This window comes from Seriola lalandi, unplaced genomic scaffold, assembly GCF_002814215.2.
Source record: "Seriola lalandi dorsalis isolate HSWRI2012SDOR001 ecotype SW California unplaced genomic scaffold, Sedor1 jcf7180002054933, whole genome shotgun sequence".
In the NCBI taxonomy this organism is placed as follows: Eukaryota; Metazoa; Chordata; class Actinopteri; order Carangiformes; family Carangidae; genus Seriola; species Seriola lalandi.
The window spans coordinates 2,004,869-2,076,957 of record NW_019525485.1 but is presented as its reverse complement, the minus strand read 5'-3'; positions in this window follow the sequence as shown (position 1 = coordinate 2,076,957).

Genomic DNA, 72,089 nt, shown 5'->3' with positions numbered 1-72,089 from the left:
TGACCTCAACAATGCTGTCTTTTTTCATCGTTTTGATTGAGAGACCTCTGGTGGCACACATTATATGCTGTGCTTTTAAAACGCTTTTTTCAATTGGCCTTGTGATAGACTGGTGGTCACTCTACATTGATCTTCTTTTATCAATTTAAAACTGCACTTAATCCGAAATGTGCAAATGTAACTGACTCTGGATCAGAATCCATCTGACTTGGTTTCAAGTGTCATTGTCAGGATTTGCTGCCGAATATTCCTCCACTTTTAAGGAGCGGGTATTACAGCCGACGCTGAACTATTCCCACTCAGCCTCATATTAGCATTAAAACAATTTGAATGGAAATTTCACGTTGCAGTGTTCTATATGAATGGATTTAATCAAGCATGCCTACAAGGCATTCACTCACACTATGAGAAACTTCCAGCGCCGACGGAGAGAGGGGAGTGAGGCAGAATGAGTTTCATTTATCATCAGCCCGCCATGTTGACCTTGGCCGTGTTGTAAAGCCATTTCTGGGAGTGAGAATGAGGAAATAAAAGCTATCAAGCAACAGTCATTAGGGAACCAAGCCAATAAGAAGCATGTTAATGGACAGACCTAATGGTCTCTAGATATAGCATGTGTGCACCAAGTCTCTTTGAAAGTTCATAGACTCCAAGGGACAAGGAATATGCAGAATATTAGATAATGCAGAATGGGCTGATGATGTTTCGTGTGTCTTTCTAAAGCAGAACATAACTGAAATGTACAGAATGGAGGAAACAGGTGCAGTAGGGACAGAGGATTTTATGAGGCCTTTGATTTAGTGGCCCTGGAGAGCTGCTTATTGTGACTGGTTAAGCATTTATGTATGTTATGTGCTTCTTGGGCAACATAACTGTCAAAGTGAAAGGACTTGAAGCTCTGTGCATGGCCTCTCCGAACTAAGGGTGACTCTGAAACAAGTAGAAGTGTTAATATACAGCAGAAATTTTACTTAGAAATTGTTCCAGCTTTCATGCGTATTGTCATATGATGCTTTACAACAGGAGGAGAGACTAAATGTAAGCTGATAGATAGTTAGTTTGAATATGTTTTACCTCCATGTTTGCCTTTTATTTTATGTCATGTACTTACATGAGCACAACAAGACTAGATCAAAACCTTGTATATGGCTGCACGGCGTCATAGGCTGTTTACACTCTGCTTAGTGTCAGCTGGTATCAGCCCTTTATCTACTAGCTTCTCTCTTTCTCTCTGTGCTTGACATGTTTTTCTGTTTCTGTTGTCACACAATGGAACAAAAATGAACTAGTTACTGAAATGTGGCCCATTAAGACTACATGTTAACCAGCAGATACTTCCAAGCTGCTGCTCAGCTGCTGCTGCTAAAATCCTGATTTTATAACCATGACGACATCTCCTGACAAAATCAGTTGAAGACATGAGATTTTGGCTACGATTATTTGTAAAATGATCACTCAGGAAGTTAGAAGCTCATTCACATCACTGCTCTGCTCTGCAGTGTAGTTCCTACCGAAAGTAGCAAAGGTTTGTCCAAAGATCACTAGATTTGTTGCTAAGTGATTTTTTGTAAAAAAAAAAAAAAAGTCACTTAAACGGTTTGAAAAGTCAGGTAATGACAAAGGCGCTAAGTTGGCAACTGCTTGTGACCGGTGGTTACCGTGGTAACAACAAGTGCGCTACGACAAATTCGCCTTGAGCAGTTACTTCTCTACAATTCAATGAAACAGAAAATGACGCATTCATTTACAGCTCAGCCGAAGAAAAACATTGTTTAAATACCAAAGTCACTCAATAATATTTGTAAACTTGATCTGATTTTATCCGCCCACAGCTTTCTTTATTAGCTTGCTGAGGAGCTGGAGCTGTGCAGCCTGTCACCTGCAGCTCTTCATCTAACAGCTCATTGTAGCTGCTCCTGATTCTCCAATTACTCCCTGACATATTCACAAAGGATCCAACCGACAAAATAAAATGAGGAAAATGGCAACTGTCTTGACTTTTAGATGCAGTTTTAATGAATACTGTGGTCAGTGGTCATCTCAGTGATGAATGCATTGTATTTCCTTTGAGAATTCACCTCTTGTTTTGCTAGCTGAATGTTTTTAATGTGAGGTGATGTAGAAAATTGTGAATTTGCACCAGCAGTGACAATCCAGCTCTGATACAGCTGTAGGAGGATTCACACTTAACAGTGGGGCTGATATGAATTTAAAACCAGTGGAAAATGCTGGATTACACGCTGCATTGTTTCCTGTGAATTCTAATGTGCAGGTAGGTAATTTCAACCCAGCATGGGAATGGCAGACTCAACTAACAAAAATTATGTTATGTGGTAATAACAGATTGTGAATAGAAAAGTAAACCAATGAAAGCACTGTTGAAAAACCATGGGGTTTGATTTCATTACATTTTTGAGGATTTCAACTTTATAACGAATGAATAAACTTTAATATTAAATATCTTTAAAGGTCCCATATAGTATAAAGGTAGATGTCCATTTTTTTTTTTTTTTAATTACAACGCAGGTCTAGGTTCTATATTAATACAGTGAAAGTATTAAAGCACTCAGTCCACAGAGAAATGCACACAGTCTGTATTCAGAAACAAGACTGTCCTGTAAAAAACATTAGCCCATAGGTCATTTGTGCAGACGGTTATTAACAGAACAGTTAGCACCCTCAGCCATGCTTCCAGCACGACTCACCAGCCAACCTTGCAGACTTCAGTTTCTCCAAGTGTTTACCTGAAAACAGCCATTTTTTTTATTGAATCTCTATTAACACAAATAAAAGGTGATTTGTGTTCAGCCTTTCCAATGATCTTTTCAGTTTTTATCTTTTTTAACACTTCTCTTTGATTAATTTTGTGTTTATGAGTTCCACTTTGACTGGAAACCAACTACTATTGTGGTTGTGTTGGTGGACTGCAAACTTGTTTACTCACAGTTAAAGGCTGATATCCACTGCCAGCAAAAGTACATCTGTCAAAAAGGGATTTCAGTTTTTTATTATTATTAAATATTTTTTTTTTATTAAATATTTTTTTTTACTTTGACATTCTCTTTTATTGGGTGTAGATTGATGGACATTTACAATTAAATCTACACCACAATAGAGAATAATGATCTGAATACTTTCTGAAGTAAATGTATTAAGGAGGAGGGAGAAATACCAGAGAAGGACGTTTATGTCTGAACTTCAATGAAATTCCAATCATTTATTTCATGTTTATCATATTGAATAGATGAACCTGAATTCCCTTTTGTGCTTACATACATCAATGATCCCATCAAACCTCATACACCATAAGAAAAAAATAACTTACTTGCCTGGAATTAATCACAATATGTCTGAGTCACTTGTTTCTTTTATTAGTTTTGTTTGTTTCTACACTCACAAAATGTTCCAAACATTTAAAAATTACATGAAAAAAAACAAAGTGAATTAAAACAGCATCTCTTTCCAGACACAGCGGGCCTCATGCAAGAACATAATATTCTTGTCTTAAAATTCTCTGTGAAGCTTATTCATAAAAGTTTTGCAAGTCATCGTCAACAAGGTAACTGAACTCATAACTGCACAAACTTGTCATAAATCACTTGTTTCAGACTGATCAGCCCCTAAAACAGCCTTCAGCCATGACACTAGTTTTCCCTTGTGTTTCCCTGTCTCACTCGTGTCTACACCTTCCCTATCTGTGTGTGAATGTGTTTTTGTTTTACTATATTCATGGGGTCTGAGCCCACTATACTATACTTTTGGGGTCCGTGGTCCTTTGTGGGGACCAAAATGCTGGACCTCACAAGTTCAAACGGCTGTTTGAAGGTTAAGACTTGGATTTAAGGATTAGAATTAGGTCTCTCAGCCTTTTCCAATTCATGGCCTGCTTGAAAATCTCAGAAATGGGGCACCTTGGTGGCTCAGCCGGTAGAGCGCAGACCACGTGGGCTTAGTCCTGACCGCATAGGCCATGGGCTCCGGCGTCATCCCCCCTCTCTCTCCATGACTTTCCTGTCTCTCTCTCACTGTCCCTGTCAGAATAAAGGCCAAAAATATAACTTTAAAAAAGAAAATCTCATATATGGCCCATATCTGACCCAAATAATGTCTTCTCAGAGCACTTTTTATTTTAATGATAATGATCAGACATTTCATTGGACTGAGAGCAGGAGAAACATGTAGGAAGCTCAATTTTTCATATTTGTTTTATGGGGGAGAGGTCACTTGTTGATTCACCATCTGTCTCTTGACTCTCCTTTTAATTCTTCCTGTTGCTAGCAGCCATCCATTCTGATTCTCCAGTATTTGCCATTGATGTAATCTCTTAGCGCACAATCAGACTGAGATAGCAAAACAAGTATACAGTGTGGTCCAGGAGGCAACAACATAAATGTTCCCATTATTGGCTTTCGACAGTGATAGGCCTGTTTTTCTACATTTTTAAATGTTTTCAAAGATCATTTCATTTTAAAACATTCAAAATATTATTTATATTTGTATAATTCTCTTTATTCGCATTAACAGCTGTTTACATACCAATCTAGAAGAAACGTTGTGAGTTCAACATCAAACTTCATTCCTTTAATCATCAACAGCTGTCTCCAAACATGGAAAGTAACAACGTTTGTCAACGCTGGTCTCTACCACGTTTTTTCTTCTAATAAAGTTAGCATGCTAACCAGCTAGCCCCGCGCTGTCTCATTTCCCTCTGATAGCAACTCACTGTAGCCTCCAAATTGCCCTGAAGACGTAGTGCTGTTCACAGGATGTGCTATAACCTCTTGTCTTGTAAATTCAATGACGACTGAAACTAATCTCAAACTTGTCAAAGGACAATCACTACCACCTACCAAAAAACCAAGTTCAGCGGCAGACCCTTTAAGGTTAAGGTAAGAGGCTAGGGATGACGGGTCCCCACAATGACAGCTGTACAAATATTTGTGTGTGTGTGTCATGGGCATGACTCTCTCCTGGCTCCCGTTTCATCTCCACACCTGTCCTCAATCCGTTCATCAACCCTGCTGTACAAGACCAGCGGCTCTTCACCCTCTCAGCGCCAGATCGTTCTGCCAGCCTCCGTGGTCATCGCCCTCTTGGCCGCTCCTGTCTCTAGCATGCTTGGGTTAGGTCCAGTGTTTCCTCACGCCAGTACTAACTGTGTTCAGGATTCCCTGCCCCAGCATACTCATTGTGTCTGCCCACACCCCTGCCTCAGCCTGCCAGCCAAGCCCCTTCACTCATCTACCTGCCCTCTGCCTCCGCCTGCCTCCCGCCTCCACCACTGTTACCATTCAACTTATCCTCCAGTTAACTCTCTTTTCTCTACCATCTTTTTGTCTGTGTATGTATGCATGTAGTATAAAGGTAGATGTCCATGTGTTGTTTGATTATAAAGATTCTATATTAACACTGTGAAAATATGTACTATGAAACACGGTTACTGTCTTATCAGAGTAACTTCAGGAGTAACTTTGTGATGTTGGGTGCAACTTCCCGATTAACCTTTACTTAAAAGGTGGATAGGTTTTTCCAGGTTATGTTCGTGTTTAACTTAATATTACCCTTTATGACCACCACCTCTCTTCCCACACAAAAGAAAAAAGAAAAATATAGGCACAAACATCTTCCCTTACTAATAAAAAAAATGCTGACTCAGTTGACCGTTTTAAGAAGCTGCTAAAACCTCACCTGTTTTGTATGCACGTTACCTCATAATGCATTTTATCCTGTAATGTGTGATTGCCCTCTGTGTAACTTTTATTATTTTTATTTTGTTTTTATTGTTTTATATTAATACTGTTTCTCCTGTTTTCAACTATTTATTTTCTTAAATGTTTCTTAAAAGTAAACTTTTTTTATTTATTTATTTTCATTCTGCCTTTCTTAAAAATGAAAAGAAAACAATTAGAGATGGTAAAGAAATATTGATCAGCAGATGATGAATGTATAACAATACCTTTTTTTTGTTTTCTTTTTTTGTTTGTTTGTTTGTTTGTTTTTGTTCATGTTAAATTATTCAACTTCCAATTTCAGTTTTTTAATTTATAACATTTTTTTCTCACATACAACACCTGCACATTGTCAGGTCCGGCCTGAACAAGAATGAGCAATGTTATTATAGGAGCAAAAGATGATTGAAAGAAACAAACAGGGCACACAGAGAAAATAATATTCAGAGGCATTCATAAAGACAGCTATTATTTACACAAAATGTATTGTATTGTTACTGAAACAGTAACCCAGAAACAAACAATACGCTTTCAATTAAATGAGGCTGTTAATTATAGTACATTTTTTGTGGATATCTAGCTCTAACAGTTGCCTGATCTTTTAAACCTTTTTACTAAAGGCATTAAAACAGGAATGTATAACTGAAAGATGTTATACTTGAACTGTGAAGACAATTATCTAAGTATAATACATGCATATGAAACAGTTCATTGAAATTTACAGTTGAATTTATTGAAAGGATAGCCCCTTGAGATGCTATGTCTCAAGCGTCCTATAGACACAAACAAAAAATAATAAAGCACATACAGTTAAAATAACATTGCATAACATACACTATAAATACATAAATACAGACAGCTCGCTCACCCTCTCCCACCCACACCACCAGCGCTCAGCTATTGAACAAGAAAAAATAGTTTCAAAAGACCCAGATAATTAACCAGATGCATCAGCATAGAGAGCAATTGAAGCAGTCTGAACATTGAAAATATGCACAAATCAAAAGCATTAATAGGTTGTTTTAAGATAAGAAAATAAAGAATACCTGAAAGGTGGAAAGAGGTATAAGGTCCCTGAAAAATAGAAGGATTATTCTACTTGGAATAAGCTTTGTATTGAAATGGCATTGCATATGTCTGACTGGATGTGCAGATCTACCTGGAATCAAAAAACAATTTCATATAGGAAGCAGAATTAAAATAAAGACGTCTGAAGATGAACTGTTATTAATAAATATAGAAACTAGAATTAGCGCCTCACAGTTGTCTGCCTCTGCCACTCAGACTGCATCCCTGTTTATCCAGAGTCATAGAGAGTATGAACCATTTGAGTGAAATGTTGTCATAATTGCTGTGTGAAGTCTTGAGTAATCTCTAAAAAGTGTTTTGTGAGGTCACACTAACCTTTGACATTTAACCACCAAAATCTATTCAGTTTGTCCTTGAGTCCAAATGAACGTTTGTACCAAATCTAAAGAAATTCCCTCAAGGTGTTACGGAGATATTGTGTTCACAAGGCCAAAACCGTGATTGGTGAGGTCACAGAGACCTTGACCTTTGATCTTTGACCACCAAAAATCTAATCAGTTAATCTTTGAGTCCAAGTGAATGTTTGTCAAGGTGTTACTGAGATATCGTGTCAGTAAGAATGGGCAACCTGAAAAACATAATGCCTCCGGCCCTGGCAAAAAAAGAAGTGGTCCCAAAGTGGAACCTTGTGAAATACACCACACTGATGTCTATTATGAAGACATATACTGTATATTATGAAGATATTAAATCACAGGAGAGCATTAGCAAGGAGGAGGTAATGATCAACCATATCAAAAGCCTTGGAAAGATGGATTTAAAACTGCACCTGAGGCCTTTATCAAAGGATGAGAAACACATCATTAGTGAATCTTCGAAGTGCTGTGGCGGTGGAAAAGTTATTTGGTATTCGGATGGAGATAAAACATTGAACAGACCAATGTACTGTGATAACTGATTAAAGATAAGTTTTCTCAAAACTTTTTTACCAATAGTAGAAATGATAGAAACTGATTGAATATTATTTACATTGAATGGTGTCCGCTTTTGAGAAGACAGATTCTCCATGTGGAGGGAATTGAACACGTAGAGAAAGACAAGTTAATAAAGCTGCATCGGGATACATTATTAACTCATTGCTACATTGCTGAACTTAATGGTTGTCAGTGTGTATATATGTTTTGATATGTGTGTGTGTGTGTGTGTGTGTGATGGTATTGCTTCTGAATGGGTGGGTTGTTTGTTTTAGGAATAACTATATAATTAATCATTTCTATATGTTACTACTTTTTTATTGATTTGCATTTTCCCCAGTAGACTCCTGTTACAATGGATGACACTAACATAAACATGAGTATACTGTACCTGAGTGAGTGAGTGAGAGCCTTTTTATGTAAACAACTTCACATTATTGTATAACTACTTTACCTAATTAAAGCTACAATATGCAAGTTCTGGAAATCAAGCTAGTGTTATTATGAGACTCAACAGCAAACCACCTCTCTCTCCTTTTTCTCAGCTACTGCATCAACCAGGAGCTAGCCTGTGATTCAGCATGCAGCCAGGCTGTTTGAGCCTGGGTCACAGGGGCCTTTTCACATTAACATACAGTTCATTCAGGAAGTGTTCAGACCTATTCAATTTTTTTCCATTTTTTTTTTATGTTGCAGTCTTGCAGGTGTGAGAAACCTTCCTCCTGGAGGTTTCTGACACCTCCACACAGGATCTCTGCAGCTCAGCCAGAGTGACCATCAGGTTCTCGGTCACCTCTCTTACCGAGGCTCTTCTCCCTCGATTACTCAGTTTGTCCAGGCAGCAGCTCTAAGAAAAGTCCTGGTTGTTCCATCTACTTCCTTTCAAGACCGACGGAGGCCGCTGTGCTCCTGGTAACCTTCAATGCAGCAGAATGTTTTTGTAATCCTTCCCCAGGTCTGAGCCTCGACACCATCCTGTCTCTGAGCTCTGCAGACAGCTCCTTCCTCCTCATGGTTTCTGCTCCGATCTGCATTGTCCGCTGTGCGACCTGATATATACAGTGTCTTTCTTAATCATGTCCAATCAGCTGCATTTACCAAAGGCAACCTCCAAAAGGTCTGAATACTTATGTCAATGTGTTATTAAATTTTTCCTTTTTAATACATTTTCTAAAATTTTCTCAAACTCTGTTTTCATCATTATGGGGTTTTTATTTTTATACTGTAGTTTTAAATTGATGTGTTAATATTGGATATTGGTATCTAAAAGTCAGATAGGTTACAACAAGATTCAGGTTGAGGGTTGTTGTCATTTCCACACATATGCCTGACATACAGGGAAACAAAATGTCATTCTGCACAGATCACAGTGCAACGTAGAACAGACATCCAAGCACCACATAGCCTTAAGGGCAGTAGTGAGTGACTCATATTAGCAGCAACAACTTGGATATGATTAAGATCAAGCAATTTACACACCTCAAAGTTGTGCTGAAGCCTCAAGCCAGGTGGTCACCAATGGGTGCTCCTGCAGGATCCCTATAGTTAAGATTTCCACTGTACTTTTTACTTTGAATTTCCTCTGTTGTTCATTTTGTTGAGAGGTTAGGAGGTTTGTTGTAGATTACTAGTATTCCTGCTTACGGCAGTAATTGTATTAAGGCCCATTTAAAGTATCAAAGGGTAGTACTATTCTTTCAAAGAAGAGTACAAGAGCTGCCATTGTTACTCCTGAGGTAGCCTGCTAGGTAAAGTCTGTCTCTTATACACATCTACTACTTTAATTACTGGTGCACTGGTTCAAACTTTAGAAGATGTTCAAGACCCGATTCTGCTTGAGCAATTCGAAAATACTTACCCCCCTCTCAAACACACTTTGCTGGACATTCATGTGGTAAGAACCTGGCATCAAAGTAGAGTGAAATGAGCGACTGGTGTACGATGCAACAAATAGAGAAGCCCCCCCGCAACATTTAAATAGAGTGATTAATTAATGCCTGAATTCTGGCCAACAATGATGTTGATAATTTGTGTGTTCAATGAATAAGGAACACTTTTAAGCCTAAAAATAAAAATAAACAACCTGCTGAGATGCTCATCCAACCAATTTCCTCTGTTGTCGGGTCTGAAAGAAACATCTAATTTACAACAGTTTTTATGCTGTTTGCTAAAACTGTCTCACAACACTTGTACCAGCAAAACTTTCTGAAAAAAAAAAAAGAAAGCAAAGAGAGGTTTAGGAGGAGACTACAAAAAAGTTATTGCATGTCTCCTGTTAAGTAAATGGGACATCAAGCTTCATCCTATAAAGCATATCTTTGTGAAAGATAACCTCTTTTGGAGGGATCAGACTGCACTGAATAAATTCCTCCTCTCTGCATTTACAACAAGCCACATATAGTTCACATTTAGCCAATGAGTTTCATTAGGTCTTAAAGCTTCAAATCCCAAGTGAGAGGCTGTTTAATTTGACTTTGTGTGTTGTAAACACGTTGGCCTGAACGTGTTTACATTCTGCTGCACTCCAGACTGCAGTCACATTCAATCCCCCCAGAAAAGCCACCACACAGGAGCTTTTAAATGCACACATACCACAGAACTCTCATTAGAGGGATTGGTAAAAGTCTGTCTTTGTCACTCTCCCACTCCTTCAGCCCTCTGCTCCCTCTTTCTCTTTCCCTCTCCACCTCCGCTTCACAATCCCTCGCCCGCTCCACCCTGCTCCGAGCACCGAGCTAAAACCCTTCATCCCTCTCTCTTTTGTTATTTTAGTTTCCACCGCACTCATGCCGGCCTAATGAAGTGTGGATGAGCGCTATGGTGACTGGATCCCATTTATCATTGACTTTGAGTTTAGTTTACAGAGCTCTGAATAATTCATTATGTATGAATAGGGGTTTAGAGTCTATCACAGTTTGATAATGTATTCCTCCTTGAAGCCTTCCCTGAATCCTGATGAAGCGAGCGGAGCTTCTGCATACACACACACACACACAGGCGCGCGCACACACACTATGCATGTGATGATGTGGTTGCAATACAGTAGGCTAGCATGTGTTGGGAAACAGATATGCCCTGATTCCTTCCCCATAGCTTCAGGGGAAACTCTTTTTTTCTTTGACAGATGGAAACACAGAAGAAGTTTAACAGCAACCCAACTAAGTTCTCAACATACAATCTATATACAAAAAAAAAACATTACGAGCAGCAGATAAAGCAGTTGCTGGGATTTCTTTCTCTTTTCATACATGTCTCATGGTTCTATATAAGTGTAGTCACACTGAGATACACTGATGTTGTTCCTCTCAAAATGCAGATTAGTGAGAGAAAAATGTAGATCAGTACCTTCTCTGTAACCCAACTGAGACTTATCTCTCCCCCTTAAGGAGCAGTGTTGGGCATTAAGGGATTACAATTAGTAATTCTGTAATTAATTGCAGTTACTAATCCCAGTAACCCCCTGTTACTTTGATGTTTGGGGTTGGGTTTGTTCGCTGTCTACCGGGAGTTACTGGGAGGTTGATATCAGTTTGAACTGCCTGTGTTCAGTGGAGAGACGGGTCTGGGATGTGCTAGCTTGAAGGGAGGTTTTTAGCCTCCACCACAACAGGGAGCGATGTGATCTGTTATTCCAAAGTTGTCTTATTCGCATGTTGTGATCTTAGCTGGCTTGTAAACCTTCAGGAGTCAATTAGACTTTGTTGACTTTCAAACCAAATCTCCTTTTTTTTTTTCCATGCACAGGTTGTATCTGGATTGATTTTAGAAAGCCTGGGCAGCAAAACATAGAATTGATAGCTAACCATTGTTTCAATCAGGCATTTTCTAGGGTAGGTTAAAGTGATAGTTTGGGTTATTTGACGTGGGGTTGTGTGAGGTACTTATCTATCTTTAGAGAAGCAGCTGGGAGTGCTGGCACAGAAGCTGAGCGATGTCACACTTTATGTTGAACATTTTCATTGCTTGATCCGGCTGTCAAACAGCCCTTTCCTTTAGAACCACAGTTTCAGAACCATTGAACTACCATATACCTACGCACAAGCGCAACTAGGGAGTTCTAAAGGAAAGGTCTGTTTGACAGCAAGATGAAGTGGTGAAAATTAAGCATACACTTCAAATGATGTTGTTTTGGGGGTTTTTTTGTTGTTGTTGGTTTTTTTTTCTGGTTAAAACATGTTTTTCTGCTAACTCCATCCATAGCAGCTCATCACTCAGCTTCTCCAAATCGGAATCTAGTGTAGGTAATACACTGACTATAGATAAATACATCGCACAACCTCACATCAAATAACCCAAACTATCACTTTGATGTTGTGAACTTCATAAAAGCCTCCAGTCAAAACTGTTATGTGAATATTGGACCATAATAAACTGCTCACTATTTAACTGTTAACTCTACTTCTTCAACCCAACATAGCTTCATTCCTATTATGATAAAAACATGGGTTGTGGTAAAGAAACAGTGATGTAGCCTACTCCATAAACTCTGGTTAACGTTAAAGCGGAAGTTAATGGTAAGCCGCCTTTAGTCTTTCTTATCTTTAACTGAGGGCAGCAAGTTGAGATAGCTGAAAGCCTTATGTTCATTTGAGCAAGTTACATGTTTATGTTGTCAAAGATGTAAGCAAGTAGGCATGTGTATTATGAATTATAGGCAATCTATGTAGGTAACCTTGACAACAGGATGGGGACAGGAAGGATCAGGGAAACCCAGTGTGTGTATTAGCGACACACCACATGTTCTGTACAGTTCCTCAGTAAAACATGTTAAAGCCATGCAGCACATGGCTCTTGTCTTGTGACGTGGTGTGAAGTGATCTGAACAGAGGAGAGAGCCCTGCACTGATTTCAAGCTTTCAAAAACCTCAGCTTTGCCAAACCAGGTGAATGGCCGGCAGGTATCCCTTTACTGTTTCAGTAACTGATGAGTGATGTTAATGTTAACTGACAGTTAAAAGTTAAAAGTGATGCTCCTAACCATCTTGTGACATTAATGATACACAGACTCTCCCTCACCATTTTTATATTGAGAATCCATAAATAAAACAATCGAGACCTGATTTTGTTTTCCTACAAAACACATCTGCACACTGCACATCCAGCCATGGTATGTTGCAATGCTTTCCCAACTTGAAAACATGTCATTAGTGATCAACATCCCTGTCTTCTCTTCATTATATATAATGAAGAGAATATATATACATATATCTTCATAGACCTTAATACAGGTATATGACTGATATTTTAAAGTCACCTGTGAGAGTGTCAGTGTTTGCATATTATGGATTCTCCTAAGGTGAGAAAGCAAAAAGCAAAGTTCATCCACTTATTTTGGGTGTGGCGAAGCTGGGACATTGACTGACAGCAGACTTTGACAGTCAGCCCTACAAGGAGGAAGATAATGTTTGTAATGAAGACGTGAGATGGGACGAGTTACAGCAGGACACTGTCTCGGATAGAGAGGTCTTGTTTTAGCAAAGCTGAGGGCAAAGTCATCTATGACCCTATCAACACTTTGTAGTTCAGCGAACATCTAACCTGGTCTTTGGTGGAGTTGGTGGTCTACAAAGAAAGACCAGTCAGTCTTACAAAAGATTGTCCAGAGTGAGAAGGTCAACAGCTGAATCAACAATTTGCAAATGCAGCAAAACCTTTTCAGTTCTTAAAGACTGAACACAGGTTGTTCATTGACATCAATGTCAATGGTACAATTGAACGTTGGACCTCATCCAAAGAACCTTGTCCACTCAGTTTACATTTCCCCTCTTGATGCCATTCCCCTTCTCATTGGCAAAAACGTCCTTAACCAGTTCAATTGACTTTAACGGCTTGAAGATGTGGGCACAGGTCTGTCAGCCCCTACCTATATCTTTTCCCTGAACCACTACAGCTCAGTGCTGTGTTTTTGACACTTAAGAGACCAAAACCCTGGCTCAATGTGCCCCACCCTACTAACTGACTGACGCTTTCCTGTGAGGGCACATCTACCTGGCCTGATTTTCATCCAAGCCCTCCCACCCTCTGACATCTGCACTGTCACTTGGCTGTAGACAACTAATGCATCTCCAATGGATCTGGCCAGCACATCTCCATTGCACCCACCTTCTCTAGGCTCAACCTTCCATGTTTCAATTCATGTGATACCAATGAAGTCTCATAACTCATCATGCATAGGCCACAGAGGCACCAAGGCAGCAAACAATACACCTAGGGAGGTCACCTAATGGCCACACATGAGAAAAGATATAGCAGACTATTTAAAGCTGCCATCTCCACCATCACAAAACAATATGTGGACAAGAGTGTGGAAGGACCTAAGGCCTTTTACAACCAAAAAGCTTCCCATGATGAATTCCAAGTGGGGGACACAGGGTGGCACTACGCCTTTGTCCAACTGACTAAAATTCAGTTTTACTTTAAATGTAAAGGCTGTAGTCTGGTTCAAATGAAGGAGAAACTTGGTGACTGTGGCTTTGAATCAGTGTTAAAAGGAAGTGGTTTTAGTAAAACATAATATAAACATATCAGAAACCTGTTATGTCTGGGGAGATGGCCCTGACAGCATGTTCAGTCGTTCTGGATTAATGATCCATGGCTAGGTTAATTCTTTAATTAAAAATCAATTATAAGATGGAAGGCTGAATGAAAAATAGCAACTCATTTGCATCAAGTCTGAAATAAGAATCACTATTTAGGTCCACAGCAAAACTTTTTCTCTTCCTGTCATACAGTGTAATGACACTTCTCTGTGTAGGTCTGTGAAGGCATTCGCATGGATCTTCAGAGAAGGGTGTTATGGGTAACCACAGAAGACATGCACGCCTCCTAAATCTCAACATCGCATTGTGTGTTAAACAAGCAGATTAGTGTCATGTCCAGTTCTGCAATCTTAGGTCATGTTTTCATTTTTGGTCATAGCTTATCATTTTATTCTCTTCCTGTTTTATTTTGACATCACTAACTCTCCCTCTAATTTCAGCTTCACTTCCTGACCTTGTGTGTTTTGATTGTCAGCCCCGCCCTAACATGTTGCGCCTGTGTCTCACATTCTCCCCTCTGCTGGTGTATCTAGTCTGTGTTCTCCCTTCCCCTGGGCTGTGGTCAAAAAGTCTCCTTTGCTTTGGAAGGTTCAACCTGAGTGAAGTGACCTGGAAGTATCTGAACAGCAGCGATGAGAAAAGCTGGCCCAGTTCTCTAAATGATAAGGGAAGGGGCTTCAGTGCATTCTATCATATCTCCTTTAGTATAGGAAACACTGGACTTTCCTTTATGAAAGGAAAGGAGAAGATGCGTTCCCACAATTCCTTGCTGCAGCAACATTTAAAGCAACATACGATTGCAGTTTCACCACAGCAGACCCACATTAATGTAACAGAGCATCTATATGTTTGTGACACGATGCAAAACTTATGGAAATCCTTGTCTGATCGACTGAACCCCAAACCCATAAATATAGAATCAATTCATTAATCATGAAGAATACGCACATCATCTTTATCATCAACAATCTACACTTGAATGACGTTTCAAAATCCCGCTCACCGCACAAAGAAATTTATTTTCTCTACTTAACGAATGTATAATAAAATCTACTGTCTATATTGCCTAATTAATTCTTGATTTTTATTGAGTTATTACTTTCATGGCTCAACTCTTTCTACCTGTACATTTATTCATGACTCAGGTTCTAAACAGATATAATGTATTACATAAAGACTCAAAGAAACTAGAATGAAAACATATTAAAGAGATCTCTGTGTATATTGCCCTACGTTCAGAAGAAGTATAATTCCAGCTTCATACAACTGTAAAAGACACCATGAAACAGTCTATAAGCTGCTGTAGTTACTTTCAGATGACCTTTGCAAATATGGAAATGACATGAAAAATGTTTCTTCTAAAAACATATGGTCTTTTCTTTGTCCCGTGTTCTTGAGACTACACCTTGTGCCCTGCACCCTCAAACAAACTAAGAAATGACAAAGTGAGGAGAGAAAAACAAGGGTGAGAAGTAAGAAAATTCCATCTGTCTGAATCCTAATGAGGCTACACAAGCTGCATCTGTGTCTTTCATAACTCCAGAGGTGAAACTGTGATATCCACCCCAAATGGCTGGGGAGACGTCAAAGAGAATTGTTTTTTATTTCCACCACTGCCAGTTGGAGGGAGGGAGGGAAAAACAAGCAGCATGTCTGTGTGTCTGAGTCCACCTGTACACCAGGCCTGGGCTGGACTGTTGTTGGAATCCAACCAAGGGTAAAATATCTCAACAGATGCCTCACTCACACTGCCTGCCTGTCATATTCAAAGAGGGCAAAGGTCAAGTGGACAGCAGCATTCCAGCGCAGCTGTCTCCTGTCACAGGGAATTTAATTTTCATCATGTATTCTTCTGCTCAATTATAATGGGCCATGCATGCTCGCCCACCAAATCCTGAAATTCTATTTTCAATACCCAGGACTCCTCTCAGGCTGCAATCTGAAACCTTGTTGTTTGTGTGGGCTGTGTAATTGGTTCTGCCTGTGCTGGCGTGAAAATATCATCCTTTATCCAAAGCCTGTTATTTCTGATATAAATCATTGGGATAATCTCTGAAGTGTGATGAAAAGCTGGTGTTTGAATTAATATCGCACACCTGAGATCTGATTCTTAAGATTACATTTATTCATCATGGACCTAATTTTTGTGTATTCTCAAGCTTTTGATTGTCAAACACTCAGGAGCAGTTTGGTAAAAGTGTACATTTGTGTAATAATGGACTGCAGCAGGCTTCATAAGGTGTGCCAGGTGTTATACTGAATGTGTCCGGTTGCCTCTCCCACACAAATGAAGCACAGTGGGAGTAAACGACCACCATACGTCAAACCCGTTCACCAGCTCTTTCCCAGAAATCAATTAAGCCAGTCATGGGGAAGAGAATCCTCAGAGATATTTGTCCTGATCCACAACCATAATATAACCTCGGCGGCCAATTAGAAAAGGTTCTAACCAGCAGCTGTTCGCAAGAGAGTCTTGTTCCTTCCAAAATCTGCCCTGATTCCAACACCAGCATTCAACTCATACCCAACAAATTTAAGTTTACTTGTGTCAGCTGAATTACTTACCTGTCATACTTAGCTCACCATCAAAATGAAAAAGAGGGATGGAGCATCTCCCTCTCATGATACAGTATATTAGTAAGTGAGATCCAATACCCCGCCCTGAAGATAAGCACCAAAACAGCCCAGTGTTGACTCATCAGATGTGGTTTACTTACGAAATTGTTAGAATTTTTAAAGGCCCCATATAGTATAAAGGTAAATGTCCATGTGTTGTTTGATTATAAAGCAGGTCTAGGTTCTATATTAATACTGTGAAAGTATCAAAGCGCTCAGTCCACAGAGAAATGCACACAGTCTGTATTCAGAAACTGAGCCTTAAAACCAGCCGTCAGGACTTTGTAACTCTGTAACTTTGTGATGTCACAACAAAGCAGTCACCACTCTCAGCCTGTACCCACCATTGCAGGATTTGGTTTCTCTGAGTGTTTACCTGAAATCTGCTGTATTTTTATTAGATCACACAGTCAGCCAATCAGAAGAGAAGCTCAAAGCCTCCTCTCTTCTGATTGGCTCAATGACCTGTTGTTACTAGAGCTCCAGAGAGATGTCTGAGAGAGGAGATGTAAAACTACATTGAGATGGTTTTTGGTTCTTAAAACCACAAATATATCTTCTAATGGATCAACACTTCAAATAAAACAGAAGAAGAGGAAAATATGGCGCTTTAACAATTAGTCAAATAATCATTCTGTAATAAATGCTTGAATTTCAAACAAAATTTAATAACTTTAACTTTTTTTGTTAAATGTAAAAGAAAAAAAAAGGGGAAAAAAAGGTAGTAAAAGGTACTGAAACATATCCCTAATCATATATCTCACTTTTTCTCATTTTCATATTGCATTACATAATGGGCTCAAGCGTCACCATCTACAGTCAGACCTCTTACATCCTTATAGTATCAGGCATTGAAAGTAATGGACAAAAAGACTGTTCAATGGTGTCACTGTCACATATGGAGATGATATACTAAGTTTTGAGAGCTTTATTCATCTCATTCTCTTTCCAGATATATTCAAAGCAAAACAGTAACTAGTCACTAGGAGTGTGGTGAATGGAATCTGCAAAATACAACATTGTTGATAAATTTAGACAATCAGCTTCCTCCATAAAGGCTTTCAACTCTGGATCACATGACTACGAAGGAGTATTAGGGCCATGGATGATAAAAACAAATGAGAGGAGGAAGTTTTTTTTTCATCATGCACATCATGCAAAAAAAAGTCCAAATGTCGAGAAGAAAGTCAAACTGACTCAGAGGAGGAATATTTTAATTTTAATTTTGCCTTTCGAGAATAAAATGAAAATGTCGAAAATAAACTTTTCAAGATTAAAGTCGACCTTTTGAGACGATATCAGACAGTGTGCATGACTGCCTCTACAAAATGCCTTGTAAAGATGAACTGGTGAAATTGTACTTCAGAATTGGCTTTAAACAACAATGAAACAATGAACAATGAAATTTGGCTCATAAACACAGGGCAGTTGTCAGCATTAGGACTTTGAAGAGATTGTGCTGAAACTGCGTCTGTTCAGAAGGAAAAACCACACAAGCTTGGGAGAGGTGGCCGCATTCGTGCAAACTGAAATAGCGGGTAATGGACACATGCAGGGATATCGTTGGTTACACCTGCGTGCAATTCAGAGGGGATTTGTTGTATCACAAGACACAATAAGACAACTGATCAAGTTGTTTGATCCTGAAGGTGTGGAGCTCAGGAGGGCAAGGCGTCTGAGACGAAGGCATTACCGCAACAAAGGTCCCAACGCGCTGTGGCACATGGAGTCGCACGATAAGCTGAAGCCGTACAGCTATCAATGGTTGTATTGATGGTTTTAGTTGCTATGTAGCGTGGATGGAGGCCTACAGAACAAACAACGACCCCAAAGTAATAGCAGACTACTTCATCACATCCATTGCACGCTTGGGAGGATGCCTGGAGCGACTGTGCGCTGACAGAGGCAAGGAAAATGAGAGGGGGGAGTTGACTTTATTCTCAACATTTTGACTCTTTTCTCAAAGTGCATGATGAAAAAAAAATCTTCCTCCTCTCATTTTCTTTTTTCATCCATGGCTCCTTCATACATGATCAGCTGAGATCAAAGTAACTCCACATATGAATTTGTTTACAACAAATATTATGTAGAGCTAAAAGCAATCCAGAGCATACTCATTCCTGGGTAATTGTATTGTATTGTTAATGGTGTTAAACAATAATGTTAAATTGTTTTTTTTGATTGTTTGATTGCTTGTTGTATTGTTGTTCTTTTCAAGCTGTACATCACAATCAATGCATTTCAATACCGTATCTGATTCTACTTTCATATCTGTAGTGTGTTGTGATTTTATGTTAATGAAAATTAATTACGCTGGACATGTTGAGAGCTGAAAAATAGCAACAGCTATGAACTCTGTGTAACACATCAGTTTCATGCTTTGTATTGAAGCCATGTTAAACTACATTGTCCCTATTAAAAATAAATCAATAAACTAAAAAAAAAAAAGGAAACTTTAGGGCCCCACATCTCGGTGTCTCCATCCTGTCTGAGGTCAGCTGTTGTGTTACTCTGGGTACACACTGCCTGGTGTTGCGGGAGCATGCTGGCTGACGATGCTGAACTACTGCCGAGAAGCAAATGTGTTTTCACACCGGCTGCGTCTCTGCTGCGTTGCTGCTGCTGCTGCAGGAATATCTCTCTACTTACTGGTATGTTGGATTTCTCCTTATTATAAATTAATTTCTGATTTATTTTTTAAAGAAAATTCTAATTTTTGTCCATTTTGCTTTGTGTGGAACTCCGGGTGTGTACCTGTAAGTGTCTTCATATGGGATTCATGAGTTTGGCCTGAGGAGTGCATGCTGCTGCTGACTGGTTCCTCCCCAACATCCTGCCTTTTAGAATGCCCATGTTCCCTTCAGTTAAGTGGCAGCAGCTTGACAGCAGCACCCAGTTCTGTCCTCAGCCTCCAATTTGAGAAAATTGCTAGTTTGTGAGTTCTTGTCAGACTCAGTACCCTCGTAGCCTGACCATGACAATATCTGTACATTTTGTAAAGAGAGTGGCAACCCCTGCTGCTGCCTGTTCAGGGCTACAAGTGGATATTCATATTTTGTACTCATGGCTGAGTGCAGGGGGGTGAGCTGTCGTTTTCTTTCCTCCACTGTTTTCTCCCATTTATTTTAGAGTTGGGTTAACTAGCACTTTCAAGGTGATGGATTCTTTTTGTCTGTTGTGTTGGCCTTGGTTCAGCCTGAATTGTGTTACCTCGGTTTCTTGTCACAGTCACCTTTTTGTAAAAGAAAAAAAAAAACTTTAATCTCAACTGCAACAGTTTAGAGGTTTGTAGAGCGGCCAGCGAACAACCTTGACCTTTTCTGGTATTGTCCACCCCATAGATGTTAAAATGTCCAACTTTACAGCAGGAATAAACATGTTTACAGCCTGGTACTAAAACTGTTTTGGTCTCTATAGCTAATTTCCTCCTTTATGACACCTGTACAGGGGTGAATTTGTATATAACTCACTTGTTTACTTTTTATTAAGGCTTAAAGTTATTCATAATTGAGAGTGTGGCCTCTTTGAGTGACAAATTGGTGAGCGTATTTGAAAAGATGATTTGTCGTGAAACGAGAAATGAAAAAGTGTACAGATCAGACCAACAAGTCAACACTTCAATTTGGCTGGTTTATTCATGCACGAAGGGCAGATCTGGTGAAGGGTACACCAAGTCTCTCACTGAATGACAGAACTTGAGCTGTTTGTATACGTAGTATGTTTATCTGGGCGTTGTAACTAACATCTGTTAACCTCGAGACCTTTACCTCTGTGTTTCACTTTTATTACTTCCAACTTCCTAAAATCACTAAATCTCTGAGGGATGTAGATGAACCAGCAACGTAAACAACAACAACAACAACAACAACAATATAACCATAAAACCTAGATGTGTACTGGATCCTTTGACATCTTGCTCACCCCAAAGGTCAGCAGCTTACCTAAGGTCCACATTCTTAACATCTTTAAACCAAAGTTGCCAACATGCAAAAAACAAATATAACCTTATAATGTGTCTGCCACAAACCGAATGCACCGAAGCCTCGGCTCCACACAGGTGTGATTGTGATTGTGATGACTGTTTTTGTTTTCATGACTAATTTACTGAAAATGCAACGTGATAAAAAGCTATATAGAAACTTAGTTACTTTTTAGGTTGGAGAAAAATCCAAAATCAATGGTCTGTGTATTAAGTTGTGACTGAACAGCTCAGGCTGAAGCAAAATGCTTATATATACATGCCTATATTTTCATCAATTTAAGCTACATACCAAAATTTTAAAAAATGTGTTCACATTTGTTACCTTCAGAAATAGTTCTGTAAACCACTCCTCTGAAAACCAAATACAAATTACACATTTTTAAATTTATATTAGCATTGTTCCATAAAAGAAAAGGAAATAATTCACATTTGCAACAGTGAAAAATAGCTTTGCAGGTCATATTCTTGGAATTATGGTGTTTACATTCAAAAAGTCTGGCAACTCTGACTTGTATTATTTGTGTCAAGGGTTTCCTTTGAGGAACAGTAAAATGGGACCTCACCAGCAGACAACTTGGAAGAAATCCAGGAGAGAGAAGAAAGCTGAGAGCCCCGCTACGTCATGTCCACTGTGAAGGCCCGAGAGTCACTTTCCAACAAGCCTGGGGCCCAATCTGCATGTGTGTGTGTGTGTGGTGGTATTTACTGAGCGTCCAGCCAGCCATGACTGCCACACCTGCTCACAGCGCACAGAGCAGCCTCCTGCTCGGCCACCCTGTAATGACTGCTAATGTGTGATTATCCAGCAGCCAAACAACAACAACAGCAACAACAACACAACATCATGCACTCTTCATCAGCCCAGCAACAAGCAGCTGGGAGGAAAAGACGACTGCTGAGCTACATTCACGTCACAATGGGAGAAGAATTAAAAAATAACATTGCGAATATAGCAGCACTTACTCTCTGACCTATTTTTCATTCATTAGAAATTAACTCAATATATTAAATACATTAAAATTATGTTCCCTAATTAAAGGTTTAATTTGCAGTTTGCAGAGGTCTAACCTTTTAAAGATAAAACACGTTCACACAGTCATTACAGCGGTTTATTAAAACCGTCTCTGGAATAATCGATAGATGGAATGTTTAATTAGCTCTTCTGTCAAAACACAAGGTGACATCTGCGGAACAATGATTACATTCAGACGTTGAGTGATTTGATGGTTTACAACTTTTTCTGCTTTGATTTTAAAAAATGCATATTTAGTTAACTATTGCATCCACAGTTTGGCTTAAAAACACTGGGTTTGAAATGTTTCTAACTTAGTTATATGCAAACGTAACCCGTAACCATGTCAACATGTAACCATTTAAGCTGAATATTATTGTAGAACAAATGTAATGGTGATATATCTTACAACAAAAATATAATAATATAAAAAAATATGATAATAGTGTAGTGATATTATCACAATATAATGTTGTTTTTATATTTTATATAATACAATAATTTCAAAGAGCCTATTTTATTATATAACATAATGATAATCATAATAACACTATGTTAAATAGTGATGAGTGGCGAGGTCAGGTAGAGCCACCGTTGAGGCGAGCGACAGGATCCCTTCCAGCAACAGGACCTGGCAGGAGCTTGGATCTCCACTGTACCTTTCAGAACCCAGAACAAAAGATTCACAAAGGGGAGATGGGGGGGCAGAAGCCTGGCCTGCTGTATCTGAAGAAGAGGATGAAGAGGGGGACTTCAGGAGCTCTCAACTATGCGACAAAGGAACTGACAAAGGAAGCCCAACGTCTCCCAGTCTGCAAGATGTAGGTCAGCATAAGATGGAAAAAAAAATGTCTTCCCACTGCACAACCTGAAATTTTTAACTAACATTGTCCATTAAACGCAAAGCCATTTCTGACAAGAGTCCGCTTTAAGAGCTCCAGAGTTATGTGCTCAGGACGGGAAGCATTTGGATACTTTTGGAAAGCTCATCCCAATGCCTGTACAGTGACTCTACATCTATTGAAAAGAATAAAGTATGTCTAGGTTTCAATTGTTGGACAAAATCGCACGTGTCCTTCACATAGCTGCCATGTTTATGAGATAGAGAATTCAAGGAATGGTCTATATACTCCGTTACCCAAAATGATTCCGACCCAGAGTCACTGACAATCAAACTTTGAAGGGAACCAGCCATGATTCAGGTGTTTTGTGAATCTTAGGAAGCAAGTTAAATTGAAATGAGCAGAGTGAAATGAGCAGAGAAGTGCAGGAAGGTAGTATCTCATCATTTAATGGTCTATGATCTTCCTACAAATAGTCAAATCCTGATTACACATTTGCCCACCTTTGTCGGCTTCTTTAATAGTAATATCAGGATTGGCTGCCACAGAGTTCAATGCCAATCTCTCACTTCTACTGATATTGTATTTAGTAATAGGTCTAAGTTTAAATTGTTGAAAAGCCTTTAAATCTGCCTTCATCGGTTGTTGAATTGGACGATAGACTGATATAGACTTATGTTTAATCAAATTGGTCTGACAATTTCAAGCACTAATGATATATACGGAGGTCTCTGCTCTTTTCCAATGGATTTGGTCATTTTGAGTCGGGATAAAAGTTAAACCCGTTCCCAAACCTCATTCTCTAACCTACTGAGTCTAAATGAAGAGCTCAAATTCATGACATTAGACAGATGGGGAGTTGCTGAAGAATATTACTGGCCATGTCTTTAGTGCAATGGACCACATCTTTTGAGTTTGCTTCAGACTTATTTCTCCTTATCCAATCTCGGTGCTCACATTTTCCTCTCACTGTCATTAGTTGCTGGAGCTGTTTAAAGGACGTAATTGTAGACACTTGTTGAGACCCACAGACAAAATCACTTCATCTACTTGTGGAATCTATGTGTTTTTTTTTTTTTGTTTTTTTTTAGCTCTCCAGTAACGTGATAGCAAGTAGCATCAGGGGAGCTCTCAACTTGTACTTCAGATTCTGTGAATGCTGTAGTCGTTATGAATTCTCCTGAAGATTTGATTTTGTTTTGAGCTTCTCTGAAATTTGTTGTAAAGATGAAAAGAATTCAGAGATGACACTTGTTGGAAATATGTTATTACAAATGGTCCTACAGATGTTTTGTTCTTGGCTGTACAGTGTCAGGTTTACTTATCTTTTCATTTCTCTAAGGAATCGGGCTGAATCGTCTCTGGCATTCAAAGCTGAGGAAAGTGTGTGAGTAAGCCACTTCTACATCCTCACTGTAAGTACATATGAAATTGAATAAGCTGAGATTTAATTAAAACCCTTAAAGGTATGTTGAGGATGAAAACTGGTGTTATGCAATAAAGCATTTCTATCTATATCTTTGAAATCGACTTCGGTGGCTAATCTTTTGGAGACACTGTGGAGAAGAAGACTTGTGTGTCCAAAAATTCTACTTAAAGTGGTTGAATATTCTGCTGTGGATGTATTTTTGGATAATGATTGTTTAATATATTTACAAAACTTTCAAAGTCAGACAGCAAATAAGGCCAAAGACCGAAAGTGTAACCTAAATATCTCTAATATAACGAGGGTATTTTGGGACATTTAAGAAAGGCTGATGCTTTCCAGTCTGCCAAGTGTTGTATATGTTAGTATACGATGGAGAATATTTTCTTCTCATAGTGCAGCCAGAATTTTGTAGGGAACATTTTCCATCAAACTCAAAGTCATTTCTTACTAAAGCTCATTTCAGGAACTCGATATATATGGTGATTCCACATCAATTGAAAATATGTAAGTATTTCCAGGTACACATATGTTTTTCAATTTTTGAACAAAGTGGTGCGTGTCCTTCACATAGCTGTCATGTTTAAGGGAAACCGCGTTTCAGGCCCTTTATGAATTTGAGGAAGTAAATAAAATAAATGTGGACGAGGAGGGTCCGGACCCGATGAATGGTTTTTGCTTCTTTTTTCTGGTCGAAGTCTGTTTGCAACTTTTAAAGCTCAATTTCAGGTGTTGATGTGCACGTCACATCACACATAACAGAACAGGGCTGACTTTACCAGGTTGACTGCACATATTGGTGCCGATCTCTATGGCCCTATACTTTTATAGAAGGCAGTCACCTTCTCATTTACACTTGAATACATACACACACACACACTCACACACACACGCTCACTAGAAAGAGGTTTAACTGTGATTTACACCGGTGCACTCTGCAAATTGTTCGCTGAGTAAAGCCTGAGACTTTAAGACCAGTCACTTATATTCTCCCAGGTTTGGCTGTCAGTCTCCAAGTGTTTACCAGCAAGGCTGATTAGTCACCACCATCCTCCTCTTCACACATGCACACACACATCCATATTATAGGCAACACATACACACAACCTCTGAATCAATTTCCCATTTAGCACAAACATCCGTCTGAACTCTTGCCCCATGTTTGTTCCCATGAAGTCTCTTCTTTCTTTACTCCCTTTCTTTCACTTCTCAGATCTCTCATGACCTGCACTTCTTTACCTCTCACCAGTCCGCAAGTGGCCTCATCTTTTCTTCACAATGATTTCCTCTTGGGCTCTTTAGTGATCTTAGTGTTCACAGTTTGTTGGTTTTGTCTGAGTCTTTGTTGACAAACACTTCTTCTTTGTGAGTTTTTTGTCGGACCTATGATAAATTCAATTGGTGCTTTTCATATCAGTAAGACCAGTTTTCTATGAAAGGTTTAAATGGACAGTTCACGAGCTAGGATGACATCATCGACTGATACTGTAAATATGAGACATATGAATAAGGAAGTGAAGGCTCCAGGAAACCTCTAACATCCGTCAGGCCCAGAGTTATCACACAGTGCCGGCCATCAGGAGCGCTGGGGGAATTCCTCATGGCAGGGCAAGCTGATTGGACTGGACCATCAGGCCAGTATTAAAACCTTAAAATGAAGCTGGTAAATCAAACTGAAAACGACATGGGGCAGCTACAGTCACTCAGAACTGTAGACCGTCAGAGAGAGAGTCAGATAAATCCTTGAACTGTAAAAACCTTTAAAGGTATTTAGGGTCTGAACTGCTTATAGTGACTGGCTGGTTTCCAGCAAACCTGCCTAAGTCTCTACAGGTTTAAGTGTGCTAGGTTATTATGGACATATATCAAAAATCATATTTCATGATGACACCACCCACCAAGCTATAAATATTGTTTGATTTCACTGTCCAGATCACTGTTCAGATCAGATGAGACTAGGATCGATGTGGCTACATTCCAAAGAAGGGACAAACTTGGTGGATCGACATGATACAACCTTTTTGTGGTTTAAAAAGTCAAACACGAAGGGACACATAAGGGACTATGCAATATGAAGCTTCTTGCTGTCAGGCTCCTACTACTCTGTCTGTTATTGCAGGTGGTGTTACCTAGGTAATTAATGATTTAGTTTTATTTTAGTTTTTTACAGAGGATGTTGTCTGAGTAGAGCTTTTACTTTGAAATGCACTGACTTCAATGTGTGACTATAAGTAGGATGAATGCATATGAACACTGCCAACACTTAGACAAGGGGCTACATATTTTGTGGATCATTGGAAAAGTGTAAATCCAAATATCAAAACATTATTTCAATGCCCCTGTTGGAGATGAGCCTGGAGAGGTAGGCTGCTCTCACCGTGGTGGGGAAATGGTTTTAGAAAGTCAAGGTTTGAAGCGAGGGGCTCGTTTCCACTTCCACACGGCAGGAGTTTCTGCAGACGGGAATACTGTGTCCTCAAAGACAAATTCCAGGTTTTCACCTCTTCAACTGAAATAAGAAGATAACACTGGTTGTAGTTGTAGACTTCACTCCCATGAACTTTGTCCTTCAGTTGTCCCCCCACTCACAAGTTTCCAATAGACTGAGTTGTGAATATCTCTACAGAGTAAATCCCCCTCCCACACACACACACACACACACACGCACACACACACACACACACACACACACACATACAAACAGGTTAGCTAGCTAGATATAGCAAATAGAGCACTCACCAGGGATTTTGAAGGCTGGAGCGATTTCTGTCCACTCTTTTTCCCTTCTCCACTCCATCATGGTACAGATGCGATGACACGTCAAAGATGCACCCACTACACTCGTGAGGTCCGTGGTGCTTCGAGGGGACCAAAATGCTGGACCCCATAAGTTTAAAGGGCTGTTTTGAGGAATAAAAATTGGTGGGTTACAATTATGTTTAGGTTATGGTTAAGATAAGAGTTGGCATACAGAGCATACAGTTGTAATGGTTCAGGTCAGAATGCATTATGTCAATAATGGGTCCCCACAAAGATGGCTATACAAATGTGTGTGTGTGTGAGTTCCTTAAAACTTTCACCATGTAACATAGATTGAACTTTCCACTATTTTATGAGCGTTATTGCCAAATGTCCAAAACTACCTCCACCAATACACACATACACATATTCCCAGCCCATAAGGATTCTTATTTCTTATATTTTTCAAAATCAGAACTCACCTCCCAGCTTCTCTGTGGACGACACACACACACACACACACACACACACACTCACACACACACTCTGACTAACAGCAGGTAGGAGGAGGACAGACTGAGGGTACACAACAAACCTTTTCCTTTCATTTTTACTATGTTTACTTGTTTTCACCGCCCGTTCCCACACTTTTATTACCCTTGGATCCAGTGAACCCAAACACCACATATGTAATATAAATGCGTGTGTGTGTGTGTGTGTGTGTGTGTGTGTGTGGGGGGGGGGGCGCACAGTATGAACATGTGTTCTTTCTACATGTTGGCCACAGAAAATGAGGCAAGGCCAACGAGTCTCAGGTTAAAAAAAAATATTTCAGTGCATAATTTTTCCTTTAGTAAATACTGAAAACAGGTCCCATGAACCTGAACACTGTACAGGGGTCAATCTTCTTCACAGCCTAATACAGACTTTGATAACTCCTACATGGCCTGGATGAGGGGGAGGAGAATATTTTGGCCATGAATACTGCAATTAATAACTTGGGTAATGCTGGTATTGTCAGTGGGCATGTGTATTATAATTTGTTGCAAAGCAGTGATCCAAAGAACGGTTCATTCTTAATAACTGGAGTTGTAATACAACTTGACGTACAAGGGTCCTTAATACATTGGTGGATGCTCTCCCACACTTTAGTGAATTTGAAGAATCTGATGTTAACAACTCTCTGACTGTAATATATGACTTAAGCAACATCTCATCAAAGTGAGTAGGAAGGACCAAATGAGTTGCTGGTAACCTTTTGCCTACTCACCAGGAAGCAGTGCCCTTTTACCAAGCAATAATAACGCCTGCTAAAGGTGAAGAGGACATATGAAGAGGATGTGAGAGGAATCAATTAACCAGTTTTCTTTTTTTCTTTTTTACTTTTTGATGAGTAAAGAGTTACAGTATGTTTTCATTCATGGCAAATGATACTTGAAAATGTTTTGCATTTATGAAAACATCCTTGCATGGCCTCTTTGTGACGTTTCAGTAATTTAAGTAAGAACCCAAAGGCAGGCACTGAATGCAGAAACAGCAAGTAAAGCCTCTTTTCCACTGGTCAAAAACACCCGCTAACATCAGGCTTTTGTCGACAATGGAAAAGGGAACAATCTGCGTTCACAACCGGGTCAAATGACTCTGCAGCAGACACAGGTATATCGGCTCCAGCTCGGCATTGATGTAAACACAACACCCGGGTGAACCTGTTAATATTCATTGCTTTTCCTGTTGTAACGTCTTTCAGATCACAGACACTGTGCACACACCTGTCACCTGTCCAGCATTGTGCTGTTAAACCAGAAACACTGTGGCTACACTGCGCTCTTTTTACAGTCAAATAAATGCAATTACTTCAACTCTGTCAATTGTTACTCCTGTCATTGTAGATGTAGTGTTACAAATCCAGATGGTTTTACGCACAATGTCACCTGCTGTTACTTCCATTGATCTGGGAATCTCGTTTATTAGTCAGAATTATTTCAGATTAAGACATAAATCAAAATCAAAGTCCATAAATAAATGAAATCTTGGAGACTCAAACACTCATGCAATGTGTGCCCACATAAAAGACAAATTCAGTTCCAACACAGTTTCATCATGAACTGAAAATATTTTGTTGTTTCAAATGGATAAAACCTGATTTCACTGTAGAGCTGTGAGCAGAGCATTGATTCACTCAACCCCTCCTTGGCCCTCCTCTCCCTCCTTCTCTCTCTCTCTCTCTCACACACAAACACATTGATGAAACACATAGTCGGACTAGCTGAAAACAACATGGATACGGCATAAGTTCCCCGCTCAGATCGGATCTCAAGTCACTTGAGGCACGTTTTAGTGTTAGGTGTGAACAGTCGCATTTACAGCTGACCCCTCGTGATGTTAATGTCAGGTCCGAACAGAGTCTCTGTCTGTCACACACACACTGATGGACCTGCACACTCAATCAAAAAATGATTATGTGGGAAGAAGGATTGATGTTGGTCTTTTCCCTCAGAGAAGACAACATAATATAATATATAATGTATATATCTGTATATACAGTCAATATCGACTGCTCGTGCAAGTGTATAAGTTTAATGTTATCTCTGATATGGAGTGTTTGTTCCTTCAATCCACATGAATATAGAAAATACTTTGGCTTGACAGTCTGGACCAGAGGTATCAGCTAAACGGAGTATCTGGAAACTTAGGAAAACACACATGAGAAAGCTGAACAGTCTGACCAGTGTGATTAACTGTCCAGTTCATTTGTTACATTTATATTTCCAGGCTACAACCAGAGCTGCTGTGCAGGCTGGATAGCTGCAGCTAATGAAGGGAGACATGTAGGAGGAGGAGGAGGACAGTAGCCGATGTGCTGCGCTGGAAGATCCAGACATTTTTTTTTTTAATTATTTTATATTGTTTAGACCTGTTTCCTATAATATAGCAAGTGTATCCAGGTACATTATACAGATATAACTGTGTGACTGGGTGATATAATGTGGTCATTATACTGAAATGACACTCATACTGTTGTAAGTCTAACCGTTTGTAGTTATTTCATGCATAACAAGATACTAGTCCATAATGCTTTGAACACAAGGGTAATCATAGAACATACTCTAACACTGGAGCCACAGCGACTCTTGTAATCGCAGAGGCCCTTGCAGCAGAAGCTGCAGCAGCGCTGGGTTGGCAGTGGAAGGGAAAGTGGGTAGTGTGTTTTTTTGTGTTACTGGCCCACTGGATGTCTGACCTTGGACCTTACTATGAGGTCTAAAGGGCTAAAGTGGCCGTCAGTCCCATGAAACACAACTACATTGCCTTGATTGACCTGTTAAGTGACCTGTTTAAGAAGCCAAGATTCTCCATGCAATGATTTAAAAAGTTGGGGTTTTTTTGTTGTTTTTTTTTTTCCCCCCATAGCTGTAAAACTTTAGAGATGTGATACTTAACCGTTTCCTGAGGTGAGGGGTCTTGTTTTATATTTGTATATTCGTATATATTCGTTATTTATATTCTATCAACCTTTGTTCATTATAAAGGTTTTATTTCATAATCATTGTTACTGGTCCTGTACAAGGTGCATTGCATATGGTTGGCTTTGTGTTTTGTTGATGATCTGATTCATTTTGTAAGTATACAGTTTTTAAATTTAGGTAACCCCTGACCTCCATTATGTGGCATCATGTCTTTCATATGTTGTCTGATGTGTTGTCTCTTACTTGTACATATTTTGTTATTGTGCATGGTCAACCTAACTAATTTCCCAACTGGGAAACAATTAAGTTTTCTATCTATCTATCTATCTATCTATCTATCTATCTATCTATCTATCTATCTATCTATCTATCTCTCTATCTATCTATCTGTCATGGCAGCTTTGACTTTTCTTCTTCAGTGCTACATCACTGGAGTACACTGTGTGTGTGTGTGAGTGAATGAGTGAGTGAGTGAGTGGTGTGTGTATCCAAACATTAGATGGAAATAACCTAATTCTGCCCTGACGGCACATTAGTGATCTCATTAGCCCCACACTGTCACGATGTATCTGCCCCGTCACTTCAACAGCAGAATGGGAGTAATAGGTAGAAAATGTACCACTTTCCCAGACATTGGTTAAATCTGGTTAGGGTTCCTCTGCATGCTTGACCAGAACCAGACTCTGCTTTGCATCTGTTTCCATGCTGAGTGCACCCATCAGATGCTCGCAGATCTCTGAGTGTTGGTGAAAAGTTCACGGCCCAGTGAAGGGGATGTGCTCCGACAGCATGAGGTCATATGGTCTGATGTGTGAAATATGACTTGTACGTTTCACAAGACTAAATAGCTCATTATCATAAGGGCTGTCAGCCACTGTACATGATCTAACAACAACACACACATACATGCAGATGTCTGAGCTGATAGAAAGCCATTCCACTCAAAAATGATCATCAGCCAACCAACACAGATTGATCATTATCAACAGGGTTCCTGCTAACTTCAGCATATGTTGGGTTACTGTTTGAACTCCATCCATTTGCTGCTGCCTATCTGGGGTCGGGTTGCAGTGGCAGCAGGTCAAGCAAAGTAGCCCAGACTCTCCCCGGAGACTTTTTTCAGCTCCCCCTGGGGGATTCCAAGGCAGTCTCAGGCCAGATAAGATAGACAATCCCTCCAGCAAAGGTCTGGGTCTATCTCGAGGCCTCCTACCAGTTGGATATGTCTGAAAAAACCTCCAATGTAAGACGCCCAGGAGGCGTCCTAACCAGATGCCCAAACCACCTCAACTGGTTCCTTTTGATGGCTGAGCTCCCTCCGGATTTCAACCGCCTCTATGCGCGATTTCAGTCTTTCGATCACTACTCAAAGCTCATAACCATAGGTGAGGATTGGTTGGAATGAAGGCCGGCTGATAGATTGAGAACTATACCTTCCACTTCAGCTCTGTCTTCACGACTACGGTCTTTTTCAACACCCACTTTACTGCTGATGCCGCACCACCCCCCTTACCAAACTCCAGTTCCATCCGAAGACCTCAAGATACTTGGACTCCTTCACTACGGGCAGAAACTTCTTCAAGAAAATAGTTTTGGCTTTAAATATTATTTTAATTATCACCTTTCTGTAACATAATACATGAGCCAATTGTATGTACATGTACAGTTCCATAACAAGTGAGCGAACTCAATCTGCTGTTGAAAACTGTGATACAGTTGAAAGCCATTAAACTGTAAAAAAAAAAAAAAACAGCAAACTACACCTTTAGAACGCACTGCACCTACATCACACTCACACACCCTTAGACGGATAAATGGCAGAGTTTAAAAAAGCAATATGGTGCATGCTCATGAGTCAGTCTTTCCGAGCCAGGAGTCTATCACTAGCCTGCCAACCCCAGGCGGTGAGTAAAAGGTCCTTCCTCTTCATCGTGTCTGAATTTAACTTCATCACAACCATCGTTGCCCTGGTCGGCTATTCCCGGGAGCTTGCCGCCTCTGACAGTTCAGAGAAACCAAGAAATCGACAGAACGGTGAACATGTACGGTATATACTGTCACTGAATAAGAAGGACTCAGATATTTAATCTGGGGTTGGTTTAATAGGTAAATGAAATTCTGGTTGAATTTTGCACCGTCACTATTTGTATATTAACATTGGGGAACATTGAATATTCCTGTGTTGTGTCTTTCTTGCTTGTATTATTATAACATATTTTGTAAGACTGTGAGTCTGACTAGCATCCGGACTCAACATCCAGTGACCGCAACAACCCTTGTGTTGAGATAGTTTTGTCAGCAACATAATAGCTTGTTTATTTGGTTTGTTCAGTCAGGGAATTTGGGTGCCTAATGCTAGTACTGGCTAATGTAGCCTCGAGCTGCAATCCTCAAGCAGAGGTAAGGAGCAGGATCCGGAGCTTCTGGTAAGATCACTTCTTTGTAACTCCACCCCAGACACCCAGATTTCTTTCTTTTCCTTTTTTTCACTTTTAAACTTGTAGTCTTCAGCCCCAACTGACACTGGCTGAAGTTATTTTGTTTTGAGATAATTTATCCGATTTCTCACAGCTCCCTCTGGTGCCACAAAAGCCTTTATTCACCCCAAGACCAGTAAACAGACTTTAATGTGCAAAATTGATAGAGTTCTCCTTTAAGTCCTTGATCTTTAAAATACCAACTATCCTTATATGATATTCTGTGCATCACACCAAGGACTCGGTGACACTGGCAACGGACTTATCTTAATAAAAAGTGATGCTAGTGGACCAAAACCACTCACAGCATCCACTGGGAAAACGCAAAGGTCATGGAGTAGAAATCAGTGGGAGCCCAACTGAACTCAAGCAGGACATCTGACACCAGAGACTGTCTTTGAACAGAGACGGGTTTCTATTTCACCCCAGATACAACACAACCACTTCTTACCATGTGGCCAAGAGTTCAAATTTACATCACATGATGACAGCTGAGACATTTCCATTCACTGTTGCTGTTTCTTCTTGTTGCTTATAATAAGCCACACCAGGTTTTGCTTCAATGTAGACCCATGTATTAACACTAATTGTATCTGCAGTAGCATTAAATATATTTATGATAATGTTCTGTCTTTTTTGTAAACACACTTTTGCAAATGCTTTTGTAACAATACATTTGCGTAGAATGTGATTTAATTTTAATGCATCATATTAGTTTAGGTTTGTTCTAGTTAAAGGTCTCATATTTCGCTCTTTCCCTGTGTTTTATTTGAAGTGTTGTGCAGTGTTGTTGAAGTGTCGATAAGAAGATGTATTTGTGGTTTTAAGAACCAAAAACCATCAACCATCAGTGTAGTTTCACATCTCCTCTCTCAGGCGTCTCTCTGGAGCTCTAGTAGCAACAGGTCGGTGAGCCAATCAGAAGAGAGGAGGCTCTGAGCCTTCTTCTGTCTTACACCCTGACCCACTTCAGCCATCCCTGGACCACGAACTCCCTCATAAGTCCCACCCACCCCGACATCCCCTGTATCCAAGGGATCAGGATGAGAAAGCGTTTGATGTTCACAGCCTTACTGAGCTTTAAGGAGCTTTAGTTGACTTTTATGTTCTGCAGGTTTTACTCCGCACTTTATTGTTTGGTATTGTAAAACTATTTTTGAGAATGTCCAGCAGGTCCAGAGATATATTTTTTGTTTAGTTGTCACTGTTTGCACTTTATATGTTATTACTGAAACATTCCTCTTGAAGCACATTTGAACTGATGGTTACGACCACTGGAGGGTCACTGCTGTGTGTATGGACTCTCGGGTTGGTATTCAGCTGTTTGATAAAGCTCAGGGGTGTTTGCTTTGTTGATTTGTTTTATTTTTTGGTCGTGACGTGACCTCTAACTGCTGCCGCCACCTGAAACTGTTGTTCTAAGCTGTTTAATGCAAGAAAAATGATGTTTCTAAGGTTTGTAACACCAGACAAAACAGTCATGAGTAAACATAAAGGCAATATGCAGTGTGAAAATAAAAAAGTGGGTTTAGCTATGTACTAGAATTGTCAGTCACAATATCTGATGCAATAAAGTGGTATGATTCGTTAAATTAAATGTTTTATTATACATGAATATACAGTCTATCTGTGATCAACCTCACTGCTAATCTTTTATATAATCATAGAAATGTAGCAACAGTGCCATCTAGAGACAGGATTAAAGTTATTATTTCCTCCTCTAAAGGCAAAAATAATTAAAAATTATAAAGAATTATTGACAATGATTAACTAATAGAAACAGCAGTCAGAAGCTGTGACTAACGAGGATGTGACTCACGTGTTAGTGATGGGAACTGCGGCTCTTTTCAGTGAACCGGCTCATTTGGCTCAGCTCACCATGAAGAGCCGGCTCTTTCGGTTCCCAAACAGCTCTTCATCTTATCACTTCTGCCTTTTATAATTCAGCCAAATTTAGCGATTTTTTGACCTATAATTAGTATGCGTGCACACATATCACTTAAATTATTAATGTCATTATACTAAACCTTATAATTTCCATAACCCAATAATGGCTGGCTCCTTCACGACCGACACATCACGATCACATGTCCAGAGATCGACTTGATCCTTATTAATTGGAACATTTTGTAATTTCAAGACTGTCCTGTAAAAAAAACAAGCCCATATGTTGTTCGTGCAGCAGGTTATCATGACCCAAAGTTAAGTTTTGTTGCTAGGCGACATCTAGTGGTCATAGTAATTATGACAGGAGCAAAGGGAAAAGTGCGGTGACATAGTTTAAAGAGATGTTGTTTCTGTTATCCATGACCGTTCAACAAACTTTACCATGCTGTTAGTATTGTAACCATGACAACAAAGACCGTCTAATGTTGAGGAAGTTATTTTAACCGAAATCACAATCTTTTCCGAAACCTAACCAAGCCATGACCGGTATTATAGTAACCATGACAACCAAGTTCTGGTACGCTGGCTGGTGTAGGGGCATTATTTCAGGAGATTCTTCTATGGGTCGTATCAGAGGGTTGAAAAAGCAACCTGTATGGTTGTTCAGGTTGGAGGACTGGTTGGTTATTTTCTTATTTCAAATGTTTGTCCACAAGGAGCCACATCTCTGTACAACTGCCTCAAAACCTGCTGTTCAGTCCTCGACTCTCTGTTCATTCAACCATGTGGAGTGTGTTCATCTTACATTATTGGGCTCTGTTGTCATCTCACAGGCGTCATCAATGTCTTTGTTCAATCAGATGTGCTGGCTCTTCCACTCCCTCCATGCAACTCGCACAGGTTTTGTAAGACACAGCAGCTTCCCATGATCCTCGGGGCCCTGGAGATGCACCTCCACACACCCAACTATCATGTCAGCATGACTTACACAGCAGTAGAATTACCTGTTGAGGAGAGAGGAACTAGGTTCTGTTCAGTCAGCACATATCACACAAAGCTTAAGTTGTTCAGGGACGACATATGTCAACGGCCACCGTCCAAAAGAATTCAGTTCTAAGGGATGTGACTCAGTTTCTACTTGGGTCACCAGAAAATGGCAAGAACAGAGCTGCAGCCCCCCTGCATAAAAAATAATCTATTGAGATCTACCAAGAGTGGATCTCCCAAGAGCATGATAAGCACCTACTCACCGCCGATAACTCATGTCTCCTAAATGACAATAAATAATACATCATCCTCTTGTGGCCCGTAATTACACTGTTGCAGTGAATGCATATGGCAATGAAAAATAAATGATCTGACCACATCATGTGGCTGCAGCCGAGCAAACTGCACCCTCGTACCTCAGCCTCACGCTCACCTCCCAGCAGCCTCTTCCTGGTCCCTAATCACTAATCTGTAATAAAAACTAAGGTAGGGGTTGGGTCGAGGAGGACAGGGTATGACGGTGTGGTCTGTGAGGGTGCAGCCATACTGCTCTCTCCTTAGATGAATGCAATATAATCATGACTCACCAGTGGGAAAAGCCTGTCACTCTCGGCTATTTCAAAGCTGCAGGAGTGTCGCAGCACTCGTACTACCAGCCCATCCAACATTGATGCGGAGGATGAAAAAAAGTGAGGCATGTTTTTATGGTCTACTTTGATTTAATATTTCAAAATAGCTGAATCACAGGAAGTGGTCTGCATTATAGAAGGAGGGGAGAGCGGGCGGGTTCATACTTACTATGAAGTGTGTATGAAGTGTGCTCCTTTCTGGTTATAACAGGCCCTTACACACTCAGACAGGGCAGTGGCGGGGATGTGAGAGCCGTCTACCGTCACACCGCATTTAGGGAACACCCACTTGTCCTCCAATCCCGCCACAACATCCCTGAGCCTGTCCCCTCTTGGCAAACTGATGTCTTTGCTGTGACCTTGAAAAACGACAAAACTCCCACATGCAAATACACATGGTTGCTTTGCTTATGCCAGACAGGTGGGATAAGGTGTTGCATCCCAAGCCTGTTGCTAGGTTCCCATTGGTCATTGCAACCTTCATCTCCGATCGTGTGGCTGAGCGCAAGTGTGTTCCTCTTTTGGATAACATTTTTCTAAAAAAAATCTAAGGGACTGAAGGGACTATTTCTGTTGACTCTTTGTTTGGGTTTTTGTTTATTTCCTGTTTTATTTTGTCTGTTGTCTTGTGTTTTTAATGTTCGTGTTACTCCCTGTCTTTGTCCCGTTTTCCCCGCAGTGTGATTTTCTGCCCTTTTGTTCAATCACCCTTTTTGTATGTAAGTCTAAATCATCACTCTCCTCTGCTTTTGTCTTTGGCATTCCAGTCGTCGTCCCCAGCTTCAAAAAACAACTAAACACAATGACACAACTTCACAGATGGCGACCATCTTCTTGTATTCTTCTTCTTCAAGTTTATTTTGTGGTTTGTTGTTTTGTTTGTTTGTTTTTTTGGACCCATGCAAATGAAAGGAGGATGTGACGTGAAGTGGACAGAGCGAACAGATTTCTATGTGATTATTATATTTGTTGGTGTATTTTGTATGTGGTCCTGGAAAGTCTTCCTGTTTGTTTGAGAGTTGCTAGGAAGAATTAACTTTAATTCATGCAGCATGAAGAGAAAAATCACAACAGCAATGGTGGTTGTCCTCTGGACTGGATTGTCAGACTGCTCTGTCTTTTATAGTCATGTAAACAGAACATATTCTGAACTGTTATGTTTTTATGGTTTAACAACAGGTAAAGGTGTGAACGCTGATCTGAGTTAGTTAACTTCAACAACAGTATGTTTCCTCCTTGCAGCTAAACATTAAACAACATAAATGTTACCGCATCAATACATGAAAGATCAAATCCAAGACATTCATTTCCCACAAAGCATCAGTGTGTGAGGAGCAGAAGACCAGAAGCATAGACACATATTGATTGACAGCTCCCACTCTTGACTTTGGCCTTCTCCCATTGGTTAGGAGGCTTTAGGGGGGGGGGGGTGGTATCTCTGCACTGCTACCAGTGTGGTTTGGATCACACAGGCCTTTGACAGCTCCTCTCCACATTAAGAAATGCAGCCATCAGTGCAGCTGGTGGTAAAATAAAACGAATCACTGCTTATCCTGGTGGATAGATAAAGCATTTCAACTGGCCTCCGCACAGAGAGGATGCCATCAAAGAGCAGAGCAGAGACCGGCCGTCCGCCTGGACTGTGACGCAGCAGATTTGGGTTAATCAGACGAACTGGAACCTGTTCTTGTGATATGGGTAAGTGAGTCAGCTTGATGTGGTTGCTGATGATTTTACACAGGCCTGGACTTTTCGGTCCTTTCAAACTGGTTTCAAAAGTGTAAGGTTACTCACAGTTGGCTGAATGATGACCAAGACTTTTCAAAGTAAGATGGTTCCTTCACTCACCGGCACCAATAGAAAAAAATCTAATAGAATTCTGATTTTAATTAACTAAATAGATAAATTATTAATTAATAAATGGTTGAGGAATCAAAAAAGTTGGTGTATTATCAGAATGTAATTTCCACAATAAAGACTTGGGTACACATATTGAACAAAACAATAGAAAAAATGGACAAAAGAATCAACTTCAGGTCAGCTGACTAGCTTTTTCAGGAACTTTCAAGCATATTTCACAGTCCACAGTTCATTTTGCTCAATTTAAGACCAGGGTAGCTAACTTAGTTTGGAGCACCAGAAGCATCCTGATGGACCCCATCTAGCCAGTCTTCAAACCATCAGGCGTCAGCATGGGTCTTTCTTAAGATCTCTGCTGCTACACCCTGAAGACAGCAAACTGAGCAGCTGAGCAAAGTTCATCTGCGGATGATGAATAATCTTGTAAGTGGGTCTTGAAGTTATTTAGTCAATGTGTCCAATGTAAACCTTCATGCCAAATCCAAATTCAGCTTGTGACGCTAAAACAGATCCAATAAAAGAAAACAGTTGGATCATTTGACCTGATAAAAACTGTTTTATCCACTGAACAGACACAGTGGTGCAACTCAGCTGCTCCTAAAACACAGTTACTGCAAGAACTTTTGAACAAGACCAGAAGGCCTGATGGTGTTAAAGCCTCTGGAAATTTGATATGAAACAGTAAAAGAACCATGAAGACTTAATATACAGTATAGTATAACACCTGGTGGAGGTCTGGTGCAATGGGCAAAGCTTTGCGATGTGTTAAGAGGTGACACTTTTTCCTCCAGAACTTTTTCTATCCTGTAAAAAAGCTTGGTAGCTAGATTTTTGTAAAGAGATGAAATCAAAGTCAATACATGTCCTGAATATTTAATTCCAGAGATGAATTGTCATGCAGTGCAAACCTGGCTTCGGCCACTTTGAGGTGCCCCTGGAAGGTGCAGGCAGGAAGATGCAGGCAGGCAGGGAACAGGGGCTCTTCATGCACACAGACATAATGGATGTGGCTCATTAGGGACGTCCACTCGGCCACAGTCTCTCTCCTACTTAAGCAGCTGACCAGCAAAGGTGGTTCTTCATGCTTTGTACTGCCGCTTCTTTTTCTTTCTCACACCCGTTCTCTTTACTGATTCCCTACACTTTCTTTGCAGGATGCATTCATGTAAACTATGATAAATATAAACATACAATAACAATGCTAGATTGATTGTGGTGATGCATTTTGAAACGTGCCACGCATCATAGTAGTGTGTGATGTCTGCTCTTTGCTGAACCTGTGGGTGTCCAGACGTGTCAAGGAACGCCAGACTGTTAATCAGGCCGGTCTTGTCCATCCGCTCACTGCCAACCACCTCACTGCTCTATTGATTACAGGAGAAAAGGGTAGCACATGCTCAAGAACATATCAACACAGGATCACCAGTGAAATATAACACACAAAAATATATATGGAATGTCTATGTATTTATGTTTTGTTTTTTTTAAAGGGGCTGTTTGTAAGTTTTCTGTGCTGTTGAAAGTGGTTTATTGTCAGGCGCGGGCGGTGGTGATTGTTACTGAGACGAGAAGTTGTAATACTTTCTCTGAGCAGCGCTGCACTATAGGGGCTAGCTGGTTAGCATGCTAACTTCACTAGAAGAAAAGACATGATCAATACAAGATTTTACATTGGTGTTTTATTTCCACCTGTTGGTGAGTAAAGGAATGAAATTTCATGCTGGACTCTTCTAGACCAGGGGTTTTTAAAAGTGTGGGAAAGTGCGCCAAAGAAGCTCCGCCCCTCTGAGGCTGTGTTCTGATGTTCACCTGACTGATCCAAACATCTGAAGAACATCTTGTAACCGGTAGGTTATGTCCGCCCCGCCACTTGGGGTTGCTGTGTAGCCACTGCAGCATCCCAGTTCCTTCCGGTCCCACACCTGCAGCAAGTTCCCCAATTAGCAGCACATAAACACAGGTGGTAGCACACTAGCCATTCAGATCCTCTTGCTGCTGTTCCCTGTTTGGTGCCATTACACTTTGTGGAACCAACAAATGCTGTCTGTGTTCCCCCATGGTTGCCACATCATAAGCATTGATTGGATATTATACAGCCAAGGTAATTGTATTAATCAATTGTAAGTTTCTGTAAATGTACAGAAGACAAGATTAACCTGATTAACCTGTGTTCAGTCTCTGCAGCTGTGATTTCCACTGCTGCTTAGTAACCTTTTGAAACTCACTTGAATTGTTCATTTCTTTTATTGAGTTTTAAGTACTAGGTTTTCTTCAGTGATTTTAGTCTATTTATGTTTTTAGTATCTCCGTAATTTGTTTTTGGTGTAGTGGTGAGGCTTTTTTTTTATATAATGTGATTATTTTAAAATAATTTGATTCATACAGAGGGGGTTTAGCGCTAACATTTCATTTGTGTGCTCTTTTATATTTTACGGTGATTTGTTTGTTGGGTTCTATTTTAACAGCGACCTAGTAGTGCGACCCCTTTTGTATGTTTGTGTTTTAGTCCAGCTCTCCACCTCCCTATTGATTATCTTATATTTCTCTTCCTAGTTTAGTTTTTAATTATTCTAAGATCACTGAAGCCTAGATACCGACCAATCTTCAGTTTGATGTTATTTTGTTGTTACTGTATTGTATTAAGTGTTGCATCACTGAAAGAGATTAAATGCAAAAGAAAACTCTTTTTACCTCGAAACCACGTCTCTGTTAAATCTTTGTGAAACTTACCTGTGTAGTCAAAGTAGTATTCAATAATACTGTGTATTCCCTGGGTGGAATTCCCAAGGTGGCGTTGTCGGGTTTGTTTTTAATTTAACTCGAGTTTTAGCCAAGACCTGATCAGGTTACAATCTTCAGCTCACTCTGCCTGTGCGTAACAAGCAGAGTGTGTGCACATTGTGTGGCTGTCTATGTAGGCGCATGTTACTCTCTTCATATTGCTCCTTACAATAACAGTGAAATACTGCGCCACTGACTTCATACCACAGCACCAGTGTATTTGAGCGCCTCACACTTTGAAAACAGCTGTTCTAGATTGGCAAGTAAACAGCTGTTAATGCTAATGTTAGCTATGTAGCAATAGCAAAATAACAAAACACCTCCTTTAAACTTTATATATATTTATTTTATATTAATTATATGAATTATTATAAATAAGTATGTATCAATTTCAGTGTTATACTAAATATAAAAAGTTACATAAATAAGCTGAATATCAGTAATTCACTCTGTCCACAAAAAATAACAATGACAGTGACAACGATTATTATTCATACCGATGTGGAAAACTATCATGAAAAGAAACTAGAGACCATCTTGCGATGCCTGTTGACATGTTCATGTTACGACGCATGAGTTTGTTTATAACTACATTATTACATGAGTAGTCAGTAGTCAGGGGTTGACACACACCTGTACAGTTTTGTGACTGCATCTTCATCATACAGTTGCGTCACTATCACAGTGACATCGACCGATCGATCGATAGATTACTTTCGGTTTTAGTTTACAAAAACTTAACTGACAATATTTCAAATTTGGGTTGAAACTAATTTCTACTACTTTTTAAATGATTGCTATTGTGTTAATGAGATCCTGTAATCCACTGTATCTGCGGATTTGTGTTTTCCAGTGGCCATAAAGAAAAAAGGGGATTCTTCAGCAAAAATGTCGCAAATATTTTCAGAACAATGGTAAATGGAGAAGGGAGAGAGATAATGACAAACATATCTTCAGACAGATAAATGTGTCTCAGGTTTAGGAGACAGGAATGATTCTGAATTTGGAAAACCACTAAATAAAGCATCTTTGGCGTGAGAATGAGGCCATGTCCGTCATCATCTTTATTTGTGCACAGAAATAAGATACTGTAGCATCTTGGTGTAATTTTTTTTTTTTTAACACTTAATATGACATTAACTGTATATGGTCAGTCTGACATTAATATATTAGTGTATGTAGCACCTATAACGAATAACCCTCTAACTTTTCACTGGCAACATGAAATTATTCTGCATAAATTATACTAATCTGTACTCACCCCATCTCCCTGCCTCCTCTTTTTTTCTTACTCTTTAATTAATCATTTTTTAAAATAGATCACAGCCACTGAAGATAAGAGTGCAAATGTTATTCTGTGTAACAGCTAAGTTATGACTTTCTCTGACATTTTTTAGAGAGAATTATTAAAAACCCCAGACAGATGGTCCCTTTCTTATGTAAAACTATGCAGATAAATGTATTTTCTTTTAGCATATATTAAAGTGTCGACGACAGTGTCAGTGTGCCTCTCTCTGTGCCTCGCCTGGCTCTGCAGCCCTTTACTTTCTAGCCAGAGACAGACTCCACTAATTAACTGCAACATTAGGCAGCACATTATGAGGTGACAACTTCTAGTCCCCAAAAAATGAGTGTGGAGGAGATTTAGAATTGAAGGGAGAATTGAAGGAAGGTAGAGAGACAGATAAATGGGGGTGATTTGCCTGAGGAAATACCCATGTCTCTCCTGAAGTCAGACCCCATCACTTCTTGCACACTTTATTGTTTTGCAAATTTAATTTTAAATGGATAAAATTGCCATTTTAACCATCAATCTACATTCAGTAACTCATAATGACAAAGTATTCAGACCTTTACTTCAGTACTTTGGCAGCAATTAGGATTTGAGTCTTGGATAACTCTCTGCGAGCTCTGCTCACCTTGGTTTCATCCCACTGGCTGGATTGGATTCTGTGGAGTGTGTGAACTGTCATCCCCGTGGGCTTTAAAGTCTGGGCTTTGGCTGCACCACTCCAGGACAGTCAGAGAGCCACTTCACTGTTTTCTTGGCTGTTTGCTTTGGGTCTTTGTTGTGCTGGAAGTGAACCATGGCCCCATTCTCAGCTCGTGTGCAGTCAGTCAGTGTGCAGGCTGCAGTCACTGAACGGTATTAGCCAGGCGATGAGCAGTGCCTGATGTTCAGACATAATAACTGGAGTTCTGCCTAAAGGATGCAACTTTTGATGCGTCTCACGTGATCTGATCCAACACGATGAGGATGTACGGGATTTATGATCTGATCACTCAGACCACATTCTGCCTTCTCACCTGACGTCCTCTGCCACAGTTTCATAAAGAAGCAAAAATATTTTTTTCCAATTCACTGACCACCACATATTGATTTTCCAACCACTCCTCCAACCTGAACAACCATATAGGTCATTTTCTTAAACCCTCGGTAATTGCACTCTTACAGCAGCAGGCGTACTGGTTCTCGGTTGTCATGGTTACCATAATAAACAACAACAATAACAAACAACTTTATAGAGTTGTGTTCTGATCGCCATGTGGTTATAATAACAGTCATGGCTTGGTTAGGTTTAGGAAAAGATTGTGATTTGGGTTCAAATAAGTACTTCCTCAACATTAGACCATCTTTGTTGTCATGGTTACAATAATAACAGTGTGGTTGACTTTGTTTAATGCTTATGGATAATAGAAACAACCTAATCTGCTGGTTTCACATGGGAATTGAACCACCGCTCTCCTGCGTCATGTTTCTGTGTTTTGATGATTCATCCATCCACCACAACCTCCTCCTGACGTGGAGACAAACCATCACTATGGGTCACAATAACCTGCTGAACAAATGACATATGCACTCGTTTTTTACAGGAAGACAGTCTCTGATTTTCTATGTCTATAAATGTTTGTTTGTTTTTTAACTATTTGAAATGACTACAATTTTATTTAATTGTAGAGCTGTGAACACATCAGTGCACTCAGCCCCTCCTTGCCCCACTCTCTCTCTCTCTCTCTCTCTCTCTGTCTATCACACACACATTGACACATCAACGTATTTGATCTTTGCAGACAGAAATGATGTATGTGTTTTTCTGCATATACAGCAGGGAAGTGAGATCCAATCCCTCCAGACGCATGTGGAGACACATAATGTCAGGTGTGAACTGATGTTCTTGGAGCTGTCCACTTGTGATGGGATCACCTGAGATGCATGTTAATGTTGGTTATGAACAGGGCCTCCGTCGCCTCAGACCAGAGAATCTTTCTCCTCATGCTCTCAGAGTCCTTTAAATGTCATTTGACAAACTCCAAGTGGATTATAGTTTTTAAACAAAGTGGCTCCTCTACGACAAAAGCCCGATTTATGGGGTGTTGCAATTGCTGTAGAAGGTTCTCCCATCTCTACAGAGGAACTCTGTTAATGTGACTGTTGGGTTCTTGGCCACCTCCCTGACCAAGGCCCTTCTGTTACTCAGTTTAGCCTGACACAAATAGGCAATCACAACAATAAATCACATCAAAGACACCATGCACGCACACCCACCTCCACCGGCAACCTGATGCATTGTATCAGGCTCTTGGCTTGCTAAGTCGCAAACACAGTTAGCTTCCATAATTCGAGGTAAACTTAAAGTAACGTATGAAGTTGCCGTGTGTAAGTTAACGTTACAATACCTTCTTTTATCATTGTATTTTATTTATGTGCTTTTTTATTATTCATTATCATATATTTTCTCTTTGTTGTTGTTTATTGCTAATGTTATTGTCGCTTTTTAAAACTATTTTATTGTAATTATTTGTCAGCTTCCTTACTCGATTTGTCATTTTTCTTTTTTAGCTTATCAGTCATCTGTGAAGCACTTTGAACTGCACTCACCTCTATGAAAAGCAATGAAGGGGGACCTGCACCACCTCCACCTGCAGTATCCACACATGAACATCATCTTCTCTGGCATCACCTAGAAATGCAGGTGGAGGGCTGGTGTCAATCCAGGGAAGACTAACAGGGCTCAGAGGTTTGTAAATAATGTTACGGCCTAACATGTTCATTGTTTAAGTGGAAGCTTTATATAAATCATTTTCTATGTTGTTATCAGGTAGCTCTGAATACCTGCTATATCTCTTAAATTTTGGCAGGTCAAAAAAAGCTGTATGTATCTCTCACTCATGCTCCCAAATCGCTGTGGCCTTGTTCAGCCCATTGTTCATGTTGTTTAGATTATACTGGCTGGGTAGGACATGAGGTAATAAGTTTAATATATTTTCTCAACAGATCCTCAGTTCGCAAACAGCCTCGGTAGACAGATAGTGTAGTAGTATAGTGTCCGTTTTGATTATGATTACTGGAAAATTTAGTTTTACTCTTTGTCTGGGCCTATGTGTTTTTCTATTTTATCTTTCAGTGTTTTTTTTTTTTTTCCCAATCCATGAACCTGCCAGGAACTGCAGATATAAATGAGCCTGTATTGCTAAACCTGACACATTTACATGATAGAGCTAAGTGCTCATGTTAATTAATGTGCATTGTCCCTTAAATAAATAAATACAAACAACTCTCATTTTCATTGCAGATGTGGTGCCTTGTTAGGGAAAACTGTGAATATGCACATCACTCTGTAACATAGAGCGTGAGTGCACAATGATAAACACATCTGTGACACATCTGTGCAGTTTGCACTTGGAGGAAAATCAGTCCTTCACAGAAGAAGGTAGATGGACACATTTTTTATGCATTAATTACATAGTATATTTTATAAATGTACCAATATTTTATTGTTGAAAGTGGTTGAAATACAAAACTTAACATGGGGAAACTTTTCAGTAATAATTTCTCTGAATATGTGAAGAGCAACATTTAATGAAACCATCCCTCATCATTTATGATGCCACCTTTTTCACTTTTACCAACATCAACACAGTTTTATTACAACTGCCAAAATTTGGTAGTGTAATGTCATTATGATTTCTACTGTATAATGTCGTTCCATTAACTACAGAACACTCACCTGGTTTGCATAATAACAAGAGGTGAAGCTCCAGTGCAAGATAATTTTTAGCAACATGTAGAAATGTTAGACATGAGAAACGCAATATAAAAATAATATATAATAGGTTACAGTGCTTGGTGTGGCAGTCTGAATGAATAAAGTCCCAAGCCGGGGTAAATAAAAGCTGCCTTTACACTTAAAGTGAGCATAGTGCCCACAGTCTGTAGGTTGGCTGTAATGCACAGGCAAGGTGCAAAAAGTCCAGGACCCATTATCCATCATGTCCTTAGGTGAGAGACAGTTCATGTGTAGCAGACAAAGCTTGGGGGAAGAATCTTTGAATGTCAATCTGCCCCAGCAACAACCGCTCTCTAAATAAGTGATGCTCTTTGAACAGCACACTATAATAATTGAGAACTAGGGACTATATGAACTATGAACTTTAATGTTTTAAACTATTTACAGTTTGTTACAGCAAAGTGCGACGTGGAGGCAGAGAGTGTCAAAGACCATGGGCTGATTAGGGAATAAGACAGTGGTAATAAGTGAGGGTGTAGGTGTAGGGAACGATACAGAGCATCACTGGTTAAATTATATATATATATATATATATATATAAATAACATAATCACCTAAGACACTGTGAGTTGTTTGGGGCTTAAAGAAATCCATTAACTTCAACACTGAACAAACTGTCACAACATTTCAACGACGCAGAAGTTTGGCTTTAATGGACTCAACTTAAATTCTTTAAAAACCTATAATTTGCCCTCATGGTGAACTCCATCGTACTGAAATAGCCCAGGAGTGTCAAACCTTATGTGAGGGTGATGTACAAGGCTGCCACTTAAACAATGAACATATGAGGCCAGAACACTGCTAACAAACCTGCGAGCCTTGTCAGTCGTCCTTGAATTTTCACCAGAGGTGCAGCTTGTGAACAGGCAACTGGTTGGAGCCCCAAGCTGTTAGGAGGCCCCCCAAGGGTTGACAAACCTCCCTTAAGGGGCCACATGTTGCATTTGCAACCATGATTCCCAACTGTACAGTTTGAATTGAAAGACAGTGAAGGAAAATGAAGAGGAATTATCCATCTGGAAAAAGAGATGAGGAAAAAGAAGGGAAGTCGGTGGTAAGTGGAGTCGAATGCTGTTGAATGTTATTTGATTCGGAGGGAAAAAACAGCTAGCTAGACAACAATGTTAGCTCTTTCTGAAAGTCCAAGCTAACAGTAAGCTATGAATGCCTGAAGACTCTTTGGGACAATATATACCCTGTCGTGTCTTGTCATCCAGCGAGACAGCAACATCTGCCCATCTTGAAGATGAAACATCTCCTTACCTCAAGTAGCAATTCACCACTACAAAAGGTTTGACCACATCTGAAGACCCTGCACAAAGGTCAAATGTCATACTAAGCCATACTGGATTGTTCGCAATAGTAACAAGAGGACATATCCAGGTCAAACATATCATTTTCCCCAAAAATTCTGAGAAGAAACCACATAGATTCATAAAGGAAATGTATGAAATGGTCATGAAAAATGGGGAGAAGAGAACCAAACCTGGCTTCTATAGTCAGTTAGCACAGACTCAGTCTTCTGTTTTGTATGCAAACAGGACAATGCACTCACAAAAGTGACATTTAAAAAATTGGAAGAATCTAGCCTGTCATTTTAAAGGAACATGTGCGTTCAAAGACGCACATTACCAATATGACGAGTTGGCGTGAACTCCAGACAAGGCTCAAAAACTAAGAAAGCCACTGATCAGATCAACCAGGATTTGATACAACTCGAGGTGCAGCACTGGGGAGGTGTAATAAACAGCCATAATATGTCACAGCTGAAAGGAACCAGGTTTTGAGAGAGCAAACAAATGTCCAATATGACATAGATCATGGCAGTTTCCTATCCCAGGTGGAATCGATGGTACAGTTTGATCCAGTCATGAACGAACATTTGAGGAGAATTCAAAACAAAGAACCAAAGGTGCACTACCTCAGCGGTGAAATTCAAAATGAAATCATAGCACTAATTGGAGTCAAAATGACAGATGAGATAGTCATTAAGGTACTTTCCCATCTTAGTGGACTGTTCTCCTGACATCAGCCACACAACTTTCTTCAGTCTTGAGAGTGGTGAACTGCGACCCAGCATCTATCTCTATACATTTTGTAGGATAACTGAAGAGGTCAGTGTGACACACTTCTAGAAAAGCTCAACTTGAACCTTGCTGACTAACGTGGACGATCATATAATAATGGGAGCAACGTGATTAAACATAGACAAGGGGTTCAAACAAGAATATTGCAACTGAATGAGAAGGCACTGTGTGTCCCATGCAGCAGCCAAACTTTCAGGAGTGTCCGTCTCCTTCTTTGGTTTTCTCCGGTGATTGTACAATCGTTTCAGCTCCTCTGTGTAACGCTGGGCAGGAGCATGTCAAGAGGCTGAAGCAGTACGTCATGTTTGCAAGTGTAGGTGGGCGTGCAGAGTGTCTTCAGACATTGCGTCCATCCAATCAGCGACGATCCTTGTCGGTAAAAGGTGCCTACCGTTTCAGGCAGAAGCTAATGTCGGTGTGTTTTCTGCTTTGTGGTTGTGGGTTCTGTTTCGCTGTTGTGTTTTGTGATTTGTCGTTGTGATTTCCTATTTTGTGATTTCCTATAGTCCTATATTATTTTCGTATATTATTGTTGTGTTTTCCCACCTATTGTTGTGATTTGGGCTTCACAGCCACTGTACAGTATGAAACTTTTTTGTAAAAAAAAAAAAGAAAGAAAAACAATTCTGAAAATCTAACCAAGTGTAATAATGTGGTTCTACTGACAAACATGCAAATCTGCTGTATCAACCGGTTTTATGAGAACATCACATTGAAAAAATCTTTCAAGGATCAAATGCAATGCAGGGGCAATAGCTTCTCACAAAAATTAAACTATCGCATTCTCCTTTAAATTATTATTGTTGAAATCAAATGGAAATAAAGCCAATGTTTCCATTATCTACCTTTTGAGGTTTTTAATGATGTCCAACAATTTTTTTCCAGTCTACAGGGCTGGGTTTTAAGTTACAGCTCGCTCTATTAGCGATCATGAGATTATACTAAGTGAATAGTGGACAGCAGCACCCTGTGGTGTACAGGCTGGTAGGATCCGAGGCAGCCAGGAGCCTTGGTGTTGGGGTTGTGCCTTGGTGCCACCATTACAAAATAAAAAATACCAACCACTGATGTAACCAGGACAGTTGCAACCACTTGCTGTCTGAAAGCATCTTTATGTGACTGAGAAAACTGTATTAGAAACTGAAATTATTTTGTGAATCACAGTGGTATTTCTATGTGAAAGAGAAAATAAAAGCAGCAGAGTGCTGAGAACAGCATGACACTCCTGTTTTCAGGAATTTGTGTCTGGTCCAGAGTTTATAGTTCATGTGTGGTTAATTGATAACCAGTCTAGTCCATACTGGTGTTGGTGCAGTTTTTACATGATGTTGATCTCGACTAAAGCTCAACATGCCTAATGAGCAGGTGAACGGGCTGCACCTATGATTCAGTGTTTCTCTGCTCCTTGAAGTCGTCATGTGTCTAAAGCCTTGTTTTTAGTTTGGAACAACACAGTTGGCTAATGTTGCGGTGCCACATATCCCAGAAGTCAGGAAATGGACCCTTCAGGCAATAAACATGTTGTTGCTGTTGACAGCGTGGATTGGAGTGTTTTTAAGACATCAAGCTCTCAAAGTGTATACCTTACTTATAAAAGTGTATCAGCTTTGGTAACAACAAGGAGTGCTTCAATGATACAAAAGGAAAAAGAAGAAAGCAGCAATACAAACATATAAATGAAAAAAAAAAGTTAAAGCTTCCTACAAAGAAAAATAACCTCTTTGCTCACTGTTTCCTGCACAAATATAGAGTCCTCAGAGTGAACAGACACTAGTATCATTTTGTATCACCATTGGCGAGTCATGAATGTACTGTATATGTCAAGCCAGGATTACCAACAGGGCAAAGTAGGCATGTGCCGTGGGGCCTCAGACTCCCTGGGTTCCCAAAGGTTCAAGAGTAACTGTGTGGCAGTGTTTGGTGACTGATAACAGCGAGGCAGGGACTCAACACAAAAATAGGTTTCAAAAATGAGGGTCAGTACACGAGAGAACAAAGAAACACAGTCAGACAAATCCGAAGGAGTAGGCCAAGGCAAGGTCAATACACTGAGCTAAAGTCACACAATGGGAAATCTAACAGTAGAAATGAGTGGAACTCTTGTCACAAGGAATGAAGACGAATTGGCGCACAGATACACTAGGGCACAATCTCAATTCAGCCCCTACACCGTCCCCTTACCCACTCTCACTCCGATTGTACATTCACACCAAGTGTCATTCAACTAATGACCCTTAAGTGGCAGGAGGTTATAAAGCCCTCCAACACTGAGTCTGCATCGACTTACAAACCACAAATGTGAGTTCCAAGGGGTTATTTGTAGAGGATAAGCCGTAGGTTGCCTCACCTCAAACATGAATCTGATAGAATATTTTCTCCACACAATGAAATTAGAGTTTACAATGTATCTTGGAATGAACATGTCGTTGTGTACCTGAGAAAATGATAGACTACATGTTTTCAAGAACTTTCAAAACTATGGAAAAACAAAGATCTAATCAGATTAAGATGCCAAACGAAAAAAGAGAAGCAGCCGAAGGAGCATGGGAGGGGATTTTTATTTATTCAATTAATAATTTTCCTTTCACAAGCTCACTATGTCATGAATGAGTGAATGTACTGAGTACCATGTTATTGGACATACACCTACATCTTTGTCAATGTGCATGAGATTATCTATTAGATAAATATTGATTAACTTACCATTTCCTATCTGAAATATTTTGGGTAACAATGAATTTCCTGTTTCGATTGGAGAAAGACGACGGTATCCAAAAGCTTGCTGGTGTATTTATACCCTCCCTTTTAATTAAGAGGCCTGCGACACCTTAGGGCAGCGCAGACATCACAGTGGCGGGAACCACGCGAGGACAGGAAGGGAGTCTGAAACGAGAGGGAGAGTTAGTGATTTCAAAGTAAAACAGGAAATACCTGAGGCAATTAGACAAAAAATGAAGACGACAGGACCCTGATGGCCACGCCCCTGCTGGTGGAGAGCCAGGAGACACTTGATCGAGAAGGCCAGATGATGGATGATGCCTCTTCCTGAAAGCGAGCCTGGTGAGCAGAGGGGATGGCCACACTCCTCTAGACCTCTTCAAGTTCTTTTCAGCGGAAGCTGTACATGTACATGATTCAGAAAGCCTGCAAGGCATTTTATAATCTCCACAGAAGTCTTTCTGTGGATGAACATATGGTGCCTTGCAAAAGACATACTGGCATGAAACAGTACATGAGGGACATACCAACCAAGTGGGGATTCAAGTTGTTTTAACTGTTTTAAAGCTTGTCATCCTGATCAGGACTGAAAATGATCAGGTTTTTTTGTATTATTCCTTTAATTTGATGTGATTGCACATAATTTATTAAAATGTATTTATTTTATCCAGTGTGTTTGGGTTTGAACACAGCATCAATAAACTCTAAAAAGGTCTCTATTGTTTATTACGTCATGGCTATTATTTTTCTGACTTTCCAAACTCATAGAACTTGTTTGCAAACAACAGAGAGACAAATATTTTAACCACTCCCCCAAAACTAACTGGAAAAAACAAACAAATCAAACAATATACAAAAGTAATTAAGTGTGTTCCTCTTATAATTCCAGAAATTCAGAAAAATTCAATTTACAAACAATTCAATTATCAATTTCAATACAGTACCAACAAATAAAATGATATTGGCCTGGGTCATGGCCTAAAACAAAATAAAACACACATGTAATGTTAGTTTGGAGGAAGAAATGGTGGGGAAAGGCTGTGAGTGGATTTCAGTTTGGATGCTGTGCTCTGACCAGTGTCAGCAGTTCAGACTGAAATTGTAGCAGGCTGGAGACACCTTCAGGAACCATCAAGTGCTCATGCACATGTATGCACTTGTACACACACTACAGGTGTTTTCATCAGGATGGGGGACAATTATATCAAATATTTTTAATTGTTATGTCAACCAGCCCCCGAAAACTAGGTTCAGTAAATGAGGAAGGTCTGAAATTATTACTAAACGCTGTTGATCAAATCTGTGTTGTTTAAATGCATCATATGTTGATTCTTAACTTTATGTTGACTTTACTTTTGTCATGCAAAATTTATGTTATATACTTATGTTAGATAAATAAATTTATTTAATTTGCTTGATGTTGATTTTAAATGTCCATATTGTATAAGGTCAGATTTCCATGTCTTCTTTGATTATAAAGCAGGTCTAGGTTCTATATTAATACTGTGAAAGTATCGAAGCCTCAGTCCACAGAGAAATGCACACAGCCTGTATTCAGAAACTGAGCCTTAAAACCAGCCGTCAGGACTTCTGTAACTTTGTGATGTCACAACAAAGCAGTCACCACTCTGAGCCCCACCTCAAGCCCACGCCCACCTGGAACCCACCATTCAACCTTGCAGGACTTGGTTTCTCTGAGTGTTTACCTGAAATCTGCTTTATTTTTATTTAGATCACTCAGAAAACAGTCAGCCAATCAGATGAGAGGTTCAAAGCCTCCTCTCTTCTGATTTGCTCACCAACCTGTTGTTACTAGATCCAGAGAGAAGCCTGAGAGAGGAGATGTAAAACTAGATTGAGATGATTTTTAGTTCTTAAAACCACAAATATATCTTCTTATGGATCAACACTTCAAATAAAACACAGGGAATAAATTAAATTTACTTAACAAAATGAGGTGTATCATTTAGTCTTTATTGGGTCAAAAAGTGGTGAAAAATTATCAGTTCCTAGAGGTAATGGTTCTTCAGATGGTTTATTTTGAACAATCTAAAAACACAGAGATATTCAAGTTCCACAACAACCACATCAGCAATGTCTCACAACTGAGAAACAGCAAATGTTTGGCATTTTCATTGACAAACGACTTCAGCAAGTGTTGATCAGTGTTCTGCTTTTTGTACGGCCAAAAAAACCAAACCCAAAACCCAGAGCTGCTCAGTTTAACAACAGTGGAAGCAAACACTCACAACAGAGGAAAAGAAAACAGCCAATGTTTTACATTTTTGGTTGAGATGACTTCAGTGATTATTGTCAGTCTGCTTTTTGTCCAGCCAACATGGGACTGCCAATAATCAAAACTACTGAAATTACTTGTTTTGCCGATTTAAAAGTCAAAAGCCTAAATATACTCAACCTATGATTGTTCACTGAAGCTAATCCAAGCTGCTCTGTTTCATCTGCTGCAGGTTGGATTACTCATCTTTTTTTATGGAGCTGCACCATGGTGGAAAACCTTTTGTCATCCAGCTCCATCAACACTGAAGAAAAAAGTGTGTACCTGAAGTACATTGATGTGGCTCTAAACTGTAGATCAATGTTCAAGTTACAATGTTATAAACAGAAAATAGCAAGTCTTGATATTAGAAGTTGAAACTATCTTTTTGCCTTTTTCTTCAAAAATACTTGAATATTATTTATATTATTATTATACATATTTGGCCAATTAACAAATCCAATTATAAAGCACTAATTCAAAGATTTGAACTTCCAATGTCAGCACAGGCCAAATGAATTCAGCACAACATACAATTACTGCACACATGACATGACAAGCAAAAACAGTTCTCACTGGACCCTGACCAAACAGTGACCAGGCCAATGTACTGTATCAGACATGATGCAAAGATACTGTATGTTTGTGTTAATTTAAAAACAGTGACACCATTGCAATCAGACACATTGGAAGGTTTCTGCTTACATTATTAAACGTCCCATTCAGTTCATATTTTTGTCACAATTCATGAAGAAATTTCTTATGGGTTTTTTTTTTTTTTTTTGTATTTTTGGGGTATTTCTTATGCCTTTATTTGACAGGGAAAGTAAAGACACAACAGGAAATACAGGAGAGAGAGTGGGGGAGAGACGTGCAGTAAAAGGGTCCAGGACCAGGAGTTAAACATGGCACCTGCTGCACAGGGCTCATAATGCCCATATGGTATGTGCCCTAATCACTTGGCCATCAGGTCACACCCACTGTCAGTTTCTGTCTAAAAAAGAAAAAAAAAGGGGGGGGGTACACTGGGGATGTCCACCAATCACAAGGTCAGTGGTTCAAAGTCCACATGTTGAAGTGTCCTTGGGAAAGATACTGAACCCCAAGCTTCCCACTGATGTATCATCAGTAAATGAGTGTGTATGATAGAAAAGAGCTTGATGTATAAAACAAACTCCTGTATGAATGTGCGTGTGAACGAGTGAATGTGGTTTGCAGTGTAAAGCTTTTGAATGGTCGACTAGACTTGAAAAACACTATATAAGTGCTGAGAATGTTATTCTATTGTGTGTGGTATACTGGTTCATACTGTATGTTGAAAGTACTTCTTTGTAAAGCTTTGAGGCTTTTCACTGAGGTGGATGCAGAGTGCTTTTAAGACTCATTCCTGTCATGTGTCCCTGCAGGGAATCTGCGATAATTTACACACAACAAAGACAGTGCAATTTTTAGCTCTGCGTTTGGTCATGCGAGGCCATGTTATCTAGTGGTTCGTCTTGTTGGTGCTAAAACCTTCAGAAAAAAAGATCCGCAACATTTTATTGAATAACTACCTTTGAAAAAGGAGGAGAAATGGGGACAGGCAGAGAGGCAGGAAAAAATAGTTTAAAACATTCATCTAAAAACATTAAAATTTCAAATATGAAAAGGCTTTAACTTCCCATGTGTTAAAACTGTACCACAAGCCATGGTTAACAAAATCAGACAGAAGTTTAAGTCCAAACTGGGACACCCAGCCCATCCCACTCACAAAACATAGAACAAAACATTCACTAAAAAGTCATTCTTACCTCATCCTTTAGGATTGTGTTACGTCCTACTCCCTAAACCACCAGTGAGAAAAGGCTGCTGTGGTCCAATGTAGACACATTTACAGCAACAAGAGTGGCAATACACCACATGTGTATGTGGTGTTGAAGTGTATTTTTGTTTTACCTCCCTCTAATCTGACGGATGTTTCTTCTGCAGGACATTGGGATGTTTGTATGTCTCATACACAAGCCATCAGAGGGTGTGACCGTCTTAATGAACTGCAGCAAAGGGAAATCTGAGAGATTAAATGATGTTATGGCATTTCATTATTTTGTAACATTGTAATTATTTCTTCACTTTTTTATATTAATACTCTGATGTGATTTTGATTTCATTATGTTTTGTAATATTGTTGCCATCTGTGTATTGTTGATAAAGAATACCAGGTGTAAAAAATCTGTTTTTATTCTATTCAACCTGACAAATCAGTCAGCGTTTTAACAAATATGCTGAACTAAATAAAAGCTTCTAGTACATCTCATCTCCTTCAGTCCTTCAGTGAAAAGTTTCCTCTCTTCTCCTTCATTTGTAACAGAGGAGTGAAGGAGTGGTGAATTCTGGGAGGAACCAGGGCTGGGTATCCAACTTGGATACTTTATGGCCCGGCCAAATTGGTTTGATACTATCAAGGACTGAAAAAAGGCCAAAGTGTCATTCGATACTTAAGAAGTAAATGAGTAAATCTCTTCAGGGTCAGTAAGGCAATCAGCATGCAGCAAGCTTGGACAAAGATCTTATAATGCTGGTGATTGGTTGTTTATTTACACAAACACATTTGAGTGAGTGAAGAGACTGAGCTTAAAAATAAATGAAAGTATAACTAAAATTAGTACAGTAATGTGTATTGTAATTTTCTTTTTGTTAAAATGAATGTGATCAAATTGGTATTGAAAAAAGTATTGTTAAGAATCAGTATCAAAGTCAAAAATATCAGTATCTGCACCGATATCAGTCCTAGTGTCACAGCAAACTTTGAATCTACACTTAGAAATATTATTACCTTGTTGACTGTTGGTCCATGTTGTGTCATGAAGACAATTACAGACCTCGCTTTACTCCGTCCTGTGGAGAAACAGCGAATATAGTGAATGGTGTTTTGAACTGGGGCACCAGTGTGCATGCGAGATGAGTTTTTGAGTCAACTAATAAAAAATAATCAAACAGAGAAAGAGACTGTGACATCCGTGATCACACATCGCTGCAGAGAAATTGCTCTGACCGCTGAATTATGACCAATGAATTAAACAGTGTTTTCCCGAAACCACTGGCCACTGAAGCCAAACATATTTGGACTTTTGCTGTTTATGACACCAAAGATTGCAGAGAGGAGTTTTAATTATACACTTGACAGAGGCACAGCTGCCCGAGAGGCACAAACACTTCAACAGGGGAATAACATTTCACCATTCTCCAGAGCGAAGTCTCACATCACACCAGCATGTTCCTGCACATTACACACTGACTCCTGATAATGGAGAAACAGCCGTTTCTGGTAACCTGCCAATGTACAGAATAATCTTTGATAACAATGCGAGGATACATAATGTGTGTGTGTGTGTGTGTGTGTGTGCGTGCGTGTGTGTGTGTGTGTGTGTGTGTGTGGTATGGGGCTCCCCTCATTTCCTAACGTTATCTGAACTGGTTAAAGACGACAAGCAAAAAAAAACAAACGCCTCCTGGTGAGCGACACTGTTTATGTCATGTTTTACTAAAAGCAATTAAATTGAATTTAGCTGTGACATGGACAGCACTTATATAATGCTTTTCTATCTTAATGACCACTCAAAAGCAATTTACACTACAAGTCACATTCACTCACACATTCATACAGCGCTTCTACATTTAATTATTATTTAATTTGGAGTTCTATATCTTGCCCAAGGACACTAAAACATGATGACCTGAAACATCTTGTAACATTAAACTCATAAAATCAGCAAACTGAGGCCCTGTTTAGACCTGGCAACATGTGTCTCAGGTGATCTGGTCACAGGTGGACAGCTCTAAGTTCAGGTGTGAACGCACCTAAGATGCATTGAGGTTGCATTTGAGATCTGATCACTCAGATCACATTCAGAGGCGGTCAAATGCACAACTTTCAGCACCATATGAAATGAACACCGACAACCAACACACACATACATATATACACACACACACACACACACACACACACATTAACATATGCATTGGCAGTAGCAATAGGGACTTTAAGCAGAGATGGTTGAAGGGACGGCTACAGCGTGATGTGATGCTGTAGATTCTTTGTCAACACTTCCTACCTGCTTTCCAGGTATGTACTACAGGAGGAAGACTAGTTTGCCCTTTGATACGTTAGAGAGTTAGCAGGTACACTGTCATTTAATTTATATTCAATTATACCATCAGTAGTTTTATGGATTATGAGTATATTTGAAGATGCATGAAAATTTGACAGTTTTTTCCAGTTTATTCATAGACACGTCAGCACAAACTACTGTTAACCTGCACTCTCCCTCTGCAGCCCGAAACCTCACTGTGCTGTGTATTGATGAAACCATGACGCTGTCCATGGTGCTGAAGTAACAGATGGACTTGTACAAATTCCTCATCTGATAGTAAATTGTCTCTAAAACAAATATAGAACTCTCAGGTCAATTTAAGAGACATTGTAGCAATGTTCAGAGCGACCTTGGTTTCCTGAAGCAGTGAAGTAGCCATTGTTAGAGTTAAATATTGCTTAGTGATCTTTGATTTCCACTGCTACAGCAACACGTTGGAATGTAGAGTATACGGGCACCATAGCCATTACTTCAACCACTGCTGCTTAAAGTCTCTAATGGCAGCAGGAACACTGGTAACAGCAGCTTGATACAGATTTGACTTTTCAAGGAATCTGAATTGTTCCAGTTTAGCTCAGTTGGAGAAATCATCTTGTACAAAAGCTTTCAAAAATTCTTGATTGTGTGTTGATAGAAGCGGGCACAACTGCAAATCTCACAAAGTACTTTGATTCTTGTGGCTTCATAGGAAGATACACTTCAATTTTCTTGATTTGGTGAAACTCACAGGAACACAAGGAGTCAGTTTCCAGTGGACACATTGTGGATTTATGGCAGACTTAAGATGGACTTTACCCCTTGAAATATTTATTTCTCCCAGCTTTGTTATTGTCCAGAGGAAAACTTTCTTTCACTGACCAGGTTTCCTTTCCTGAGTGATGTCCATCTAAATGCAAATTTCAGAATATGAGTGGTGCATACTAAAAACATGCTCCCAGATGTTAACGTTTAATCTCTAGCAACACACTGTTGCTGCTCATCCATTTATACATGTCTATTTAAGAATGTGTTTGGGCAGAAGATACTGCATGTTTTCTGAGGCAGCCATCATCTTTTCATCTTTCATCATCATTATTATAATTGTCTCATCCAAGTTGCAACCCCCACATCTCTGATTTTCTCAGCAGTTCAAATAGGTCTGGTGTTGTGCTTTCTTGGAAAGACAAATGAGTCGATCGGAGTTTCATAGGAACATGGACATTAAAATCCCAAATCAGATCCACTAAGTTAGCAACAAGAATGCATCCACAAAAGTGTGGACAAAATTCACGCAGCTCTACAGGTTTTTGCAAGTCTAATCATCACAAAGCACTGGTGAGATGTCCAGACAGAGTGAAACAGCCTGGCCTTAAATATTTTCCAAGATCATATGATGCTATAATATGACCCTGTGATGAAGAGATAAATCATTGGACGGACAGGTTTTGGTTTGATATAACATACCCAGATTCATTAGCACTATTTGACAGTAGAGTAATCTATTTGAGGTGCACACATTAAGTTAACTTCAACTTTATTATATTAGTTTCATAAACTGAAGTTATTTAACTGTCATAAAGTTAATTCAATTTTCTTCAAGTTACCAGTGCCTGGGAGGTTTGCTGTTGCTGTTTTCTGGCTGGCCATCAAAAGGAATCCCAGCTCCATCAGACCTGCTTAAATGGTGTTGTTTACTACTAATAATAATAATAATTCACATATGACGTGCTGGCCTCTCCAACAAATCTACATCTCTGGTGTGGAGAGGATCCAGTCTGTCACCAGTGTGCAGCCCTAGCAACCCTCAAAACACATCCTGGTGGGTTGTAAGAACAGCTTAACACTTGGCGCCACAAAGTACTGAGGTGCTGGGCCTCAGCACTAGAGCAGAAGAGAGTGTCAACCAACACCATCCCCCTAAATGCCCGGACTACCTTCCCGACACTAATCCTTCATCCGGGAAGGGGAGAAAGAGCAGAGCAGGCCCTCACCTCCCGACTCATGCCTGCTGAAAACAACCAGGGATTGGGAAATGTGTGTCAACCTAAACCAGAGACTCACCTTCCCATCCGATATCGCAGTCACCAACCTGTGCCCAGATCTGGTCCTCTGGTCCAACTCCTGCCGTTGCGTCTTCAACGTTGAGCTGACAGTCCGTTGGAAGAATGCCATCGATGAGGCTTATGAAAGAAAGAAGCTGCGGTATGCCAATTTGGCAGCTGAGGCAGAGGGGCGTGGCTGGAAGGTGAAGGTGCGCCCAGCAGAGGTGGGCTGCAGTGGTTTTGTAGCCAGTTCCACTACAAGGCTGCTGAAGGAAGTGGGCATCAGAGGGCAGGCTCAGCGGAAGGTAATCAAGGAACTTGCCACTGTCGGTGAAAGAAGCAAATCACTGGCTGTAGCTGAAGCATTTGGGCCGCCAAATGACCACTTAGTCACCATGCCACACACACCCAGGACTGATCAGCCTGTGGTGGGCCTGCCTCAGCTGTCTCGTGATAAAAGGCCGAAACACCCAATGAGGCCGGGGTACGCAACTGATGATGTATAATACTGGTGGAAACATCATTAAATGGTCATCATCACAGTCAGACATATCCAACCCCACTCAAGGCAAATACTGCGCTGAATCGTCAGGGATTGTAACACCTAGTCCTATTAAGCAAAATATTTATAGAGCTCTTTTCATGGAACACAAAAACACTTCACATGAGTTAAAATGATCACAGAAACGTACTAAAAATATATATTCTGTATTGTGGGTTCTCCTGTTTGACAATTCTGTTTGAGTTTATTAGTTTCAGTACTTAGTTCATATTAAGTAGCACTATACCGACATGTTTTGTGGTTATTGTAGTTTGTTTAAAATGTTTATGTTTTAGTCTATCCCCTTGTGTGTCTCAATGACCTGATCAGCCACTATGTCTCAGTAAGGGTGAGTTTGTGGTGAGTTCATTTCTGCTTGAGTTTAGTTCTATTGCGTTGACATCTTTTATGGGTCCAGAATTATGGTTAGAAGAATTTTTACTATGGAAAATGGACATTATTTTTGAAAAAAAACACCTGTGTCTCTCTGGTCCATCATCTCTGTCTCTGACAGACCCAATTGGCTGACCAGTCTCATTGTGACAGTAGCATTATTTAGACAGTACCCTCTCTGAGTCCCTGTCAAATCAGACATTCTACAAAGTTGTGTACTTCCCCCAAACTCCTGACATATCAGTAACAACTGACAGTCACACTCATCATCACCTCAATGTACCAGTCACCAGGGGAGGACGTCAGTGCGTCCCAGTCACTACTGGTTCACGCTGGCTTTATGTAAGAGTGCCACTACTTTACATTCTTCTCTCTCTCGTGTCTCTCTGTTTGTTCCTTTTCACCAACGGCATCTTAATTTTTCCCTGATATTTTATGCCTGTCACACGACTGTCATTAATTACTATCTGCGCAACACCCACGATCAGAATTTTAAAGGGAATACATTTTTCTCCCCTAAATCAAGGTTGTACAGAGTTTGCGTAATTTTGTCTCCTTGTTCCCATGGTAATAAAAAGGATGGGCAACATTGTGAGAGGTAAATGACTGTAAATGACGCATTGTCTGAACTCCATCCAGAAAATTATACTACCTAACATTTCAAATGCCTTTCAACACAGAGTGTTAGTACCATGGAAGGATCCTTTAACTCACCTTATATAACTTGCCAGAATTTAGCATTTTAGCCTCTTTGAGCAATCTGTTTTGGTCCGGGTTGGAACATTTAGCAGCTGAAGAGCCAGACACTTTTCTCAGGAGTTGGTGCACAAACACATATGATGAATGTCGCTCCATTGTCTGGATATAAAAATTATTGGACAAAACATGTAATGCAGCTTTAAACTTACATTAGATTGTAAAGTATTTTACTGTCACTGTAGCCACAACATTTTAATACTGTAACCCTGTTTTCTTGGTTGGTGGCGTTCTCCAGTCACTCTGGGTAACACAGCAACTTAAATGTTACACCTACAAAATATATATTATATACAAAACAATAAGGTGCTGAGACTGATAATGAAATTATATAGTAGACTCAATGAAGTAATACTATTTAAAAGTAAATTAATACGGTAAACTTACAATTACAATTACACAAATGTGTATAATGACTAAGGTTACAATATGTTTTACTTTTTTTCCCAACTTTTTCAGTTGCTGGACTTGAGTGATAGATTAACATAAAATCACATTCTTTTCTATTAATTTTCTATTTTAATTTATTTCTGTTTTTATTTTTTATTTACTTATGATCTCTGGTAAAATAATTGAGGTTGGGTTTCTGCAACAACACAAATTATTTCTAACAATTGGTGCAATGCAGATTATTTATTATTCACACCTGATTTTTTTCTGTGTGTCAGTTTTGTCTTATTTTATGGTTTCATCCTGAACATTTGTGGCACAACGGACATGCACAAAATTCTGTTGCATAGATGTGCAATGACAAATAAAGGCATTATATTCTATTCTAATTTATCCATTCTAATATGGATTTGAATATTTCTTTTAAATATATTTATGTGTTCATTTTCTTTTTCATTTGTTAATGCCTCAGGCTATATATTGTATTTGTTTTTTGTTTGTTTGTTTTATTTATTTTTTTGTGAATCCAGTGTGAGGACCTTCCATAGTGTACTGAGCCGAGCAGAGACCACAGTAAAGCTGTTTGACAACACAGCCTTGTAGTTAACAAAGGCTGGTGAGCTCTTGTTGGTCACACCTGGTGTGCTGTCTGTGTGTTTTCATGGCCTTCCTCTCTTTTAATAGGGAAGCCTTGCCACTCACCAGCAGACAGTAAAGAGGGCTATGAAGCTTTCCTCCCTGCTATTAGCTGCAACTATTGCTGCGTCCAAGCTCACCTGCTCTGTTTCCCTGCTGCCCCCATTCAGAAGAGAGATGTGTTCTGTAAACAGCAGGAGGATCGAGGCAAAGGTAGAACAACATAAAAACCCATTTGCTGAACGTTTTCGTTTTTTTTGGGTTGAAGGTGAAAGTGTTGTCTCTATTGTTGTCTTTTCAAAAACTGGTGTTATGGAAGAAGAACCACAGCGGTGTAACAAACCTGTTAAGAAGATATCTGCAGGAAGCTCTTTAGAAAACCTGTTTCGTTTTTGTTGCTTTCAATGAAGATGTTGGAAAATATTTTTTCTCTCCTCTCCTGTCTCTCGGTAAACCTGAAACATCTGCAGGATCAGGATGACAGGATGCCTGCTCTACAGCTCAATCAAGACACATAAACAATACTGTTAAAAAATGACATTTAAAATCAGCATTAAAATATAGAATTTAAAAATATAATGCTGATTAAATAAATGCAATAAGCTGCTGTACAAGATTATAGCTGATTGTAATTTATAGTTTTCAATAAATTTTGAAAAGTCATTTACAGACAAGTAATTTGTAATGACTATTTTCTTTCACCATTCTATAGCAATGTATTAATACAACCAGAGGCGCACCGACAGGAGAGGTAAACCAGGCAAATGCTGGGGGCCCAAGGCAGTGCCATATGTTGACAGATTTTGCAATGACTATAAACTATAAAACCCCATTTAACTTCTGATAAAGACATGACTACTGCTGTCGCTCTACTGAAAGTCTGAGTGTCAGATATTTAGGGGGCATGTCAAAATTGTAGCGTCTGCTAATAGTCTGCATGTGGGGTTGGACAGTTTCATCATGAATGGAAAATATTTTACTATTTCAAATGGATAAAACCTTTTTTTCTTTGTAAGAGATGTGCACAGCGCATTCATTTGCTCAAACCCTCTGTTCTATTCTCTCTCTCTCTCTCTCTCTCGCTCACTCACACACACACACACACACACACACACACACACACACACACAAATATGCTGGTATGAAAGGGGAAAAGGGAAAAGTGCGGTGACGTAGTATAAAGAGAGACAAAGTCCACGTCAGGAGGAGGTTGTGGTGGATGGATCAACTGGAAAGCGGTGTTCAATTCCCATGACAACCAAGGTCCTGCCCCTTTTTGGGGGGAGGGGGGGGGCTGTATGGTTGTTCAGGTTGAAGGAGTTGTTGGAAAAACCTGAAAAATGAATTGGAAAAACAGGATGACAATGATCCCATCCATAGTGCACGATGGCTCACTGGATGGTTTGATGACCACCACCATCATCAAAACACCAAATGAAAGAATATATTTTGAAAGAATGGTGTTCATCTGTCCAGTAGAGTTCAGAGACTTGGAGAATCAATGCCAAAGAGCATTGAAGCTGTTCTGGAGGCACATGGAGGAGCAACACCTTATGAAGACAGAGTTGTTTTTTCAGTTTAAGAGTTTGTTCTTTAACGTGTCACATGTCAGTCTCTACATACAGGTTCATTTAACTACAGTAGTCTTAAGTGATGCAGCAATTTTTGGAATCACGTAACATTTCCAGTTGTGAGCAATTTGTTTCCATTAAGTAGAGTTTTTTCTTCTAAATGCCACATTGCTATGAGGGTCAGTTACCAGTAATCCACATTATTATTATCTGTACATCCATGGTTACCATACCAACAGGAACTGCTAATGGCTAATGTAGCATCGCTTTTCAAAATAGTGTAGATTAGTCACGAGTGTGATGAATATTCTTTTTTTTTCATTTAAAAATGGGGGCTCAAAGGGAACTCTGCTGGCCCGGAGGTTACGGTGCATGAACCACAACAGACCTGCCTTGTTACCATCCACCCTCTCAGTCTCTTCATTTCCAACAAGGCACAGAAAGGAGGTGGACAAGGTTATAATACTGTGTCTTGTAAAAAATATTTTTGTAATGTTGTATGTCATGTATTTAGACACTGATATTTCCCTTGTAACCCCTTTCATCTTAGCAGCAGGGCTCAGGAGGTGGTTGATGTTGTTTCTTTGGTTCAGACTGAAATATCTCAAACTATCAGATGGAGTGAATTTTTTTTTTTTTTTTTTACAGCCTCTCATTTTCCCCAGAGGATAGGGGCTTTGGTGAACCCCTGACTTTTCATCCAGAGCCACCAACATCATTTAATTAAATGAATTTGTATTAAAGCTCAATCTGCTGTGTTCCTGCATTAAAACTAGAAGCAGCATCTGTGTGAGCTCAGACTGGCCCTGCCTTCCTCCCATACATGTGGCCATGTGTGAGGCTTTTCTTCAGCTCTTTAAACTTGTTCGTATCATGGACTTCAAACAGCCGGGGGGGGGGGGGCACAGGATCGGCTTCAGGCGAGCGCTTCACTTGGACAGAGCAGAAAGCAAAGATCGGCCATCTGTGCTCCCCCCCCCCTTCACCCAGCTCAGGAACCAACTCTTGTCTGAGCATGCCTCGCAGAGCCAATGATAGGAGCGCTGGAGCATGCTAAGTCTGGACACTTTGAGACTGTCAAGCATGAAACCGGATTATTAGCATCTTGGCACAGTGTGTACAATATAGCTTTTTGGCCATATCAGCGCTGGAGCAAAGAGGTTAACAACTCAGCGAGGGAGACGGGCCAAGAGCCATTGAAGCATCAGCATCAGCATTAGCACACCCCCCCACCCCTTCATTCACCAACTCCATCTATATTTCCACATATCCAACCATCTGTCTATGCATCGCTCCACGTCGCTGCTTCACCTCCTCTATATGCTTGTTGTCATCAGCATGTCTGCATTGGTAGTTTTTAAATCAAGGCTTCCGGTGTTTCTTCTCCGCTCCATCAGTTCATTTTGTTCCTCGACTGGAGGGAGTGAAGAACAACAGAGCCTGTTACTCAAACATGAGATTTCTTGCATCTTATTAGATGTGGAGGAGTTTTACAGTGTCATAAACCAGGAGGCCCTAAAAAAAAACTAAAATGTCAACCAGACCATAATTCATGGTCTTTTTAAGGCTGCAAGCTAACGATTATTTTCATGATTAATGATAAATCTGACAATTTTATTGTTCATTCCTTTGGTGTGTAATATTTCAGTTCACAGTTCCAGTGTGATGTCTTCAGACGTCTTGTTATGGCTGATGAACGGTCCAAACCTGAAGATGTTCAATTCACAATGAGAAGAAATTAAGCACACCTTCACATTTATGCTGAAGCTCTGAGGGATTATCAGTGAAAACTCTTTGTTGCTCACAAGAAGCTTTGGGGATAAATGACTTTCCCTGTGATTGTACTACTGTACTTCTTAATGCCTCTTTGTTTATTTATTTTTTCAATGAACTGAGCTGTTCACAGTTCATTTAATATATTATATCTCTATCTATTCATATATCTATTTCACATATTTAATTTATATATTTCTTAACACTTCCATACAGTATATTCCTTGTCCTATTCATCTATAATCATCTTTATCTTGGTCATAAAACCTGAAATGTTTCATATATTTGATGCTGAATTTGATTTAAGAAAAACTGAAAATTTGATATTCTTTAACATTTTTTTCAGACTTTCTTTTGCACACTTTATGTGTTACAGATTCAATTTTAAATTGTTGCTCATCAGTCTACACTCAGTAATGAGAAAGTGAAAACATGTATTAAAGTTATTAAATTAAACTGAAATCTCTTGTTTACAAAAGTAAATAAAGACCCTTTTCTGTGTCAGTTCAGATTGTGGTCAGGTGCCTCCTGTTTGCTTTAATTATCTCTGACATGTGTCTAGCGCTTGATTGGAGTCCAGCTGTGGCAAATTGAATTGAACTGAATTGGACATAGTTTAGAAAGTCACACACCTGTGTGTATAAGGTCTCACAATTAACACTGCAGGTCAGGACAAAATCAAGCCATGAAGTCAAAGGAACTCTCTGTAGACTTATGCAATAGAACTGTGGTGAGATCAGAGGTATAAAGGTATGAAACATTTCTAAAACTCTGATTGTTCCCAGGAGCACAGCAGCTGCAATGATTGTGAAATGGAAGAAGTTTGGAACCAGGACTCTTCTAGCATCGGCTGTCCGGCCAAACTGAGTAACCTGGAAATAAGGGTTTTGGTCAGGAGATGGATAACCTGCTGGAAGACCATCTCAGCTTCACCTCATCAATCAGGCCTTTTATTGTAGCATGGCAGGACAGAATCTATGCTGTGTAAAAGATATATAACAGCCTGCTGGAGTTTAACGGACATTTAAAGGACTCTGGGAGGATGAGGAAGAGATTCTCTGGTCTAATGAGACAAAAATTGAACTCTTTGGGCAGAACTCCAAGCACTATGTCTGATGAACTCCAGACACTGCTCATCACCTGGCTAATACCATCCCCACAGTGAGGTATGGAGGTGGCAGCGTCAGGCTGTGGAGGGCTTCTTAGTGGCAGGGAGACTGGTCAGGACTGAGGGAAGGATGACTGCAGCCAAATACAGAGAGGTCCTTGAAGAAACCCTGAAACTGAGATGACGGTTCAACTTTCAGTAAGACAATAATCTGAAGCAAACCGCCAATACGCCTCTGAAGTGGCTTCTGACTGTCCTTAAGTGACCCAGCCTTAGTCCAGACTTAAACCCTGTAGAACATCTGTGGAGAGACCTGAAGACAGAAGTTCCCATCCAGTCTGAAAGAGCTTGGGAGGATCTGACAAGAAGAATGGGAAAGCTTGTAACTCTGCACACCTCCAATTAAAGGTCTGAATATTTTTGTGGTAATAAATAAAAAAGTATTTATGATTCTACTGGTGGGATCTAGTCTTTCAATACTTGTGTTGTCTCATTGTTTTCAGTTTCATGGTGTCACGCTGGCATCTTGTATCCTGTATGCTGATGTCAGAGTGTCACGGTGAAAGCTAAAGGCCAGACGTCAGCTGTAAGAGATTCTTAGACCGACTTTCTTTCCTCCAGCTGTGCTTCTCTGTTTCACTGCTTTCATGTGGTGGAGTGTCCTCAGCAGGTTCACCGACCTGCCACCACTTCTGCTTTAATCTGTTTTCTCTTGCGCCATCATAATCAATGTTAAACGATGAACGGTAAAATCATTTTGAAAAAACTAAATTCCACTACTTTAAATTATTGTGTGGTATAAATATTTTGATATAATCTAATATATTAGTTTATTCATTTTAATTCTTTCTTTTTTTTTCTTTTTTTTTTTTTACAGTTGCTAACTCACACTTCTTTAAACTCTTCACAGTCAGTCACAGCAGCAGTCAGTGTGATTTAAACTGTGGATCACTTTTCATTGCTTTGATAGAAAATGCAGACAATCTTCTCACTGAGACCCAAACACCCCCACAACTCTGTGGATTCAAAAAGTATGTTTGATACCCAACATGACACAAAATGACTGTAAATTAGACGCTTATTTCTTATATTCTGCCACATCTACATCAAAAAAGAAAACAAAAATTGTATAAAGATCCTGATGATGAGTGTGTATTTCCATTCCCTGATAACATCTGACAGACGTGTGCCAGGTGAATAAATGTGTGAGGCTGAATCCAGATGGTTTGTTAATTGTCATCATTCTGTCCCAGTCACACGCTGGTTTACAACCCGTCTCAGGTTGGCATCACTTTTCCTTCCACCTTCCTCTTATCAACCACACAGATGAATTCTCTTCTTCACGGAGGTGGAAAGTTCATGATGACCAGCCACATGATCAGGTGTCCCTATTAAACTGCAAGGTAGCAGAATGTGCACAGTCCTGGTTAATGGCATGGTAAAAGATGCGTTCTGAAATGGTGGAAATCGGACTCACCTCCCCAGTTTGAGACCTGGTTGCTGGGTGTCTTACTTGTAGAGAAGAAGTTCCTTTGCACATATAACCTGGTGCTACACCATATCAAGAACCAACAGATCTACCCCCCTCTGTATCACACCTCAATCTCAATGTTAGCAGTGATGACATTAAAAAGATATCAAATATTACAGAGAACCATGCCCTAATTTTACCTTTGTATTATAGTTGATATTTATTTATTCATTTAATGTCCTTTTGCTGTACATGTGCACTTGATTTAACCTCCTAAGACCCGAGCTCTATTCTTTGCTATATAGGCTGATTGGGACCTGAGAAAAATGATGTCCACATATGAGGACATTAGTTTTAAATTTCGATTACTGAGTGGCAGTATAATATCCTCATATGTGGTCACCAGACCCTTGTTGAGAAAAAGTTAGTATTGTGGTCTAGAGAACCCAAAATGTGAGGTCCACATATGTGGAGGCCAGGTCCTAGGAGGATAAACATGTTTTGTCTGCCTGTTTTTTCTCAAGTAAAACCACCATCAATAAAATGTTAAAAAAAAAAAAGGGAGAGAGAGAGAGAGAGAGAGAGAGAGAGAGAGAGAGCACAACCCATGCAATAAAGGAATGCCATTTTTTTTTTGTTCTGATGAATAAAGAAATGAAAATGTTTTAAATACAGCGGCCAAATTGTAATGCCCCCGACTCCATCCTAGTCTTACTATAGTTGTGGCGATCGGTCATTGAGATAATGGGGTAGACACTGTTAGACAGTTGCGATGGTTAAAGTTAAGGTAAGGGGCCAAGCAATGCTCCAAAGATGGATCCCCTCAAATATGGTAAGACAAGGCTGTGTGTGTGTGTGTGTGTGTGTGTGTGTGTGTGTGTGTGTGTGTGTGTGTGTGTGTGTGTGTGTGTATGTGTGTGGCTGCTGTGGGGGCATAAATCTGTTTACACACTCACACTGCGGGCACAAAGAGTAATTCTCCATAATGTAAATCATTCAGTTTTAGGGTGAAAACTAGGATAAGGTTTAGGTTTCAGTTTTAGGATAAGATCAGGTTTAGGTTAAAATTAAGGTGAGTGTTAGGCAAGTAGTGGTTAGGGTCATACCACATACACACACACACACACACACACACACACACACACACACACCATGTGTTTTAATTAAACAGCTGATTTAAATTTAAGCCCCTCCGTGAAGACAACTTAACGGGAACATGATCAGGCTCATTAGACATGGCTACAACAGTCCAGATGATCGCGGTGTCGTGCTGCTCCCCGGCAGACTCTCACAGCATTGGCATTCTTGCAGCGTTATCTCCCTGGCTCTGCCTCGATTGTCAGCTCGCCTTTATTTGTGGAGCTCTTCACATCTTTTCTATTCTCTGGCTCTGGCTCTGGCTCTGGCTCTGGCTCTGTGCTAACAACTGTGTCCTGTTGTGGATTTTGGACTTTCTCCTGATCCACTTGGTTACTGGTTCAACTCCTAGAAAAGAACAGATATTTTTCTCCTCACATACTGAGTTGCTTTTTTTTTGTTTTGTTTTGTTTGGGTTTTTTTTTCCAATTTCAACAGAAGAAGCTGTTTCAGCCACCAAAGCTTAAGGAAACTGCAGTTAGTCTATTTGCTTTAAAAGAGGTTTGAAGAATAGAAGAAAACTTAATCCTCTGATGATGCATCTGGTAAAAATCATCATTCAGAAAAGTAAAAATGCAGGAACCTGTTCTGCGATAAATCATCATCATCTCTAATGCATTTTAATAATATAAGGAACATCCCAACTTTAATCCTGCGGATCTATGGATCAAATCTGCCCCAATCTTAAACGTACATGGATTGCACAACATTATTGTGATTTCAAAAATGGCTCATTTGTCCCTCGTTTGTGCCGTTTAATGTGTTTTAACACTTTTTCTTTCACGTACAGGAAGAACAGCCTCACTCCCACTCTTCTCCTGCCTGTCATCCCTCTAATGCATCAGACTTCACTTATGTTTTCTGTTTTAAATGGTCCAGTCTCTTCTTTTCTCTCACTGGGACCATTACAGATCATCTTATCTTATCGCAGATGAAAATGTCACCTTGTTCTATGGAGCTCTACTGCCCCCTGCAGATAAAGCTTCAGACTGCACTGCACTGTGGTGTAATGTGGGTGTCCGGTGTAGTCCACTGTGTTAAGCTTTCTGCTTCAGATTGAGGCAGGGGGGGAGGTGGTAATTCTCTCAGTGTTCCTCCTGTCTTCAGGAACCTCTTCTCTGATACTTCACCTCCCTCTGGCTTTAAACTGTGAGCAGTTAAATTGTTTCAACTCAAACAGAAATACTGACATTAACTCACCAGCTACATAAATCCTTCCATTAACACACATTTTAATGGACACATAGTGCTGGTGCATTTAACAATAGTAGTTCTGCATATTGAGATTGCAAACAAGTGTATAGAAGTTCATTACTGACAAACTGCAGAGAGACAGAGAGAGAGAGAGAGAGAGAGAGAGAGAGAGAGGATGGAGAGTGTTATCAGTGTTTCAGCCACAAGAGAAGCTGTGTTACAAGATTTAAGTTGGTTTTCTTTGCCCGGTATCTGTTTACATCCCCTGCATGTAAACTGTGAGCAGAGATAACTGAACAGGATCTGACCTGAAAGTAAAGTATCACTCTGCTGGACCCCACCAGACTAACTCTTACCTGTCAGTGGGCCATTACCGTCCTCTGTTGTCTGCTGGAGAATAAGAATAAGGATAAGAAAAGGAATTAGAAGAAGAAGAAGAAGAAGAAGAAGAAGAAGGAGAAGAAGATGATGATGATGAAGAAGTGGAAGAAAAGGAATAAGAAGAAGAAGAAGAATGATGATGAAGAAGAAGAAACGGAAAGAAGATGATGATGATGATGATAAAGATGATTATGATGATGATGAAGAAGAGGAAGAAAAGGAATAAGAAGAAGAAGAAGAAGAATGATGATGAAGAAGATGAAAAGGAAAGAAGATGATGATGATGATGATGATGAAAATGATGATGATGAAGAAGAAGCCTTTTAATTCTATAACAGCATACGTGCATTAAATATGAGCCAAAGTGATTTACATGAAAGCAAATCACCATAACATTTAGTATAGAACAGAATAGAATAAAATTCAAATTGAAAAGACAAGATAAAATAACTGTCAGATAAAAAACACTTCAAGAGAAATCAATGTTATAAAAAGTGTCATTTAAAAGAGTCAAGAGCCCTTTAATCCCTCCAGCACACTGTCTCTGTGTTTATGGACATAACAAACAAAAGCTGCCTCTCCATGCCTCCTGACTTCAGGCACAATCAATAGGCTCAAGCTCCAGGATCTGAGGGACTTAACAGGCTCTTAACCATATCAGACAGATAGGACGGGGCACAGCCATTCATTTCATTAAGAAACAATAACATTCGTTCTCTGACAGGTAATTAACCAGTGATTTTAAAACCGGAGTGATGAGCTTGTGCTTTCTGTACAAGCTGTACCAATATCTCTCTTATATCCAATTCAGATGGGACTAACATTTACATTAGAGGGGGAGGTGGGGAGCTAAACATTCACTGTGCTCCTCTGTAATTAAGCTCATCATTCAATACGACATTTTAACCACAGTGAAATTAACGGATGTGGAGGAGCAGAGGGAGAGACACGGGGAAATGACACTGTGAGAGGTGAGTTTCTGTCAAGTCAGACTCCCTCTTGGCATCATAGCACAGTCCGATCCTCACCTACAGACTTCAAACACATATTGATATCATTCAAGTGTGGCTTATATTATTATCTCTGAGATCTAATAGAATCTGCTTAGAAATGACAGAAAAAAAGATGCTTCAGAGCGAAAAAAAAATGAGCTTCATGACTTTATACGTGGTCTTGCTCTTCTCATGGGTTTCATTTTTACTGTCATGATACTGATTCCTAAACAGGCCTATATGGTGGTATTAGCATGTTTCCATCTAACAGATTTGCATTAAAAAAAAATAGCTACACTTAAAATGATTGCCCAGTGCTGGTCAGTCACTTTAAGTGTGGCTAAAGACACACCAGACAGAAGTGTTACAATAGTTCAGCCTGACAGAGATAAAAGCATGCATTCGTTTTTTGTTGCTGTTTTTTTTTTATTATTATTATTATTATTATCTAGGAGATATAGTTGAGC